We start from the raw sequence: 72,089 nt of genomic DNA on the forward strand, positions 1-72,089 counted from the left end.
CACCTATGACTATAACAAGGAAAGTAGCTAACAAACAAGCAAATAAGATAATTAACGGGACTAGGATATCGGGTTCACTCATGTAGGCAAAGACAGAAACAAGTATAGGTTGACAAAATCAAGAATAGATGCAAGGAAAGTCCTAATCTCTCGACATGAGACTAACCCTAGGATGGAACCGATAAAGTCCTCACTTAATCAATTCCGTCCCTCAATTTATCATGCAATTCTAAGATTACTAATCGAGTTCTCACTCAACAAGTAGAAAAGATAAGGAAATTACTCAAACTCTCATTCAAGCATTTTCACAAACACCACATGTGCATGAAAAACCAATAAGCAAATACTCAAGATTATAGTCTTCCTTTATCAAAATCTCATCCTATAGCCTATATGAGATCCCCCTCCATCCTAGTAAAGGACTACTCAAATATAGAATTCATAACCACAAACAAAGATGCAAACTTTCCCATAAGATAATCACAAGAAAACATGTTGGAGATTATACTAATCAAACTATGAGGAAATGTAAACAAATGAAGAAAGCAATGAAATTAGGAGGAGAATTATACCAACATTTAATAAAGATGCAAACTTAGATTGAATAAGGAGATGAATCTTGTCTTCCAATTACAAACCCAAGACTAAATGTAAACTAATGAAACTAGAGGAATTTGGATAAACTAGAGAACAATTGCATTAATTTGGAAGAAATATTACAACTTTGATTAAAGGGAATCAAAGAGAGAAATATTAGGATTCGTGTTATAATAATAGAGAGAGTCTAATTAATTCTAATGTGAGAGAGTATGGGAGAGTAATTATTCTAATCTAATGAGTGTCTAATGTAAGGTAGTGTGTGATAATCTAAGGTGTGTCTTTTATACTAGTCTAATAAAAGTACTAATAATAATAATAATAATAATAATAATAATAATAATAATAATAATAATAATAATAATAATAATAATAATAATAATAATAATAATAATAATAATAATAATAATAATAATAATAATAATAATAATAATAATAATAATAATAATAATAATAATAATAATAATAATAATAATAATAATAATAATAATAATAATAATAATAATAATAATAATAATAATAATAATAATAATAATAATAATAATAATAATAATAATAATAATAATAATGTTTTGTGTGGATTTTTGCGCAAGGCGAAATCAGGTCAGGTTAGAGTTGTGTAAGGTTAACTAGCTCTAAATGGTCTATTGGTCAGGTCGTCGGGGTCAAATATAAAGCTGTAAATATAATAACAATAACAATAATGAGACAAAGAATTGTGTACGTGGAAAACCCTTGAATGGGAAAAAACCACGGGCACCAAGCCAGGAGAGGATTTCACTATGTAATTTGGGAGAATTATTGTATAACAATGACAATGCTTATATTTCCCTAAGTATTGCGTATGTAAACGTATGCTTCTTCTTGTGCAAGAATGAGATGATTCCAATGTCTTCAAAGTGTTCCTTATATAACCTCTAATCTTGAACGACTGCCTGATACTGTATTGAATGCGGATTATTTCCAGGCCTAACAATTGCCCCTTATCTCCTTATTTTCTGTGTGCCAGGACGAAAAAATGAGGAGATAATTTTATTTTTAGGAAGATTACCCAACGGTTAAGTTATACCTAGTCAGTTCCCTATAACGACTATTTTACTGCAGTTTATGACGCGTGTAAGATTTACTGCAACCTCCTTAATGATTATCCACTTCCTTTGCGGTTGAAACCCTAATCTTCTCCACTATAAATACCGGTGTGCTTTATTAAGTTGAACTCACCAAAGCAATTCTTCTTATTTCTCTCTTATTAATCCTTCTCTCTAGTTCTCTTAATTACCAGTTCCTTCAATCTTCGATCAATTCTTCATAATTTTTCAACAATGGCCGCAAAAAGGAAGTCCACCAGGGCAGCGACTCCTGCAACCTCTCCTTCCCAGAATCCTGAAGGGACTTCTTCTGAGAATTTACCTACTTCTTCTGCTACACAACCTTCCACGATCAATAATCCGAGTGATTCTCCATTGGAGATGATCTCAATATTCCATGGTGACTTTCAATTCAAACCTACGAAGGCTTTAAATGAGGATCAGTCTCTTGAAAACCACTTGAAGCCTGAGTTTGAGAAGGTGCTGAAGGATAAGGGAATTATCCCTGCTGATACTGAAGTCTGGATCCCTGAGAACTCTCCTATCAGGGCCGACTGGGATCGTCCTGGTTGGTTCTGTATTCATGACTGGGCTTTCAGGGCAGGTTGTAAGCTTCCCTTTTCCCCTCTTATGGTTGAGGTTGTTAAGGAGATTGGTGTTCCATCTTATCATTTGATGCCTATGGTGTGGAAGGTTATGTGTTCCATTGAGAATCTCTGTAAAAAGCACAATATTTCTTTTTCTCTTGACGATTTGAAGGCCTGTTATGCCGTTAAAACCAATAGTCCTGGCCGTATAAGTTTTATGGTCAGGGCTTCTACTACTCCTCTTTTAAGTAACCTGGACAGCGGCCATGACAAAGGCTGGGCTGCTGGGTACATGTTTGTCAGGACCAATTCTGTGGGTCCTGACCTGGCGTATTTAAATCATGAGGCTTGCGTTGCTGGTGAGTCTTTTAATTTTTCTCTTTGCCCTGCATGTTTTACTTGTTAGTGAAAAAATAAAATGAAGTTTATAATAATTTATACCTCTCATGTGTGTAGTTGATGATTGGGTTACTGAAACTGAGTATCCCACTGCCAATATTTCTGCTTTCCTTGCTATTCCTCCTTTGGAGAGGTCTTGGCCTCTCTGTTGTGGGGTTGGTCACCTTCCTCGCTGTTTGAAAGCTGACGGTGCTGCCAGGGGGCCAAACCTTCTGGGGCTGTTAGCGCCACTACCTCAGGCAGTAAGTCTGTCTTACTCTATCTTTTATTCTTATTTTGGCGTCCTTATAATGTTTGGTTTATATTGATAATATAGTGTTTCGTGTTGTAGCCACCAGGTCATCTACTCGCCTTGCCAGGTTTAGTATGGCTGGCCTTTCAGCCAGGCTGGCTAAGATCAAGGAGGAAGGTTCCCAGGGAAGCGGGGATGCTGAACCTGTTATTGACTTGACTGAACAGTCTTGATATTGCCAAGGTCACTGATGTACCTGCTGCCCCTGTTGAAACAAGTTCAGCAGCACAAAAAAAGAAAATTGAAGATGTTGACATTTCTGCCCCGGTCAGGGAAGTGAAAGCCAGGGTGGACAATATGGAGGCTGCTAGGGTGAAGATCAGGGACTACGCTACTTCTAGATCAGATGTCATGCTCAAGCTTGACCGTGTTGAGACTGCTACTCAGGCAGTTGCCTCAGTGGATTATTTAGTCAGCCTCTTGGCAGGTGCCCTTGTTGCTGTAAGGGAGGTAGGCTAGAACAATTTTTATGTGTGTTTTGTTTGAGTAGTTTTTATTATTGGGGTATATTACTCATACTTTTCTTTTTGTTTTTGGTCAGGGTGTTGCGACCTGTCTCCATAACGCCTATCAGGCAACTTCTTTGGTGGCCAGGATTGATCTGATGAGGTCAGATTATGACAGGCTGAGGTCTGAGCTGGATTTTGCACGAGCTGACCTGGCTGCTAAAGCTGCTGACTTGGTGAGGGTGCAGGCTGAGAGAGATGCTGCTAAGGCTGAGTCAGATTCAAGCAAGCAGCTATTGCAGGAGGCTTTGGACAGAAATGAGGAGCTCACCCAGGAAAGGGATGACCTGGAGTTCAAGTTAGATGATGCTTCCCTCTATTTCTATATGAAGGGAAGGGATGCTGCTATGTCGGAGCCTGTCGAGGCCAGGGCAAAATGGAACCCTGAAGCTGAGATGGCTTTTGCTGCTTCAAAGTATCCTGGCCTGCACAATATGGGAAATGAACAAGAGGTGGACTCTCCAGGTGAGCAGGATGTTGATGCTGGTCCGGCCAAGGGTGGAAGTAGTGGTACTGTTTCTGAGGAGAAGCAGTAATTTGTTTTCTTCAATTGGTATTTGGCCCATCCAGAGGGGATGTCCCTGGATAAACAATATTTTATTTTCTTTTTCTGTCTTGGGTCAGGGAGACTATCTCTGGACTTCATGAATATTTTGCGCCTTTGCCCCAGGGGGTAAGGGTTTTTATTAATATAGGCATGGTGGCCTTTTTTTAGCTGATTTTGCTTTTAACTTTGCTTGGATTTGTGAGTTTCATCTTGTCGGGCCTGTCAAACATTTTGTTTGAATAACCTGCACATCATTTTTGTTCTATCTTGTTATTCATGAGTAATCCAACCAAGTATAGTTTTTTGCTATAATGGTTGAAGGGGTGGGAAAACCGGCCTGTCAGGAGGGCTTATGTCCCCTGCCTAGCTGAAGGGCTTGGTATTCGGCCTGTCAGGAGGGCATTTAGACTAAGTGTTTGGGAGAGAACACCTTTACACCTGTCTTGCTGTGTCCAACCGGTTGTAATCCGTGGCAGTAAACCTAGTCAAGTCAGGCAATTATTTCATGCCTGATTGGTCCTGACATTTACTGTATCTGGTGGTGGTTACGAACTCGTCAGGCACAATTAAGTTCAAAATTTTGTTTCATAAATATATGGTAGAGTAGCCCTCAATCCTGAATTTTTATGCATATAACTATTTATCTTGTATAATTGTTCAGGATTCAAGAAGAGAAGTAAATAAGTAGGTTAGTTGAACAGATATAAATTGCAGACAAGGTATGTAAAGCATGTAGTTCATCAGGTAGCACGTCAGGTTGAGTAATGATTGAATTTATACCTGATCTGGTCTTTACATATGGAATAATTTTATATGAGTTACATTCCAGGATCTTGGGATCATTTCCCCTTCTAGCGTTTGGAGCCTGTATGCTCCTTGTCCAACAATTGAATCAATTAAGTAAGGGCCTTCCCATGTGGGAGCCAGTTTGCCTGCTGATTTTTCTTTCTTATTTGGAAATACCTTGCGTAGGACAAGGTCTCCTTCTTTAAAGACTTTGATCCTAACATTTTTGTTGTAAGTCCTGGCGACTGCTTGTTGATATGATGCCATCCTGATTTTGGTAGCGTCTCTTAGCTCTTCAGTTAGAACTAAGTTATCTTGCATTAGGTCTTTATTCGCCTCAACATTGTTCAGGCTGTATCTGGATGTTGGTACTCGTACTTCCGCAGGAATGACAGCTTCACATCCATATACCAGAGAGTAAGGTGTTTGGCCTGTTGCAGTTTTTGGAGTTGTCATATCTGCCCATTGTACTAATGGAAGCTCTTCAGCCCATCTGCCTCGTCTTCTTTTTAGCTTCTTTTTTAGGCAGCTTATGACTACCTTATTGCTTGATTCGGCCTGGCCATTGGCTTTTGGATATCCAGGGGTTGATGTTACCAGGTTGATATTCCATTCTTGGCAAAATGCTTGGGTCCTTTTCCCCACCAATTGAGTTCCATTATCACATACTATTTCTGATGGGACTTCATACCTGCAAATGATGTTTGTCCTGATGAAGGATATTACTTATTTTTCAGTTACTTGCCTGAAAGAGTCAGCCTCAATCCATTTGGAGAAGTAATCAGTCATGGCCAACATGAATACTTTTTGTCCTGGAGCTACGGGCAGTTTTCCCACAATATCCATGCCCCACTTTATGAACGGCCAGGGTGCGGAAATTGAATGAAGGAGTTCAAATGGCTGATTTATGATTGGTTCATGAATTTGGCAGGCTTCGCATTGTGAAGAGTATTCCAGGCAGTCAGCCCTCAGTGTAGGCCAGTAGTAGCCTGTCCTGAGAACTTTGCTTGTCAGGCTCTTTCCTCCTTTGTGGTTGCCACAGTGTCCATCGTGTATTTCTTGAAGTACTAGTTTGGCTTCGTCAGGCTCCAAGCATCTCAGGTAGGGTCCAGCCTGCGATCTCTTGAACAGAGTGTTATTGATGATAACATAAGTTGAAGCTCTAATTTTAAAAGCCCTTGCCTCATGTTTGCCCTGAGGCAGTATTCCTCGGAGAAACAAATCATAATAGGGTTTAGTCCAAGAGTTATTGTCCTGATTGACTGGATTGACTTGTTCAGGTTTGCTGATGGTTGGCTCTAGTAAATGCACAATTAGTATTTTGTCAAAGACGGTGGGGATAAAGTTTGAACCTAGGCTGGCCAGAGCATCAGCCTGGGTGTTCAGGTCTCTTGATATTTGATCTATGTCAAATAAAGGAAATTTAGCGGTAAGGTTTTTTGCATATTCCAAATACGAAATCATTTTTGCATCCTTGGCCGTATAAATTCCCTTTATTTGATTAGCAATTAGGAGTGAATCAGTTTTTACCTTTAGGTTTTGAACACCGAGATCTAGACATACCTTTAAGCCTGCTATCAGGGCTTCATATTCTGCTTCATTGTTGGTAGCTTTGAACTCACAGCTTATAGCCTGAGCTATCACGTCTCCCTGTGTTGATTTAAGTACTAATCCTAACCCTGTCCCCCTGGCGTTGGATGCTCCATCTATGAATAAGGTCCATTCCTTGTCTGGGGTTTTATTTTCTAGTTGGTTGACCTCTTTTATCAGGTATGGTTCCAGGTTAGGGCTAAAGTCAGCCACAAAGTATGCTAGGGCCTGCGATTTAATCGCTGCCCTGGGTTCAAAGGAGATGTCGTATGTGCTAATCTGTACTGACCATTTGGCCATCCTGCCTGAAAGTTTAGGCTTACGTAGGACAGATTTTATGGGTAAATTGGTCCTGACTATAATGGGGTGACTTTTAAAATAAGGTCGCAATTTAGTACATGACATAATTAAAGCTAAGACATATTTTTCAAGCAATCCATACCTCAACTCAAAGATCTAGCGTGGCTTTTACTTACATAGTAGACTGGATGTTGCTGACCATCCTATTCTTTCACTAGTATCACGATCATTGTGTCGATGATGGTAGGTATATCGACAAAGGCTCTCCCTTCTCCGGCTTAGCCAGTGAGGGTGGAGATGATAGGTAGGATTTTAGATCCTGAAAAGCTGTCTCGTGTTCATCCGTCCATTGGACCTGTTTATTCTTCCTGAGGAGGTTATAGAATGTTTTGCATCTCTCAGAGGATCTTGATATGAAATGATTCAGGGCAGCCACCCGGCCTGTCAATTTCTGGATATCCTTGACAGACTTGGGTGATTGTAACTCGAGGATAGCCTTTATCTGTTCAAGGCTGGCTTCTATGCCCCTTTTTGTAACCATGTATCCAAGGAATTTGCCTGCAAAGACTCCAAAGTGGCATTTTGCAGGGTTTAGCTTCATGTTGTATTTTTCCAATATCCCGAATGCTATTTCTAGATGTTTCACATGATCTTCTGCATTTTTGGATTTCACCACCATGTCGTCTATGTATACTTCCATGATGTCACCTATTTGGTCTTTAAACATCATGTTGACCAGGCACTGGTACGTTGCCCCTGCATTCTTCAGGCCGAAAGGCATGGCAGTGTAACAGTATATGCCTCGGTCTATAATAAATGCAGTACTCTCCTGGTCAGCAGGGTGCATCTTTATTTGATTGAATCCACTGGAAGCATCCATGAATGTCAGCCTCTCATGGCCTGCTGTGGCGTCTACCATGGCATCAATATGTTGGATTTATCTGTATGCATCCCTTTAATTTTAAGGACTATAACGAATTATAACATGATGAATACTTGTCATAAAATGAATTACATAAACAAAATGGTAAAGAGATGAGAAATAACCTTCGGTCCTAGCAAATTCGGCCTAAGAACAATATCGCAATGATATTCGCCTATTAGTTGCACCCAAGACGATATGAGAAATGCCCTTAACTTGTTGCTAGAATCGATCCCCAAATTTCAGTAAATTAAATTAGGGTTATCGTTTTTTTGTGTTTTTAGATGAGAGGCAAGAATGGGGAAAAGAATTAGGTCAGAAAATTCTACTCTCTCTTCCCTTTAACCGTGTATGAGAAGAGAAATAGGTTAGAATGTTTCTTCCTCTATTTCGGCCCATAATGCCGAAATGTAATATCTCCTTATTTTCGGTTTTGGCAAAAATGTATAAATGTGTTAAATATAAATTGTCATCTAGTGAGGATCGAACCCATAACCTCTTGGTTTGAGTACCCTCACTATTACCACTATGACACATTCATCTTGTTGATATTAAATATAACCGATTACATTTAATTACGAATTAACATATTAATTCGTCCAAGCTAACATTACATACATTTAATTAAATATAACTTATTATATTCAATTTACGAATTGACAGTTAATTCGTCTCAACTAATATTATTTAATCTTCATTAAATAGTTGTCTCATCAACACATTGACTAACTGTTTAGTCATATAAGGCATCAATGTGATTATATTTCTATAACCACATCTCTCAAACACATCCTATAGGTGTGACCTTTAGGGACCAGTTGATCACCGCCATCTGTATGATAATAACGTCAAACTCTCTAGCAAGCCAACCATTATTAGGTAATCGTTAATCAGTTGATTAAAATACTAAGTATACCCTTGTGAACCTGTAAGAGATTTAAAAATGTTATCACACTAATTTGTGGAGGACACAAGCTCCAACAAACTCTCACTTGTCCTCACAAGTGTATGTGCGATAACCGATTCTCATATCCAAAAATTTCTCCCACTCAATGTAAAACAATTTGCAAAATCCGTATTCGCAAAGGTCATATTTTACAAGCGATCATCATCAAGAGTGGTTTCCCCGACTAGAGAGTAACTTAACTAATAAACGAATCATCATTCGAGCATGGCCATGCATTTCAGTTACAACTCCTCGAGTGGCCATGAGAAATAACTATACCTAATAAGGGTTGGATATTTTCCTCAACTCGAATCCTGTCGATGTAAGCACAGTATGAAATGACCCAGAAAAAAATCTACTTAGCCTCCAGTTACGGCAGACTGTAAGAAAGAAACCAAAGTCACCCAAAAACTGCCTTAATCTCAAGAGACAGTCGATAGTCAAAAGAATCGATTTTAGGAACACAATGGATGTCCTATCCAGGACCTGGCACCGAATGTTTTAAACATTTAGGACTCCATTACGTTGTCACAAAAAATTTGTCCTACGAGGTATCGTTATAATCTCGTATTTGTGAACGATCAGTCAACCGTTTGACTTATGGCTCGTTGAACCCACCATCAATCGACTGCACAATGTAATAGCCAGAGTTATCAGCTCTTGGAGGCGATTACGGACCAAACAAAATATAATGTAATTCAGTTCACTTTGTGGTGTTCAAAGTTGTCAGTACAATCCACATGAAAAACAAAATATTATAATAAAACGATGAAGTTATAAATAGTATATGAAAAAGATAATGTATCAAATTCATAATCAACTACTACAACTCAGGAACACGTTTAATTCCCATGGAAATAACGTTCCCTTCATGCTTATCAAAATTCAACGGTTTAGTGAGAGGGTCCGCGATGTTATCATCCGTCGCAATCTTGTCAATCACTATCTCTTCTTGCTCCACGTAATCATGGATCTGGTGAGCTTTCCAATGTACATGTCTAGATTTGTTGCTAGACTTAGGCTCCTTAGCCTGGAAGGTGGCACCTCTATTGTCACAATAGATGGTGATCGGGTCATTCGAACTAGGAACTATCGTAAGTCCTTGTAAGAATTGACGCATCCATATCGCTTCCTTAGCTGCTTCCGAAGCGGCATAGTACTCGGATTCAGTGGTAGAATCTGCTACAACACTCTGTTTGGAACTCTTCCACTGACCGCAGACCATTAAGAGTGAAGACGAATCCGGACCGAGATTTTGAATCATCTCGATCCGTTTGGAAGCTAGCATCTCACAGAACCGATTGCGCATAGCTTAGAATCGCCTCCATAAGTCAATACCCTATCCTTAGTCCTCCGTAGGTACTTGAGGATATTTTTAACAGCTATCCAGTGTGTTTCATCTGGATTCTTTTGGTACCGACTCGTCATACTCAATGCATATGCCACGTCTGGACGTGTGCATATCATGGCATACATGATTGATCCTATTGCAGATGCATAATGAACACGACTCATGCGCTCAATCTCTTCAGGCATCGTGGGTGACTAAGACTTGCTCAACTGCATCCCAGACGTCATTGGAAGGTTCCCCTTCTTGGAGTTGGTCATGCTGAACTTCTCAAGAATCTTATCCAAATAAGACTCCTGACTAAGTGATAACGGCCGTCGTGATCTATCTCGGTAGATACGGATTCCCAAAATGCGTTGTGCCTCACCCAGATCTTTCATCTGGAAATGGTTCTTCAACCATTCTTTAACCAAAGATAGGAGAGGAATGTCATTCCCAATCAGGAGTATGTCATCGACATACAATATCAAGAATTCAATCTTGCTCCCACTCGAATTGATATATAAGAATGGTTCTTCGACCGATCGAGTGAAACCATACTCTTTTATCACCTGGTCAAAACGATGATTCCAACTCCGAGAAGCTTGCTTAAGTCCATAAATGGAACGCTTAAGCTTGCATACTTTCTTAGGATATTCAGGATCTATGAAACCTTCGGGTTGCACCATGTACAACTCTTTCTCCAAATAACCGTTTAAGAAGGCGGTTTTCACATCCATTTGCCAAATTTCATAATCATGAAAAGCGGCAATCGCTAAGATTATCCGAATGGAACTTAGCATGACTACAGGTGCAAAAATCTCATCATAATGCAATCCGTGCACTTGAGTGAAACCTTTTGCCACTAGTCGTGCCTTATAGGTATCTGGTTGCGCGTCTACAGAACGCTTTATTTTGTAAAGCCACTTGCACTGTAGAGGTTTTACCTTATTAGGTAAATCAACTAGATCCCATACGTCATTCTCATACATGGAGTCCATCTCGGATTGCATGGCTTCGAGCCATAGCTTTGAGTCGGAACAGGCCATAGCACCTTTATAGGTAGCGGGTTCATTACTCTCTAGGAGTAAAACGTCATTCTCCTCGACCATACCAATGTATCTGTCCGGAGGATGAGAGACTCTAACCGACCTCCTAGGTTCCTCAGGAATATTAACCGTGTCATCAGTTGGAGGAACCACTTCCTCCATCCGTTCCTCGGTTGTTGGTTCTGGAATCTCCGACAGCTCGAAGGTTATATTACTCGTCTTGTTCTCGAGAAATTCTTTCTCTAAGAATGTCGCACTAGCCGCAACAAAAACTCTATGTTCGGTAGGCGAATAGAAGTAATGACCAAATGTTCCTTTTGGATAACCTATAAAGTATGTCTTGACCGATCGCGGGCCGAGCTTATCCTCGTGTCTCCACTTGACATAAGCCTCGCAGCCCCAAACCCGAATAAAGGACAAGTTAGGTACCGTTCCCTTCCACATTTCACATGGAGTCTTATCGACAGCTTTAGTCGGACTTCGGTTAAGTATAAGAGCAGATGACAAAAGAGCAAAACCCCATAATGAATCAGGCACTACCGTGTGACTCATCATGGATCGAACCATATCAAGTAAGGTTCGATTTCTCCGTTCGGACACACCATTTAATTGAGGTGTTCCAGGTGGAGTTAACTGTAGAACGATTCCACAGTCTTTAAGGTGTTGATCAAACTCATTTGAAAGATATTCGCCACCCCGATCTGAACGGAGTGCTTTAACCTTTCTACCCAGTTGGTTCTCAACCCTGTTCTGGTATTCCTTGAATTTATCAAAGGACTCACTTTTATGCTTCATTAAGTAGACATATCCATATCTACTCAAATCGTCCGTGAAAGTGATAAAATATCTATAGCCATCTCTAGCGGTAATTGACATAGGTCCACAAATATCAGTATGTATGAGTCCTAATAGGTCACTAGCGCGCATTCCAACACCTTTGAAGGAAATTCGAGTCATTTTGCCAATGAGACATGATTCACACGTGCCATATGTAGAAAAATTGAATGTGGGAATAGTCCCATTATCGACGAGTTTCTTTACGCGTTTCTCATTTATGTGTCCCATTCGACAATGCCATAGATAGGTTTGATCTTTTTCACCAACCTTTAATTTCTTATTATTCATGTGTAATACTACCGTGGTTTGATCTAAGATGTAAGTTCCATTCATGGAAACTGCTTTGCCATAAATCATTTCATTGAAAGAGAAAATACAGCTATTATCCTTTATTGAAAATGCAAAACCGTCTTTAGCAAGTACGGAAACAAAAATAATGTTCTTAGACAAATTGGGTACATAGTAACAGTTATTTAAAAATAACTCAAAACCACTAGGGAGTTGGATTACATATGTTCCCTTCGAGACAAAGAAGAACTCGTGCTCCATTCCCGACTCGCAGGTCCACATCACCTTTTTCGATAGGTATGATGTTCTTTAGGCCCTGCAAATGATTACACAGATGAGAACCACAACCAGTATCAAGTACCCAAGTTCCGAAACTTGCATGGTTAATCTCTATCATATGAATATAATATGACATACCAACAGGAACGACGCGGCCTGCTTTGATGTCCTCGCGGTAGACGGGACAGTTCCTCCTCCAATGTCCAGTCTTGTGACAATGGTGGCACTCAATGTCACCGCCCTTGCTCTTTGCCTTGCCATGTGAGCCACTAGTCTCACCGGGCCCACTCTTACCGTTTCCTGGCTTTTTAAACTTTGGCTTACCTACAGCTAGGTCGCCATGAGCCTTGCCCTTACCTTTACCCTTGTTGGAAATCGTGAGAACATCCTGCTTCATGCTCCCACTCAATTTCATATCCTTCTCGGTCTGTACGAGAAGGGAGTGTAGCTCATGAGGACTCTTTTTTAAGTCATTCATGTAGTAGTTCGCCCTGAAAAGGGTAAAACCATCATGAAGAGAATGAAGCATTCGGTCAATGACAATGCTCTCACTGATTTTGCAATCAAGAGCCTCCAGCTTCTCGACATTCTCAATCATGTGAAGAATGTGTGGGCTAACCGGTTGGCCCTTCTGGAGTTTCGCATCAAAGAAGCGACAGGTATGCTCATATGTAACGATTCTCGGTGCTTTTGAGAACTCGTTAGTGAGCATGGTGAAAATCTTGTTCGTACCTTGGGCAATGAAGCGTCTCTGCAAATTGGTTTCCATTGCAAATATGAGTACGTTCTTTATCGCACCCGCTTCCATAACGAAGTCACTATAAGCGAGTGACTCGTTGACTCCTGCATTGGGGCCTGGGTTTACCGGTATTAGCTCAGTTAAGTACTTGAGCTTACCGTCAGCAATGACAAAGATTCCGTAGTGCTTTGCCTCCCGGTCATCCGCAAAGTTGGACCCGTCGTTTTTCAGACGTGTGAACTGATTCATTTGGTCCATGAATATTTTTAGCCAGGACTCGCGTCCAAGTGTGGCACTAGGCATTTGGATTGCGTTATTTCCAGACATTTTGTTGTAACAGTAAAATAAACGTGTTCTACACTGGGAAAAGAAGAATAAATAATAAGCATGTGCATCGATTTTAATTTAGGTCTAATGAACTAGTGTCATAACGCGAAGACTCAAAACATTTATACAATTGACCTTCCTCAAGAATTATATAATTGATCCCAAGACTCAATTATCTGTAAATTGATAAGCTAAACTTTTAGCTAATTCTACCGTTAGAATTCTTGGTCGATAAATTTATGTAAATTCTATCTTTAGTCCATCATAATCACGAGAAACTCTTCGGACTATAATGTTGAGATAAACTAAGTCAACACAAACTACTTACCCAACGTAGAAGGGGTCATATTATGCCTACCGACGAAGAAGGGATTCATAGTTGTTTGCCCTTATAAAGACTAATCTCAATTTTCGTTTTAGAGGAAGATCCCATCAACTTTATTTTAATTCATTTTAAGTAAACTAATATCTAGCATGCGTGAATGAATAAACTAAGATGATGGCTTAATAAACATGTGACATCTGTATGTCTATGAAAACTAACATACAACCTATATGTGTCAATTTTCATGCATTTTAGTAGTAGGTGGTTTGGTTTTAGGCGGAAAAATGATGCATAACTATCATGTGAATGAAAAGGAATAGGAATGAAAAACGTAAAAACAATAAAAAGTCCTAGTGTGGCCTATCCTATCAAAATGAACATTAAATACAAATTTGGAATCCATCCTTGGACCCGAGAAGCTTGTCTCGATGTTCCATCTTGATCCATGTAGCGGGAGTGAGCTCCAATCTTCATCTTTAGTCTTCTTTGAAAATTACAATAAATAAATTTACATAATACACCTATTTATTACATTCTAATTTCAAAACCCAAAACTAAATAAAAATAAAGGAAATTCGAGATCTCATAATTACATAAAAATTATGTTTCCTTCATTACAAAAACATAATTAACTAAGGCCACACTAAGTATTACAAATTTCAACCGATTGCAAAAATACGTAAATAAATTCATTCAACGATTCATTCAACAAAAGAGAAGCATCAACTAAAATAAATTAAACATACAAGACATAATTCTTTAATTATGCAGATTAATTTTATCCAAACCACCTATTTAATTGATCAAATTAAGTGACAATTCCTCAATTAATCACATTAATTTCAATCTTAATTCACATTAAACTTGTAATATGAATTTAATCCATCAATATTTTAAACTTCTTTAAAATAATTAGGTATCTATTAATTATGAACCGCTTCGCAATAATAAATTTGCCAAAACAAAACAAAAATAAAGACTCCCTTTTTTTAATTTGTCTCGGCAAAACCCGAAAAAAAAACAGAACTTTTTTTTTTATTCTGCCCAGTCGTGAACAGTAAAAGAAACTGAAAAAAAAAAAATTATTTTTTCTCGGCTGAAAACCGAAACACAAAAAAAAACCCTTTTTTTTATTTTTATCTTCACGGTTTTTCTGTAAAAACCAAAACAAATTTTTTCTTTTATACACTGTTCACTGTGAACAGTAACAGAAAACAAAAAAAAAAACTCTTTTGCATTTGGCATAATGCCCTAATTGCAAAAACATTAAGATGAACAAAAATCGTTTATTGATGCTATTAGAACGAGATTAGCATATGAATTAATGAAACATGATTAATGTATATGTCAAAACTATATAGCAAAAACAAATTTTTTATATCATCAACATGAGGATTCCATTTACAATTTAACTTAATCTTCATTAAATCAAAAACTACCAATTTATCATATGTTTATATTAACTGATTAAACAACAATATGAAAAATCGAAATGGAAATATCGCATCAAAAACAAGAACAAAAACACCGCGCAAAAAATATTTTTTTATTCGGCAAAAAAAATTTAGCCGTGTAAAAAAAAAGTTTTTTTATGTTTTTCGAAACCCTAATAAAAGTTTACATCCAATTTTATGAAAATCATCAAAATAAAATTCGTAGCCTTGGCTCTGATAACACTTGTGGGATTTATCTGTATGCATCCCTTTAATTTGAAGGACTATAACGAATTATAACATGATGAATACTTGTCATAAAATGAATTACATAAACAAAACGGTAAAGAGATGAGAAATAACCTTCGGTCCTAGCAAATTCGGCCTAAGAACAATATCGCAATGATATTCGCCTATTAGTTGCACCCAAGACGATATGAGAAATGCCCTTAACTTGTTGCTATAATCGATCCCCAAATTTCAGTAAATTAAATTAGGATTTATCGTTTTTTTGTGTTTTTAGATGAGAGGCAAGAATGGGGAAAAAGAATTAGGTCAGAAAATTCTACTCTCTCTTCCCTTTAACCGTGTATGAGAAGAGAAATAGGTTAGAATGTTTCTTCCTCTATTTCCGCCCATAATGCCGAAATGTAATATCTCCTTATTTTCGGTTTTGGCAAAAATGTATAAATGTGTTAAATATAAATTGTCATCTAGTGAGGATCGAACCCATAACCTCTCGGTTTGAGTACCCTCACTATTACCACTATGACACATTCATCTTGTTGATATTAAATATAACCGATTACATTTAATTACAAATTAACATATTAATTCGTCCAAGCTAACATTACATACATTTAATTAAATATAACTTATTATATTCAATTTACGAATTGACAGTTAATTCTTCTCAACTAATATTATTTAATCTTCATTAAATAATTGTCTCATCAACACATTGACTAACTGTTTAGTCATATAAGGCATCAATGTGATTATATTTCTATAACCACATCTCTCAAACACATCCTATAGGTGTGACCTTTAGGGACCAGTTGATCACCGCCATCTGTATGATAATAACGTCAAACTCTCTAGCAAGCCAACCGTTATTAGGTAATCTTTAATCAACTGATTAAAATACTAAGTATACCCTTGTGAACCTGTAAGAGATTTACAAATGTTATCACACTAATTTGTGGAAGACACAAGCTCCAACAGAATATGTGGCAAGGGAAATGGATCTTTAGGACAGGCTTTGTTCAGGTCAGTGTAGTCTACACAGACTCTCCACTTTCCATTCTTTTTCTGCACAACAACTACGTTAGCCAGCCAATCAGGGTACATTACTTCCCTGATCATTCCCATATCCAAAAGTTTTTCTACTTCCTCGTTAATAATGGTATTTCTTTCAGCTGCAAATTTCCGCCTTTTCTGCTTTACAGGCTTAAAAGATGGGTCAACATTGAGTTTATGTGTAATTATATCAGCGTTAATTCCAGTCATATCAAAATGTGACCAAGCAAACCAAGATGATTTATTTTTAAGGAACTTTACTAGTTCAGGCCTGACACTATCTGGTGCATCAGATCCTACTAAAACATACCTGTCAGGATACTCAGGGTTCAGGATCACCTAATCTGTTTCCATTCAAGGAGGCGCTACATTAGTGCTCCTGACAGGGTACTGTAATTGCTATGCAAGGGACTTACCTGCCTTGGAAGGCTTCAAGGCTGCTGTATAGCATTCCTGGGCTGTCTTGTGATCCCCTTTGATTGTGGCTATGCCCCAGTCCGTTGGTATCTTGATACACTGGTGATAGGTTGATGGTACGGCCTTGACATTATGAATCCAAGGCTTACCCAAGATCGCGTTGTAGGATGACAAGCAGTCAAGGACTCCAAATTTCTCATAAGATGAGACTCCTTCCACGTAGGTTGGGAGGTGGATTTCTCCTAGGGTGCTCCTGGTTTCACCACTGAATCCCACTAGGACGCTGGATTTATTGGTGATTTGGTCCTCGTTGATCTTCATGGCTTTCAGTACGTCAAGCATGATCAAGTTCACTGAGCTGCCTCCGTCTACCAGGATCCTTCTTACTGTGGCGGTTCCAATCTGCATAGAAATTACCAGGCCATCATGATGAACATCAGCGATGCCCACCAGGTCACAATCATTGAAAGTGATTGTTGGGATATGATCCGGCTTGCAGGTTGACATGGTCCTTGGTGTCCTGGCTATCTTCTTTGCCGCTGAACTTGTCAGGCCGCAAATCTCTGAACCGCCAGATATGAATTTTACTTCATAAACTGGTGGTGGTGGGGGGAGACTACGATCTTGCTTATGCTCCTGGTTTGCGTTCTTGCCTTTTGTCTTGATCAGGTCTTTCAAGTATCCAGATTTTAGCAGGTAGGCCACTTCCTTCCTCAGGGTGAAACAATCATCCGTGGTGTGTCCAATATCCATGTGAAATTCACACCATTTAGAATTGTCTCTCCTGGGATTTGGATTTTCTGACTTCTTGGGCCATCAACCAGCTGATCCCATGTTTTCAAGTCTCTGGATTAATCCTGCAATATCAACACTGAAGTTATGTTCGGAAATAGGTGGATAAAATTTAACCTTACCTTGATACTCATGAGCCAGGTTAACTTCTGACTGATCTGGCCTAGAATATGGAGTAGGCCTATAGTTGTTTCCTTTGTTGCTCTTCCTATTACTCCTTTCATGATCCTTTGGTCTACTGGGTGATCCAAGTTTATAGCTTTTATCTTCCTCTAGCCTGATGAAGGCAAGAGTCTTGGCTTGAACGTCCTCGAAGGTGTGGCAGGGATACTTAGTGAGCTCGCTGTATAAGTCATTATATGGTAGTAACTCCTGCCTGAATGCCTCCACTGCTGTTCCAATGTCACACCTGGGTATAGATCACTACTACAGATACAGGCTATAACAACGGTCAAAAACCGTTGTTATATAAAAAAGCGGACGTTGTTAAAGCGTCCGTTGTAGAAGGTTTTAACAACGGTTGGTTTTCTTAAGGAAACCGTTGTTAAAACTATTAACAACGGTTTTATGTATAAAAACCCGTTGTGGAAAATGTGACTCAATTTTGGGGGGAAAGTTATAACAACGGGTTTTAATATACAAAACCGTTGTTATAACTAAAGACAACGGGTTGTTTGAAAATAACCGTTGTTGTTTGTTCTTAAAAAATAAAAAAAATTAAATTAAATATTACTAGATGCATGCATAATTACGGCCCGTTAGAATTCCGATGCATGCATTATTACTGACATCACTGTACATATGAACGGATAATATGGAATGAGAAGGGTTAGTAATAAGATTTGAAGCAGCATTATTGAGAGATATGATGATGATTATGGCACAACTTCCTAACATATATATTAATTAAAAAGCAACTCAACCCACACATTGCTTAGTATAAATACATTGCATTATCTCAACTAACATTTCCATTATCTCAATCTATTCATCTCCAAACCCTAACTGCTAAAACAAACTCTACTTAATCTTTCAAAACAAACTCAAAAAACTCCCAACAACTTCATCCGCCGGTTCCTCCATATTGAGGAAAGTTTCAGGAGCTACCTTGCGGATGCTCGATCCGCACTGAAGCACGCCAAAGAAGATGGCTTGACGGAGCGAGCATTGCGGCTATATGACGATATAGCAATCAATGAACGGAACCTCCAAAGAGCCAAGGAGGAGAGGACGGATACGATAGAGCAGAATAAGATCCTCTATGAAAATATAAGAATTGCATTTTTACATATGTAATTTTTTTTTTAATTTATGTATTTATAAATATATATATATATATATATATATATATATATATATATATTAATTATGTTTATCTTACTTCTTCATCTTGCTTCTTCATTGTTTTACTAACTAATTATGCGAACAATACTTAAACAAATAACATAATGGTCAATAAAAACACATACATGCAAAAGAAATAAATAGAAAAAGAAAAAAATGACGATGAAACTAACAGTGACGGCGATATTTACCTGATAAATACATAACGTAATAGACGATGAAATCAACAGTGACGGCGAGAAGATAAAGCGACGATGAGAAAGAGAGAAAGAGAGTGTGTGTTTTGTGTTTGTTTGTCTGCTGTGTTTGTGTTTGTGTATTAAGGGTTGTGTTTTGTGGCTGCAGCAGACTTCTATTTGTGTGGTTTATAGTATGGAAGGTATTGACAACGGTTATTAAACAACAACCGTTGTGAAATATGTTTTAACAACGGTTGTAAAAAAACACCCGTTGTTAAATAAGTTTTAACAACGGGTTTCAAAAATAACCGTTGTGATTACTTTTCACTAACTTTGCGCCAATTTTGCGCCAAATTATTAACAACGGTTGTGCATGTGTGACCCGTTGTTAAAACTAATAACAACGGTTTTTATAACCATACCCGTTGTAATTGATTTTAGTAAAATTCGTGCCATACATTCTACAACGTCTATTGTGATTTTCGTGAATAATCGTTGTTAAAGGGGCGTTGTAGTTGCCTGGATTTGTAGTAGTGGATACTTTTTCCTTGTTGAATCTTGCAAGGAATGTCCTGAGAGTCTCATCAGGCTTTTGTGTAACTCGGTAAAGGTCACTGGATCGTTTCTCCAACTCCCTGCTACTTGCGAACTGCTGGTTGAAACTGTTGATCAGGTTAGCGAAGGAATGGATGCTCCCAGTTGGTAGGTTGATGTACCATTGCAGAGCAGGTCCAGTCAGGGTTGTTCCAAATCCCTTACACATGCAGACCTGTCTAAATTCGCTGGGGATAGATGCAGCCAGCATTTTTTGTTTATGAAGAGCCACGTGGTTTTGTGGATCCGTGGTTCCATCATAGACCCTCATGGATGGAACTACGAACTTCTTTGGTAGGTCTACTTTAGCTATTTCGTCTATGAAAGGCGAATCAGCATAGCTGTCAGGGGCAGCTTCTTCCATACTGGCAGGTACTCCGGGTATCTTATCGAATTTTTCATTGAGTTTCTTGATCTCCTGAACTACTGCCATCATGATGGCTGCTGCAGATTTTTCAGGTTTCTCCTTGTCGTTCTTTGGTTCACCAACTCCATCAACATCAATCGATATTTTTGATGATTGATGCAAATGGGGTTCCTTGTTGGAATCTGGAGCCTGTTCCTTGAGTTTTTTATAATTTTTGTTTTAGAGCTGACTCAGATTCTCTCAATTGCAGGATTTCTGCCTCAGTTTGGGCTACTTTTCCTTTCAAGCTTTCCAACTCAGCGATTTGCTGGAGAGCTGCATTCAATTGTTCTTCAACGGTGGGTTGGGCCATTTTTGTAGGATTTTTGAATTTTTGAAGGATAAGAAAAAAGGATTTAAGGAGATAGATGCCCCACGGTGGGCGCCAATTGTTTTGTGTGGATTTTACGCAAGGCGAAATCAGGTCAGGGTAGAGTTGTGTAAGGTTAACTAGCTCTAAATGGTCTATTGGTCAGGTCGTCAGGGTCAAATATAAAGCTGTAAATATAATAACAATAACAATAATGAGACAAAGAATTTTGTACGTGGAAGACCATTGAATGGGAAAAAACCACGGGCACCAAGCCAGGAGAGGTTTCACTATGTAATTTGGGAGAATTATTGTATAACAATGACAATGCTTATATTTCCCTAAGTATTGCATATGTAAACGTATGCTTCTTCTTGTGCAAGAACGAGATGATTCCAATGTCTTCAAAGTGTTCCTTATATAAGCTCCAATCTTGAACGACTGCCTGATACTGTATTGAATGCGGATTATTCTCCATTATTGCCTGTAATAATTGCTAAATATCCGTCCCTTAATTACTGCATTTACTGCGAGATCTTCTCATTCAATGCTGCATATATAATCCTTTTATAATACGCGTTTATGGTCTAATATCGTCCTGATATTTTGACCGTTGTCCTCTCCATGGCCTGGCGCCTATCTTCGTGTGCCCTGGTAGCCTGACATACTGACAGCCTGATGGTCAGGTTGAGATGAGATATTGATCAGGGGCTTCTGCGGATTTCCAGACATAACAAATAATAATAATAATAATAATAATAATAATAATAATAATAATAATAATAATAATAATAATAATAATAATAATAATAATAATAATAATAATAATAATAATAATAATAATAATAATAATAATAATAATAATAGTAATAATAATAATAGTAGTAATAATAATAATAGTAGTAATAGAAGTAATAATAATAATAATAATAGTAATAGTATTAATAATAGTAATAATAATAATAATAGTAATAACAATAATAGTAATAATAATAACAATAATAATAATAACAATAGTAATAATAATAATAGTAATAACAATAATAGTAATAATAATAACAATAATAATAATAACAATAGTAATAATAACAACAATAATAATAACAATAACAATAACAATAACAATAACAATAACAATAATAACAATAACAATAACAATAACAATAACAATAACAATAAGAATAACAATAACAATAACAATAACAATAACAATAACAATAACAATAACAATAACAATAACAATAACAATAACAATAACAATAACAATAACAATAACAATAATAATAACAATAACAATAACAATAATAATAATAATAATAATAATAATAATAATAATAATAATAATAATAATAATAATAATAATAATAACAATAACAATAATAATAATAATAATAATAATAACAATAATAATAAGAATAATAATAATAATAACAATAATAATAATAATAACAATAATAATAATAATAATAATAATAATAATAATAATAATAATAATAATAATAATAATAATAATAATAATAATAATAATAATAATAATAATAATAATAATAATAATAATAATAATAATAATAATAATAATAATAATAATAATAATACTAATCGACCCATAAAAACAACAATACGACACAAAGCCAATGCATCCTCGAAACACGAAACAGGGCAAAACGTAAGTAGTGGGGCCCCTGCCGGCAAGCCGGCTGCCGTTGATGGTGCCGGTAGCGCGCAGATTTGAAGCAGGGGAGGAATTTGCGGATTGGTGGTGCGTGCCAGTTGGCCGGCTGCCGCCAAGCCGGCATAGAGGACACAAAGTGCTTATGCGAGATTTGAATAGAGTGGGTGTGCTGCGTGCCGGTCGGCCAGCCGCCGGTGAGAAGACCGGCACCGAGCACTTCAAATAAAGGGGAATAATGTGTGTGCGCCTGCCGGTGGGGGAGGAGGCTGCCGGTTTGCCGGCATAGAAAACAGGGGAGGTGTTTGTTTGTCGAGGGGTATACGGGAGGCTATGGCGGCTGGTGTGGTGGTCCATGCTAGTTGTCGGAGGTTGGTTAGTGATGGTGGATGTCAGGGGTGGTTAGTGGTGGTCTTAGGTGAGGTACACGGTGGCTGCAGGTGGCTGTTGTGGGTGGTTGAAAGATGGGTGCATGAGATGGGTGTTGTTTGTGTTGTTTATGGACGGGGGTGGAAGGAGAAGTCATGGTGGCTGTTGTGGGTGGTTGTGGTGGCCATGGGTGGTTGGTTTTAATGGAGGAAGTTAAGGGTGGCCAATGGTGGTGAGCGGTGGCTGCCACGGTGGCTGGAGGTGGTAGTAAAAGCTCAGCAAAGATCGTCTGAAATTAGCAGCTGCTCCTTTACTTAGTTTATTTTTCCATGATTTGGCCTACTTTCACCTCCGCCATTTCTTCTCATAATCCCGTCTTGCTCTTCCGCCTCACTTTCCCGTCTTGCCTGCACATTAAATTAATATAATAATAATAATAATATTAATAATAATAATATACATAAATATACAATTAATTATTAATTATAAACTAATACGACTAATTATTATATATTAGTAATTAAATGAGCTTATTAGACAATTAAGCACACAAAATGAGTCGGAATAAGGTAATAGGACGGGGCTAAACCGTCCTAAATTAGGACGATATCACCCACACAACCACAGCTCACATTGTCATAAGACATCACTCGCAAGGCTTCCGAAGGTCAAGATAGGTGTCTAAGGTCGGTCAACGGGTCCCTAAAAGGGCGGGTATTACACACGATGCATAAACCGATAAATTTGAGCAACTCCACCTAATCAATCTAATCAATTTGTTCTAAATCCTTTTTAAGGGCACTTTCAATCATACATTGAGTCGAGAAATCATTAACGATAACTTAGTTAATCTCGCTTCATCAAACATGTAAGTCTGAGTGTGTAAATCCCAATTTTATTTCTTTTATTTTCTGTATATATAATTTATGTAAGAATTTATATCATAAGCATGCTCAAATCGTCTTTTAAAATCACTTTTTTAAACCTTCTGACGGAAACAGCGGAGATCTGACGTAGAGAAGGATCGCATCAACTGATGCGCCTTGTGGAAAGGCCACAACCTCTGTTGCGTCTCTTCCAGAGGCTGCCTTCAGCTGCTGCACACAATCTTCTTCCTCGGTTTTTCGTTTCTTTCGCCTTTTATTTTCTTTATTTGCTCTTTTTCTTCTTATTTCATCTAGAAATTTTCAAGTTAGTTTTCATTACTTATTTTTACTAATCCTTTTCGACCTAAATCCCTTATAATTAATATTTGCGGGTTTTCATCATAAAATTCAAACTCGGATTCTAAAGTTTGATTTCTCCATATTGAATCGTTAGAATTCGTCTTTTGTACACCTTTTCAGTTTGCTTTCGGTTTTAATTCCTTATTTTCCAAGTTTTCGTCCTATTTTGGTTTCGTTTTAACCGTCTTATTCTGAGTGGTGTATAAACCAAACCCGACATCGTATAATCGTAACCAACTCGTTTACTTCGTTTTAATATGGCTTTTGACGATCTTCATTGTATATTAACATGCTAAACCACTTCCATTCGAGTTACACGCTAATAATCAACGTAAAACAACCAACGAATAATAGCTAATCAACGAGTCTGGCTTTCACCATCAGAACCCAGCTCGAGAACAGTCGCATGTACTGATACGCCTCTTCCAGAGGACGTAGTTCATGTTGCGCCTGTTTTGGGTTGGGTTCTGCCTTTGAACTCGTCTCGTTTTGACGTAGGCTTTTAGTTAGGTTTCTAACCGACTATTATTCATACTATCGCTTTTAATTCAACATATTTTCATATCTTAATTTCTTTTCTTTTCAAATCCTTTTTTAGCGTGTTTATGACGTAAATTCAAGTTAATCTATTGTAATTAATCCATTGTAATTTCTATCATCATATTTATTTACTTACTTGGCATATTCACATGCAACGAATCTAATTCCAACTGCGACCCAATTGAGTCCTATATTGTTTGTTAACCAACTTAGTCTAATCTCACATGCTAGGTTTAAAATATGTTTGTTGCATTGCATGCTACAATTGACAACATATTAAGTATAAATAACTTATGTGATCATTAGTAGAGGCCGCTATCGAGGCGGACGGGATTAGGTGTTCGAATAAAAGAGCTTCCTAACACGTGCCCTCACCCCTTACTTAAGATCTCTGTGAACATCCATGTTCATTGGCATCACGAGAGTCATTCTAGACATAGAATGCTAAGGGTAACGAATTTCTTAGTGTTCATGTCACTACTTTGTATCTTGACATGACGCAAAGTATTCGATCGGTTCCAATTTTCTATAAACATTGGTGGCGACTCCACAAATGTAGGCTTGTCAAACCATTCACTGGTTTCAATGCCTGATAAATCAGTAACGGCCCATGATGTGCTTTAGCCTCGCGCCGGAGTTCCGTAGAAGAAGTGCAGCAGCCTCGAAACCAACGTGTGGGTGCGCGCGGCGCGGGTAGCTGTGTCCACAGTTTGGCGACTCCGCTGGGGTTGATACACTTAGACTAAGTCTAGTGTTACCTAGGGTGAAACTTATACAAGGTTAGGGAATAGTTTATATGAGACAGTTGTCAATTTTTGTTACTCAGCCTTCTTAGGTCGTTTTAGTCAGCCTTCCTAGGCTTAACACAACCAATTCGACCAATCGTCCCGTCCGGATGGTGCAATTTCCTATTTGTGCCCAAAGATGGATAGCGATTGACATCAACCATACCAAGATGTTTACTCATGTTTGTACCAAGAGCTTTTAGTACTTGAGTGAATGGACTAGGAACCGACCCGGCTTATGTTTGGCACGGACCTCTTCACAGACCAGGCTATGATAGCTTGGTATGACAACCCACCTTTTAAGCCAAAACCTTTCTAAAAGCACTCAGCATACCATTATAATACCCATGCCTATATTTGTAACTAGTATGTCATCACCTTTTGTAAACAAAACCATGACAAAATTTTCAAAAAACCTTCTTCAAAAATGAAAATGTAAATCTTTCAAAAATGGCCTAAATAACGCAAAGTCCATAAAACCAAGTCGAAACTCTCTCAAAACTTCTAAGGTCTATCATTTCACAAAACCCCTTCGAGTCGACACTCCTACAATCACACAGAATGGTTGTCTAGGATGACATTTCAAAATCATCTTTCTTCCAAATTCGTCACACAACACAAAAGGCGCTCACGTCCTTCTTTTTCGAGACATTACGCAAGTCCTTATTTTCTTCGAGTAAGTGTGCAATATGATCCGATTGTGTCTTTATTCGCCGTCGGTTCTTATCCTCAGTCCAAGATGGTCGGAACTAACAAAAGCTAAGGTAGCGTCCAAGGTCAACCCGGGGATAATGGTAATAATCAAGCCTTGGCCGCACTACTCCGACTCCACACAAGTCAAGATGTCACATACGCTCATCTCCAAACGATTGAAAGCCGCATTGTGGTGGTGGAAGCCATACTCCCTCCCGCCGATGATCCTATTCCTGACACCCCATTACGCGATGATCCTCCACCTATTCTCACTAAAGCAGAAAAACGTCTTTAATATCTGGAAGAGAAACTAATGTACCTCAAGGGGGATGACATTGATAGAGAAAATAGTTGAAAGTATGAAGCAGTGAATACTCAACTGCCAACCAACTTCAACATGAGTGACATCCCAAAATTTAAGGGACACGAAAACCCTTTAAACCACATTCGTGCTTTCAAAGACTACATGTTTATCAAGGGTGTTAAGCCAGAGATGTTCCTAAGGATCTTTCCTTCATCTCTCGATAGCATTCCTAAACAGTGGTTCTACTCTCTAGATCACAAGAAAATTTGTACTTGGGATGACGCTGCTATCGAGTTTACTAAACAGTACGCGGATAATGCATAGATCCAAGTCAACATGCGCACTCTAGAGGTCGTTGCCCAGAATGAAAAAGAAGGTTTCACCGACTTCCGAAGTAGGTGGAGAAAGACTATCACCCAAGTAGTTGAGCGTCCAGAAGAGGCCACTCTTGTGGAGAAACTAGGTAGTATCCTGCGCTTCGCGAGACCTGTTTGAAAATTTTATTATTATAATTGAAGAAAAATAATATAATTCTTATATGAAAATTAATATCTTTAATTATAAATAAAAATATTAACTTTCTCAACTCTTATTTTCTTAGGTTTAACTTCAATGTTTTAAAATAAAATACATATAGTTATAGTTATAACTACTAAGTGATAGTTAGCTATTTATGATAAACGTATTATATAAATAATTTTGTGACCTATCAAATATCATATTAATTAAAATGAACGTATTCGAATAATACAACAATAAACATTAAGTGTTTAAGTTAGATCGTTTCATGATAAGTTATGTTCCAAATCAATTAATATTGTTCAAAACGATGTGAATATAATTTGATGCATTTTACAATTTTAATGTATAATGTGTGATGTTTATGTATAAAACATATAGGGTCAAAGCTTAACTTGTTTGAATGTTTTGGTTGTGTATATCTTGCATATACTATGTGTCAAACAACATATTTATAATAAATATGCACCTTTTGTTTTTTGAAACAACTATTTATAAAATAGGGTTAATTGATAAATAATACCAATATAATGACCCTTTTTCATAGTCAGTATCAACATAATCAATAATTAGTAATCAATACCAAAATATTAACTTTTTTCTATGATAGGTATTAATTCGCCTTAAAATCCCATCTTAACCTACTCGAAAAAGTCCAAAAGACATCATTCAAGTACAAATCTCCACTCTTTATCACGTTATTTAAAATCTCTTAAGTGTCAAATGTATTTTAATTAAGATTTTCATAATTTTTTCAAATATCTCACTCATAATCACATTATCACTTGTCCAATATATTTTTTCATTATCACTTCATAAAAACTTATCTCTTAGTAGTTATCTTTAAGTTTTGTTTTTAATAAATACAATGACTCTTCTAAATATATTTTTCTTGATGGATTTAATGGTCTAAGTAATATAAATTTTTTAAAATATTTTTCTTTAAGTAAATGTAACGCATTGTTAGACACTCACTTTAATCATTTGTACATATATGATATTTCAATAAATACAATGGAAAGTATACTCAATTTAAAACATTTTTCACAAAAAAATTAATGATTAACATTTTAGAATTTTTATCAAAAAAAATTTCTTATATACAATTAAAATAAATCATCGTAATTGTTATTTGTAATTTTATAATATATTTATTAAACTCTAATTAATACTTTGATGAGATTTATATACCATTTATTATGTTTATGTTTAATGTTCATCTGTAATTAATACTTGTATTTAATGATGGACTGACACGTGGCGCATCCACAGCACTTCAAACCAGTTTTATATATTTGCTAGGTCGTATTCCGCGCTTCGCTTGACCTGTTTGAAATTTTATTATTATAATTGAAGAAAATAATATAATTCATATATGACATTTAATATTTTTGTTTATAAATAAAATAAATTAATCTTTCTCAAATCTTTTTTTTTTTTTAGGTTTAACTACAATGTATTAAAATAAATATAAACAATTTTAATTAACGGAGTAACTATTAAGTGATAATTAGTTATGCATGATCAACGTTTTATAAATAATTTTGTGACTAATCAAATATCATATTAATTAAAATAAAATGTATTCGAATAATATAACAATCAACATTAAGTTCTTAAATTAGATTTATGCTCCAAATTAGTTCATACATGTTCAAAATAATGTGAATATAATTTTAGTTATTTTGAGAAGTCAAGGTATACTGAAGATATCGGACTAAATCCGGTGAAGTTAGCACTTCAATTTGAGAAAGGGTTAACTTACTATATCATGGAAAAGCTACCGGCGAGGACTCTTACTGATGTGAAAGATGTTGGAGTAGTGTCCTCCACAATGAGTGCGTTTACATATTAAATCTCGTAAAAGGAATATCGGGGATTTATTTTATTTATTTGTCAGCTGGTCATCGTTAATCTGTAATGATTGGCTGACTAGAGTTTGACATTACTCGTCGTGTGACAATGGTGATCACCGATCCCTTTAGGTCACACCTATAGGATGACGCCCAAATAGAATAAATTAATTGTTTGTATGAGATACGAGATAATTAATTCCTTGTATTATTTGACTCTTAGTTAGTCACATAAATGTATTATTTGATGACGGGTTACGAACTCGGGACAAAGAGATTTATTATTTAATTATGAGATATTTAAATAATAAATGATTAGAATTTATTAATTAATTGTTAATTAATTAATTTTATGCGATATGTGTTTTTTGTTTTGAGATGGAATTAATTAGCTATTTAATTTTTACAAGAGGTTGTAAAATTAGCTAAGTGGGATAATATCGACACATTGTATGTTGATAAAATGGTCTTATGATTACTTAATGTTTAAGTAGTCATTGGTAGTTAATTTGTATTATTTAAGTGTTAAATAATTAAATTAATATTTAATTATGTAAGATAATTAAATATAAGACTTATAAGCATTTGTGGGGCAAATGTCGAAAACCGAAATGGACTCAAATATGTCCACTTGTACCGGTTTTATGAGGACATCACAAGTGTCCATTAAGTGGCATTTTTTCCATTTAATATTGTCTCCACATTTGCCTATAAATACCCATGCAATTACACCATTTAATATGTTGGAAAAATTTGAAGAAATTTTTGGTCTTTAAGGGTGCTTTGGCCAGTTTCTCAACATCACCAAGAGACCAACTTTTCTTCTTATTTTGTTCATCATTTTCATCTTAAAAACACATATAAAAAACTAACTAATAATATTATCAAAGTAATAATATTAATTAGTACATCAAATATACAATTACATGGTTACTACTACAATTAACTAGTTATTAATTTTAGTAGTTATTTGGGTTAATCTTGAGTGCCACCAAAGGAGATTACCTATATTGGTAATTGGTGTTCTTGGAGGATCATCCATAGTTGAATAGCTCAAGAACTATAAAGGTAGGAGACCTTTGTAGTGCCCATATTATTATTATTATTATTATTATTATTATTATTATTATTATTATTATTATTATTATTATTATTATTATTATTATTATTATTATTATTATTATTATTATTATTATTATTATTATTATTATTATTATTATTATTATTATTAGTTTAACAATATTATTATTCTTATTATTAGTTTGTATTAGTAGTAGTATTAGACTAGTATAAAAGAGACACAAATTAGACTACACTACAGATTAGATTAGAATTACCAGAAATTAGACTAGCAATTAGATTAGAAAATTAGTCTCTCATACTCTCTCATTATTGTAATAACAACCCTAATATTTCTCTCTTTAATTTCCTTTAATTAATCTTTGTTCATCATTAATGTAATTCCTCTTTAGTTTATTCAAGTTCTACAATTCTCAATAGTTTACATTTAGATTAGTGGGTTGTAATTTGAGGGAAGAAGAGACTCAACCTCCTTATTTCAATCAAAGTTTCCATCTTTATTTACTACTGGTATAATTCTTCTCCTAACACTACGCCAAATAATCGGTGCAACAACGGTTGATAAGGTGATATACCGTTGTAATACAAAATACGGAACCGTTATTACATCGACCGTTATTATTTCGTGACCACGGTTGTTAAAAAGGCGGAACCGTTATGAAATGTAAATAACGGGTTCAGATAACCGTAATACAATATTAAGAACGGTTCAAAAATTATTGGCTATAATATTGAAACCGTGGTAGTATTAGTCTGAATGCTCTAAGGAAACCTATGACAACGGTTTTACTGAAACACAACCGTTGTAAAATAGTAAATATGACAACGGTTTATGCTTATTAAACCGTTTTAAATGACATGAATTCGACAACGGTTTGTGATTATTAAACCGTTATATTATGGATGAATATGTCAACGTGTTTCTATTTAAATGAGACCATTTTCAATAGATTTATTGACCACGGTTTTATTTTTAACCGTGATCGAAATTATAAATATTTTTTAAAAAAATTGTTTTAGCAGTTCCAAAGAAATTTCTTTGAAATGCTAATTTTTGCGAAAGAGAGTTCATTTGAAATGCTACTCGCAAAATAGCATTTCAAAGAAATTGCAAGATTGCAAAATTTCAATCCTGCAATATCAGAATATTACACAGATTGATCTATTCAACCCATCATCAAAATATTATAAACAGGATAACCAAAACTAAATACACATGGCTCTATATACACACATACATAATGAGCGAACTATTGACACTCCGGTAATGAAAGAAATTAAGTGGCCCCCTTTATTTCTCATGTCGGCGATGTCTTCCTTCGAATAGGTTGGGTCTTTATTGTTGATTGAAGGTGGGAACTACAAATCAAAATATACTTAATCAAAATAGATAGAATAAGTGAAATATTACACAGAATTAAACTCAAGTTACGTTTGAAATAGTTATTAAAACACACTAACCGGTGACTCTATGTTGATATACTTTCGGGTGATAATCTCCCACATGGACCGACAACAGAAAAGGCGCATTCGTTGCTGCCTGGTTGTTGTACAGGAGACTATTATATAAATCACATACAAATAAGCTAAATTAGATCAACCTCTCGCATAAACATAAATTAAATGATAGGAGTAATTATTAAAAATACACTTACTTTTATCGTGACAAAAGTTGGACTTGATGCTCCAATTGTTTGAAACACACTAATTCATAAATATATACAGGAAATTATAATTAGCATTTCGCTCAGTAATACTGATGGGACATTAGAAGGATCCTAGTATTCAAAGGTCATACAATAACAATTGACATTATAATATAGGGTTGTAAACTTACTCAGTCATCATCTTTACAAATTTATCAGTGGGAGGATGTCCGCAAGAGTCAATCCAGTACACTATGCCTTATTTCACACTGATTGTCGTTAGCAGCCAATGCTTGCTATGAATTATTGAAAATTGAACTGTTAGTTCATATACATGCATGTAAGCGTGTTAATAAATGAATAGAATCATGATTCATTATAATAAACTACTATACATACCGATTCTCATTGTATGGGGCAAACCATAGGCTTTTGGGCGTCATCAACCGTTCAGCAATTCTATCGATGTACTCTCTATATGTGTATCCAAAGGACTTATGAGAGAACAATTCAGGTGACAAGAATTTGTAGTCATGAGAAACATAGTTCCCCTCAGCCATGTGTGTACACAGGTACCTATTACGTCAAATGGAACGAAGAATGTTATTTTCATTGAAGATTTAAATAAACATCACTATTCGTAAAACCCAATGCCAAGTTTTAATTAAAAAAACATACTTCATCCAAATTACAATGTGCATAGCATCTAACTCGTCAAGGTCGAGAAACTGACACAGTGATTCGCCATCCATATAAACAGTGAAACCGAAACCCATAACATCCTCTCCGATGTCAATCATGAGTACTTCCCCGATAGGTAGCTTCCTTTCAGCCAGCTGGTGCAAAGCTACGAACGTTGGAGTACTCAGTTTTTGCTTATAATCATCGGTCTGATATCTAGATTTAAGAGGAACACCAACGTTGTGTGCAGTAAGAGTAGAGTTAATCCCGGTCTACAATTTAGAAAAAAAAAATATATACATTACACGAGATGTCATATATAATTTAAATAACCAAAAAAAAGGAAAAACTCACAATCTATTTTTCAAATTATTACTACCTCTTGAATTTTGGGTGGAGAGGCAGTCGAATCAGTAACTTTGGGTGTTGACGTAGTAGTCCTAATTTCAGCTATAATGACTTCGTGTAACTCCTGAAAATGTAAAAATTCAAATACTTACTATATGTTAGATAAGGTTACCCTAATAAATTTAAAGGCGTTCATTATATAAAAAGTGTTCGCTTTAGCCTAACTACCCCGGAGATGTCAACAGTAATGAATTCTTCAGGCCATTGCACAATAGAACCCACGGCATCTTGCAAAAGCCAATTTTCACTACATGGTACTATTAGAGTACCATACGTCTCCAGGTATAACTCGGTCACTTCCACTTCCCTCCATCCCTCGCGGAGGGCAATGCCTTGATTGCCATTAACCTTAACTCCTCTAGCAACAACAACCTTCACATTTTTAATTAATTAGTATATATACATGCACTACTTTAAATAATAAATTTAATTAATTAGTATATATACAACAATTATAAACTAGTCGTAGTAGCTAATACCTCGTCAAAACCCGGAATTGGAGATGATAAGAACGTGTCTTCTGCTCCCACATCCACCTCCTTCTCCCCTGCCTTCATGGCTTCCTCTTCATCTACCCCATCTTAATCCTTTGCCATGTCTTTATCACTTCGCATGCCCGCTTTTTTCTTCTTCTCCTCTGCTTCCTTTATGACTTGCTGAACCATAACCAACTCTTCTTCAGATGGGTTATCCCCCGTTTCCACCATTTTGAGTATCAACCTGGCCATTGTTTGTAGCTGTTTAGTAGAAATGAATATGATTAAAATTAGTATAATTTCATATATATATATATATATATATATATATATATATATATATATATATATATATATATATATATATATATATATATATTATGTTGAATAAAATACAGTATTTATATACCCTATCATCACCACTCATTGTCCTTCGAGTATTTTTCCCAAAATACTTAGTGATACCAACATGCGTCGATACCCCTCTCACACGACCTGGACGCTCTGCTTTGCCGATTGCCCTAGCAAGAATGTCATCGCGTCCTTCAGGCTTCCAATTTCCTTCATGTACCTCCTTCTCACAGATCCTCTACATACACATAAAACCATTATGCAACTAAATTTTATTTAAACTCACAATTATATAACCGACCACCAGTGGTAGGAGTGACATGTTTATTCAAACTTAAAATTTTCTCTTTGATGGCCTTATCATATGGAGTTTCTGACTTTTCATTCTTAGGAGTGTGACCGGCCACCCAAGCGTCGTGATGATTGACAGTTCCAAGCTTCTTCTTAATCAATCTATGATCACCTCTGGAGCCATGAAAGACGCTCTCTTTCTTTGAAATGTTCTCTTGGTTCTGCCTACTCATAGTCTTCATAAAATGAATTGTATCAAGTAACGTAAGCATATTTCATCACTTTAAGTGATTACTAATAAAGTGATCCCAATGAGTCGCAGATAAATTACCTTAAACTTGTCAGACTGCCTATAAGCAAAAAAGTTAAGCCAATCTTGCTGGCTGACAAACCGATACTTCTTCTTTGGTGGTTTCTTGTTTATCTCCCCGGTCTTCTTGTCGAACAAGTGGTTCTGAGCAATCTTTAACTTCCATGCTCTGAAGGAATCCCCTATTCTTTTTAGGTAACCATCATGTTCTTGGGGGACAGTGTAAGCTGCCTGCATATATGGTGAGCATATTTGGTTAGTTTCGGCTAATAGCACATATCGAATACTAAGATAATTTCATCTAAAGCATTTATTATTGTATATACATACCTTTATTCTCCCCCATAGATTTTCCTCCCGGTCTTGACTTAACTGATCGATACGCGGCAAACCGAGAGGCACATACTCTCTTACACAATAACCAATCCAACTCGCGAAATTTGCAGCAAAGGTACCATCTGGCAGCCCCGTTAATGGATCCCATTCAAGTTCATTAGGTATCCCTCTATCTATTGCTTCTAGGAAAACCCTATGGGTCCTTCGCCTAGTATCTGATTCCAAATTATTCTCATCACCTGAATCTTCTTCATTTGACCTTTTCCCATCATTTCTTTTCCGCTTTCCACCCATATCTAAACCATAAATTAACAAACTACTAACTTTAAGCATTAAGTCGACATAGTAGGAGCACCGTCTCAAATAAATGATCACACAGTATACCTAAAAATATAGATTTGTTTAACACACAATATACTTAAAATAATAGGTGTTGTTTAACACACAATAAACCTAAGATAATTAGGGGATAATATCACAACTAAGAAAATAAAGACATTAAGTTAATGAGACGAAGGAGTAGGGTTTATTATTACTTCTTCAAAGAGGAGAAGCCGACCCCGGTATGGCGATGACGGAGGGGACAGCAGAGGCAATCGGGATGGCAACAGCAGAGGCGACGACGGCGACGGAGAATAGTAGTGGTTCTAGGGAAACTCAGTGTTCGAGGGTTGTAAGTGAGCGAGGAGAAGGTTTGCATGTGTCTTGTTTGAATATTTGATTGAAACTAGTGACTATAAACCCGTAATTTTTTTCATTATATTACATCGATTGGTTCCTAACCGTTGTCATTTATCTTTCATTGTGTCAAGTTTTTCCGCCAAAAAAAAAAGCATCTTCCATATTTGGTAATCCATATTAAGTTAGTACAAACTTCTTTCCTCAATTAGGCAACTGGGATAGCAAGTGGGGGAAAATGGAAATTCAAGACTAAATTATACACAACCCAATGTAACATCTTTCCTCAATTAGTTTCCTAAATACAACCCAATGAGCAATTAATAAACATACATTAATCAAATTACCCAAAATACACTACGTCATGGACAATATCTCTTCCCATTAATGATGGTGTAGGAGTATATTTCAACTCTGGTCTTTTCCTCCAAATCCGACATCACTTTCGATGACCTAAACCACCATTGATGCCAAGCTTTTGTTGCTTCACTCACGGTAGATGCATACCAATCGCATCTAGGTAATATATACCCCACCATCAAATCCTCAGAAGAACCAACTTTGAAAGCCGGTGAATTCTCATCTGTACCTTCAAGAATTATATGTTTAGGGGGGAACTTAATGAAATGGAAAAGACATTGTTCATTTAACCTTTCTTGTAACGCATCCATTTTCTTCTCGCTTTCAATATAGCTCGGTTGACGCCGCAATTCCCTTAATATTTTATTTTCTGCTTCTTCTGACAACTTACGATCCCTCTGCACCTATGAACTCACAATATTTGTACCTTGGTTAACGACCATAATTTTGAACAAAATTAAAATTATAGAATCATCCACCAATAATGCAGTGTTGATTCAAACCCACCAATAATGCAACGTTGATTCAATAAAAAATAAGTGAACCGTCTGTGCATTGGTCAAATCAAGAATAATGAGAAATATTAGCCACTGGCACACGGCTTAAAAAATACCTTATGGTCAAAAAATTAATTATTTTTTAATATAATGAGTCGTATGGTCATATCTTACATTTATTTATTTTTTTAATATATTAAGTCGTATAGTCAAACAATTAATAAATGGTGCATGTTGAAGTTAGAACGTCACGATTGACAACGGTTGTAGATGAACCGTTGTTAATGAACAAATTTACAACGGTTGTAGTTGTAGGTTAACCGTTGTTAATGAACAAATTTACAACGGTTGTAGGTGAACCGTTGTTGATGAACCAATTGACAACGGTTGCAGGTAAACCGTTGTTGATGAGTATTACATAGCGAATCGGATCTTGATTACTCGATGATCTATGGAGTTCAAAAAATGGAAGCAAATCAAACAAGCATAACTCAACACTTTCAAAATGATCATTTCATTTAATTTTAAACCAAATACATTACAGCATTTATCAGAAATCAAAAGATGTATAGTAAGTCGGAACAACCCCGGTAAGCATAAAAAGCGCTTCTCAACCTGCCACCAATCACGCCACTCTGGTATACCGCTAACTTCCGGGTCATTGGCTTCATATTTTGCAATAACAGATTGAATATATGCAAGGACACGACTTGCATGTGGAGATAAGGTTGGAAGAGTACAACTCAACATATCTCTGGCTGTATCCAAGTTGCGAGTAACAGACCGACGAGGGTATGAAGATGATGATGATGATGAGGCTTTGTTGACAAGCCGGACTGCATCACGCCTCTTATTCCAATAATTCCGTTGATGTTCAAGGGATGCTTTGATTAATGGGTGTTGATCGGCGGGAAGCCCGGCGAGAACCTTCCCATCATCTTCAATCGTTTGTGTAAGCCATTCTTCGTTGTTGATAAAATTAGGGCTCATTGCCATGTTGTTTCAAATTTGTGTAATGGGGATGAAATATTGTGATTTGATTAATAAATGTTAATAAAGGATGCTTTAACATTTATAGTCACATTTATAAGTTTTTTTCAAAACCGTTGGTAATTAATTTAATGTAAAAGTTGACTTATTAACAAATATTTTAAACCTACGTAACTTGCAATAAATAATTAGAAAATAAAATACTCTACCACGCATATATTATTCAAGAAAAATACATACATAACAAGAAATTAAAAGACGCGTGGTTTTAAAACCATTAATTAGAATAACAATAACAATAATAATAATAATAATAACAATAACAATAACAATAATAATAATAATAATAATAATAATAATAATAATAATAATAATAATAATAATAATAATAATAATAATAATGATAATAATAATAATGATAATAATAATGATAATAATAATGATAATAATAATAATGATAATAATAATGATAATAATAATGATAATAATAATAATGATAATAATAATGATAATAATAATGATAATAATAATAATAATAATGATAATAATAATAATAATAATAATAATAATAATAATAATAATAATAATAATAATAATAATAATAATAATAATAATAATAATAATAATAATAATAATAATAATAATAATAATAATAATAATAATAATAATAATAATAATAATAATAATAATAATAACTGTTCCGGGTGTAATTCCGGAGCACGATTTGTTACCACGTAAGCTTGAAGAATGATGACTTTGCTTGACTCTTCCTTTCGGCCTCTCCTGAAACAATGAACAAACTGAGGGCTCGGCTTGGTACCGAGCGAACTCACTCCGATGCTCAAGTCAGTAAACTTAAAAGGGATTAAGTTGTGTGTTACTTGGCACAAAGTATATTGTAGAGAGATAAGGGAGTTTATACCAGATTAGTGTGTTTAATTGATTATTTTCGGATCCTTTCCTCAATGAGGGTTGAGGAGTATTTATAGACTTTCACCTTTTGTCACGTAGTGGCCAAGTGGCCAAGTGGCAGAGCAGGTGGAAAGACTGATCTACCCTCGGCCGAGGGACACATGGCAGGCCGGCGGGCCCTGTTGACTCCATGCCGAGGGGACTTGGATGTGAGTACGCGGTTTTGTCTCCCGGCTGGCTAGGTTACCTGGCCGAGACCCAAGTGACGGGCCGACAGGCTGCGTCGGCTAAAAAGTCGTCTAATACGTTGACTTGCTGTGGATATCTTTGACCTTGCTCAATATGTTGACTCGGTCAGCGGGTGCAGAATATGCCCCATCAATTTGCCTCCAGCGTAGTCTATGCCGTGGCATGGACCTTCGATGAGTGTTGAGCGTATTCTGCGCAAGTAAAAATTTCTTCCCCGGCTTCTTCTTCCTCGGCTTGGTTCTCGCTCGTGCCGTATCAGTATCCCCCTCCACATGGATGTGTGAAGGGCATCAAATGTGGAAAAGAAAATGGCGCTGGCCGAGACCGAGGTTGTGAGTGCCGTGTGCTTTTGATTGCCCCCAGCCGGTGCTGCCAAGCTCGTTTGAACAGCGGGCCGTTTGGCAAGTAGATATCAAGGATCGTGTTGAAGAAGATACGTCGATTGGCATTCTGTCAAGGAGCGTGTTGAAGAAGTTTTGTAACTGTTTGTCGATTGACATTCCATGGCTGCATGCTTGACATGTGTCTCGGTGTTGATTGGTTGACGCTTCATGGGCTTTGCCCTGATTGGTCCGTTTCATGGGCTTTGCTCTATAAATAGAGCAGTTAGCCCCTGATTTTGGCCGCCAAAAATTCACTTTCTCAAAAAAAAAAAATTTCTTCTTTCTAGCCTTCTTTGACGAAACTTCTCTCTAGTCTTCAAAGCGTTACTCGGCGTAACACTTTTCCAAGGTAAACAACCAAATTTTTTCAACTTTTATTTGTTAAGTATTTGTTGTCATGTTTTCTGCTGATGCTGGACCTAGTACTTTTGCGCCGGGGGGCTCCCCGTCGCGCCCTGATGAGGAGGAGGCACTGGTTGTCACCCCGTTAACCGTTGGGGGTCCCAGGCCGCTTTCTCCTGAGATTGATCCAAAATATTTGGTGGATTTCGAGGATGATGGTGATGATGTTGATGATGATGGTGATGATGAGGAAAGGGCTCATTCTGATGAGGAGAGGCCGCATCTCTTGGATCACGGCGACTCCTGTAAGATTGGTCCTGATCGTGCTTGGACGAACAAGTTCGCCAGTTGCTCTGGTTCTGAACTTTTTGAACATCATTTCTCCTTCGGCAGGGAGTATAAGATTGTTATTCCTAAAGAGGGTCAGGCCGTCTGTTGCCCTCCCCCGGGTTGTATCGGCGTATACATCAGACACCTGGAGTATGGGCTCCGGTTTCCTCTGAATGAGTACGTTGTTGCCATTATTAAAGCCATGAACGTCGCCGTGGCCTAACTGCATCCGTTGGCCATCAGGACGATTGTTGGTTTTGTATGGTTATGTCTTTTCCAAGGGGAGGTCCCAACGGTGAACCTCTTTCGTCGGCTTCACCACCTTCGACAGAATGTCGTGGGTGGCACGGGGGGGTATAGCATACAGACTGAGCCCGGGTTATATCACCGTCTCTAAGCTTACTTCTTGCAAGGACTGGAAGGGGCGGTGGGTATACGTCGAGGTTCCGGAGGATTATCCACTGCCCCGGTCCTTCCAGCACCGTGTCAATTTGCGGTGTGAGAGTCGGGGGAGCGTGAGAATTATGTCTCCCGGAATAAGCTTAAGATGGACGCCTTGAGGGTCCATCTCAATGAGGATGAAAGGCGGGCAATGAAGCTGTTTGAGGCTGAGAAGGATAGGACGCCGAAGGGATGGATGCCCCCGACGCGCATCATTCTTCGGATGAGCCGCTTCTGCTCACGCCACGTCGGCCTCATACCGGCCCTCGAACAGGGTGAGTGGGGTCGGTGTGAGGCCCATCTCTGCTTTTAATGTCTCTGTTTTTGAACTTTGATTTATTTCTTTTACTTAACTCTTGCTTCGTTTCTTTTGCAGACCGCTTTGGCCCGGAACTGTCTGTTGACGTCCTCGAGAGGTTGGAACTTGACAAGAACAGGAGAGTTGTTGAGTTGCATCCTAAGGCCGTGGCACGTGATCGCAGACCGGCCCCAAACGAACTCATGGATCAGCAGTTGAAGGTTTTGGATGCGGGGGCGGCTCAGAGGAAGATCACCGGTAACGTGCCGCGCCGAAAGCCAAGAGCAACGTCTACGGCGGCGACGGCGTCAACTTCAGTTCAACCTTCAATCCCTGCAGTCCAAAAGGAGAAGGTGGTGGTCGTTGTTGATGCCGAAGAGGAGGTCACCGTTGCAGAGGAATCTCCTCTTTTACGTAAGAGAAAAGAGACAGGCGTATCTTTCTTTGCCATGCCATCGCTACCGAGGCCGGCAAAGAAATGGGTCCTCCAACCAAGAAGGCCAAGCCTGGTACAGATCTAACCTGTGGCTTAGATTTAGCTGGTTCATTAGGCGTTCCTGATGACAGGCTCTCTGGCATGTCAATGAATGTTGACATGGATGCTTTGTTCGAATTTTTTGTAGATCAACCGCCGCCGTCTACCGATCCCTCTGAATGGTGATTAGAGAAGCGGCCTGTGCAGACGGGTGATAAGAATGCCGCCGTCGTCTCCTCCTCCCCGAAGCCTTCCCCCGCCCAGATTAGGAAGATGCTGGCGAAGTGGGCTGACGTGGTCGGTGCTCACATTCTGGAGCAAGAAAAGGTCATGGCTGAAGCTGACCCTGTGCTTGAACGGCTTAGGCTTGAGCTTGATGCTTCTAAGCAAGAGGCCGAGAAGGCGAAGAAGGACTTCCAGGCCGCCAAAAAGGATTTCCTCGCTGAGCGAAAGCTCAGGGAGGATGCTGTGAAGGCGGTCCTAGCCGAGAGGGCCAAGGTTGAGGCTGCGGAGGCTGACGCCGCTAAGCTGCGGGAGGAGCGGGACAAGCTTCAGGCTGCTTTCGACTTTGCTGTTGAGAAGAGGGAAGAATGGAAGTCTCTGTATTTGGCTCAGTCGAAGGCGCACAGAATACAAGGGCTACCCTCGCCCAGAGGGAGATGGACATTGAGACGCTCCAAACTGACGTCATCCTTAACATGTGCGCCCAATACCGGGACCAGGCCGAAGAAGCTACCAGGGAAGTAATCAGAGAGCTCTTTCCTCACGGCTCCTTCCCGTGGCAAAAATTCGACCAGCTGCTTGATGATAAGGTGGCTGCTGCGAATGCAAAGGCTGCGGAGGAGGCAAAGGCTAAGAAGGCCGCTGAGGAGGCTGCGGAGAAGGCGGCCCATGCTGAAAAGGCGAAGGCGGCCAGGGAGGAAGCTGAGAGGGCGAAGGCAGCTGAAGCTGCCAAGTCGGCTTCTGGGTCGCCCACTGATGGTGACGCTGCTACCGCTGCTGATGGCGGGCAGAAGCAGGCATAGGGAGAAGGGCGGTCGTCACCAGATTCACCCGGCATCTCGGATAGCTTCAGCTGTTCGGGGGCCAATTATTGAGCCTTTCCTCCCTGCCATCTTTTGGCACTTAATGTCTTATGTCTGTAACCTTTTGCTGTTCCTTCTCTTTTTGTAAACTCTTGGTAGGTTGTGTTTAGGCTATCCCAATGGGGACGGCCGTCGACTTCTTTCTTGTATTACCTGTAAATACTTTAATAAGAGTTTGCTTATTTTGCCTCCGGCTTGGCCGAGGTCTTTATCTCATTTTCATCTGAGTTGTCTTCTTTCGTTATTAGTTGAGCGCTCTTTTTTTTTTTTCTGTTTCTACCTTCGGCTTGGCCGAGGCAGTTAGAAGGCGTATCTCAACTGTACTTAACGTTTTTAAACATGTTGGCGTGTCGGTCGCTTCCTCCACCGCCTGAGGCGGTCAGATTTGCTTTTCCCAACCGCCGCTGTGAACATGTTAGCGTATCGGTCGTTGTGTCCCCGTCACTCTCGGTCTGGCCGAGGCAATCGGGGTTACGGAGCGACAGCGTTCGTATCTGTAGACGTGTTGATCGCTTCCTCTTTCACTCTCGGCGTGGCCGAGGCGTCCGATTTGCGTTTCTCAACCGTACTTATACGTTCCTAAGCATGTTGGTCGTTGTGGCGAGTAACAACTGCTGTGGGCAAGTTGCGTTTCCCTCGTCACTCCCGGCTTTGGCCGAGGCAACCGAGTTTACGTTTTGACTGCTGTTGTAAATATCTTGGTATGACTATGGGAGGGACACTTCATTTTGATACAAAACTTGGAACATTCTTCATTAGATATAATCAAGCGTTGGGGTGCCCACAACGGTCTCGGATACCTCCGCCGCTATACGAAGTATTTTCTAAGATTGTCTGTGTTCCAGTGGCTCATTAGAGGCACTCCCTCCATGTCTGTCAGCCGGTATGTACCCGGCCTCATTTCTTCAACCACTTTGTAGGGTCCTTCCCAGTTGGCCGTCATTTTGCCGTGGATGTTTCCTTTGTTGGTGGCGGCCGACTTTCTTAGGACTAGATATCCTACTCTTAGATCCCTTTTGTGGACCCTTCGGTTGTAGGCTCTTCTCATTCTGTTTTGGTAAACGGCTAAGTTGAGCCGTGCCGTGTCTCGACTTTCTTCGACCAGGTCTAGGGAGGCTTTCAGGCCTTCCTCATTTTCGACTGGGTTAAAGGTTTGCGTTCTGAATGTCGGCACCGCTGCTTCAATTGGTAGGACGGCTTCAGACCCATAGACTAGGTGGAATGGACTGTACCCCGTTGCTTCTTTCTCCGTGGTTCTAAGGGACCACAGGACGCCGGGTAGTTCATCAGCCAACCTTCCCTTTAGATCCTCAACCTTCTTTTTCAGCCCGTTTAGGATTGTTTTATTAGCTGTCTCCGCCTGCCCGTTGCTCTGAGGGTGGCAGACGGAGGAGTATGCAAACTTGATACCGAGCTCTTCTAGCCAGTTCATCACCGTGTCACTCCAAAACTCTCGGTCGTGGTCAAATACCATGATTTGGGGTAACCCAAAACGAGTTATGACGTTCTCCCAAATCACTTTTCTTACGGCCGTCGTGGTCTTGCCAGGTACTGCGACGGCTTCGACCCATTTGGTGAAATAGTCAACGGCGACGATCAGGTACTTCCTTCCTCCGGAAGCCGTTGGAAATGGCCCTAATAAATCCATCCCCCACTGTGCAAATGGTAGGGGGCTAAGTACTGGTTGCAAGTCTCGGGAAGGTGCATGTATCACCGGAGCATGCATCTGACAATTCTTGCACTTCTTGGTCTTAGTTCTGGAATATTCAAGCATGGTAGGCCAGAAGTAGCCGGCTCGGAGAGCTTTGTGGGCTAGCGTTCTTGCCCCCATGTGATGTCCACAGATGCCTTCGTGAATCTCTGTTAGTATGAGCTCCGCGTCGGCTGGGCCGACACATTTCAAAAGTGGTCTTATCACAGACCTTCTGTATAGTTCTCCTTCGAACACCAAGTATCTTGCGGCGATCCTCTTTATCTTCTGAGAGAGACTGCGGTCCTCCGATAACTCTTTTGTTAGTTTGTATTTCATTATCGGAGTCATCCACGTCGTCTCGGCTTCTATGTCGCCCACCATGCCGACGGTCTCAGTGATGCTTTTAGCATTCCTGATATCTACTAGCACGGTTCGGCTGACATTCTTGATGGTTGAACTGGCCAGTTTTGAGAGAGCGTCGGCTCGGTTGTTCTCAGACCTGGGGATGCATTGGATTTGGAAAGATTTCAATTTTGCAGTGTCAGCTTTTACTCTTTCCAGGTATCTTACCATCCCATCGTCTCGAGCTTCATACTCTCCTCTGATTTGGTTAGTCACCAATAGTGAGTCTGTCTTCAACACAATGTGTTCCGCCCCGGCAGCTCTAGCTAGCTCGACTCCAGTTATCACCGCCTCGTATTCGGATTCGTTGTTTGAGGCCGAGAAGGTAAACTTCAAGGCGTACTCAAACTCGTCTCCGTTTGGGCTGATGATAAGGATGTCGGCTCCTGAGCTGTTTGTCGTGGAGGACCCTTCGGTGTATACTTCCCATACTCCGGGATTTGGTTCTTCTTGATATGTGCACTCGGCCAGGAAGTCTGCAAGTGCCTGCCCCTTTATCGAGGGCCTCGGCTTGTATTGAATGCCGAAGCCGGATAGCTCTACTGCCCATTTGATGAGCCTACCGAATTTTTCGAATTTTTCCAATGCTTTCTCCAATGGCTGGTCGGTTAGGACCGTCACGGGATGTGCGTCGAAGTAAGGTTTCAGTTTCCTTGCGGCAACGACGACAGCAAAGGCTGCTTTTTCAATCAGTGGGTAATTTCTTTCGGCGGGCAACAGTGTATGGCTGATAAAGTAGATTGGGTGTTGCTGCTTATTTTCTTCCATGACGATTACGGCACTGACCGTGGCCGAGGTAACTGCTAAGTATAGATATAACGTTTCCCCTAGCGTCGGCCTGGACAGGGTCGGGAGAGTTTGAAGATGAGCTTTCGATTGCCTCGAAAGGCGTGCTCGTTCCTCCCCCCAGCTAAAGTCTTTATTCCCCTTCAACACTTTGAAGAATGGGGTGCTCTTGTCGGCCGACCGAGAGATGAAACGGGCGAGAGCCGCCATCCTCCCGTCAAAGATCATAACCTCTTTTCGATTCCTCGGCTCCGGTAGGTCCAGTATTGCTTGGACTTTCTCTGGATTGGTGTCAATTCCCCTGGCACTGACAAGCACGCCGAGGAACTTACCTGCCCGGACACCGAAGTTGCATTTCATTGGGTTAAGTTTCATCTTGTATTTCCTTAGTGAACAAAATGTTTCGCTCAAGTCGGCCAAGTGCTCGCTGTCAGACTTGCTTTTTACAATAGCATCGTCGACGTAAGCCTCGATGTTCCGCCCTTTTTGATCTTGAAACACTTTGTCTACCAGCCTAGTGTAAGTTGCGCCAGCGTTTTTCAAACCGAACGGCATCATTTTATACATTTATGTGCCGTGTATGGTGATGAATGCGCACTTAGGCATGTCTTCTTCGGCCATGAATACCTGATGGTACCCTGAGAAGGCGTCTAGCAGGCTTAGCATAGTGTAGCCTGCCGTTGCATCTATTAAGCTATCTATTCGAGGCAAGGGATAGCAATCTTTAGGGCATGCTTTATTAAAATTTGTAAAATCAACACACATCCTCCACCCCCCTGATGACTTCTTTACCATTACAACATTTGCTAGCCACTCAGGGTAAGTACAAGGCATGATAAAGCCTGCCTCTAACAATTTGTCTACCTCGGCCTTGATGGCTTCATCTTTCTCGGCCGAGGAGTTCCTCATCTTCTGCTTGACAGGGCGAGCGTTGGAGAGTACGTTCAGCTTATGAACGATCACCTCTCGGCTCACGCCTGGCATCTCGGCGACTGAGTACGCGAAGACGTCTTTGTTCTTTCTCAGCAGGTCCAGGAGGTCGGCTCTGAACTTTGGCTCCAGACCGACACCGACCCGGTGCGCCCTGGGTCAATTTCTATTTGTTCGGTCTCGGCCCCCTCGACCATGCTGACGTTGTTGGTGCTCATCGGATCACCCTCCTGTCGTAAGGATGGGCTCTTCCCCTTCTCTGATTTCTTCGCCACTTTGAGGGATTGCATGTTACACCCTCCGCGGATATTTGGACATTGACAGTTTCGTCTCTCTCGTCCTTTGAGACGAGCTTTTGTGCCTCCCCCCGGTCCGAGACATACATCAATGTCAGGGCCCGGATGGACATTACAGCATCGGCCTCGCTCAAAGTAACCCGGCCTATCAGAACGTTGTAGGCGGACGAACCATCAATGATCACGAACTCAGATAAAACGTTCTTGGCCGCATCTGCCTCGCCGAACATCACCGGCAACCTGATTGACCCCAGGGGCACCAGGTCGGCCCCAGAGAAGCTGTATAGTGGGTTGGTGCAGGGGCTCAGGTCCTCAATCTTCAGACCGAGGTTGAGGAAACATTCCCTGAACATGATGTTCGTATAGGCGCCTGTATCAATTAGGCACCTCTTAACCAAGTGGTTGGATATGTCCAGGTGGACCACCAGCGGGTCGCTCTGCGGGGCTACGTCTCCTTCGTAGTCTTTCTTTCCGATGGTTATATCGGGGACGGTGGAAGCGGGGATCGCTGTGGAGGGCACAAAGTTGATGGCTTGGTAAAGCTCATTTAGGTGTCGTTTATGCCCATTAGCTGACCCTCCATTCTCGTTTCCTCCGGTAACCATCTGGATCACTCCCATCCTCTGGAATACTGATTTCCTGTTCGCCCCGTCGGAGCTCGTTTCCGGGGCCCCAGCTACGTACTTGCTGAGAGCCCCCTTTCGGATCAGCTCCTCGATGGCGTTCTTCAGATGCCGACAGTCGTCGGTCTTATGGCCGGGCTGGCCGTGGTAATCGCAAAATGGGCTTGCGTCGCCCTCCGCCCTCGTCTTGGGGGATCTTGCCCACTTCTGCCCTTCACTCTTGCTCAGGGCAAATACCTCGGCCGGTGATTTGACCAGGGGGGTGAGACCGTGATACCGCTTTTGGGTGTATGGTCCCAAACTCCCCCCGGCGCCCGCCGAGTTCTGTTTTCTGCTAGATCTTTCGGGCCGTGACCGATCACTGTCACGGCGACCTTCGTCAGCGCTATCCCGGCGGCTCCTCCTCTCTGGGTGCCCAGATTCGCTGTGGCCTACCCAGGTCTTGTGGTAATCCTCCACCTTCACGGCTCGGTCGGCCATCTTCCTGGCGGAGTCCAGGTTGAGGTCCTCGCATTTGATCAGCTCATTTTTGAGCTCGCCTTTCGGGAGGCCTTTCATCAGTGCGAAGGCCGCCAGTTCGGTGTTCAGCTCACGGATCTGCTGAGCTTTTGCATCGAACCTCTTCACATAGCTTCATAGAGACTCGTCCTCCCCCTGTCGGATAGTGAGGAGATCCGATGTCTCCACGACCCTTCTCTTGTTGCAGGCGTACTGGGCTATGAAGTTGTCCCTTAGGTCGGCGTAGCAGTATACCGAACCATTAGGCAGCCCCTTGTACCAACTCTGGGCCATCCCATGCAGGGTTGTTGGGAAGACTCGGCACCATACCTCATCAGGCTGCTCCCATACTGACATGTAAGACTCGAAAGCCTCGGCGTGGTCGGTTGGGTCACTATCCCCTTTGTATGATAGGGACGGTAGCTTTAGTTTGGTCGGCACGGAGACTCCGAGGACATAGGCACTGAGGGGCTGTCTGACCACGTGTCGAATGACACGTGGCGATCGGCTCCTCGCACCCCTAGTCCGGCTTCTCTCCTCGTGGCGGGAAGGGCTTCTTGTTGTCCGAGTTTGGATAGTCAGACTTCTTTCTTCATTTCTTCGGGGCGGGCCTCGTTGTTGCCGCGGCGACGCTGTCCTCCCGCGAGTGGGGGAAGGACTTTGGTCTGCCACTGGCAGCACGTGCTCCGCCGGCGTCCTAGTATGCATGGCTCCTTGTATCGCCCCGGACAAGTTGTTCGGGGTCACTTTATGGGCCCTGGTCACTGCGGGTGTCTTTGCCGTCACCGTCGTTGCGGCGGGGTGATCGGCGTATTACCCATCGTGTCCAGGAATAGCTTGGTTTGGCCGTGCATCGACCACATGTCCCATGACAAGGATGACGTGGCCGGCAGGCGGTGTGTTCTAGTAGTATTGGCATCCCGTACGCCGGTTGAATTACTCGGCCGGTGGGGGAATGCCCAATCTCAGAATTATGGACTGTGTCATCCTGATAGAATGCAGTTTCGTCGCTCACAATTACTTCTTGTTGCTTTGACATCTTCTTAGGTTGCTGGGTGGGTTTTGTTTTGTGTTTTTTTTTTGTAAGGGATTTTGACTAGCTTTTAGTATGATCTTCCCACAGACGGCGCCAATTGTTCCGGGTGTAATTCCGGAGCACGATTTGTTACCACGTAAGCTTGAAGAATGATGACTTTGCTTGACTCTTCCTTTCGGCCTCTCTCCCAAACAATGAACAACTGAGGGCTCGGCTTGGTACCGAGCGAACTCACTCCGATGCTCAAGTCAGTAAACTTAAAAGGGATTAAGTTGTGTGTTACTTGGCACAAAGTATATTGTAGAGAGATAAGGGAGTTTATACCAGATTAGTGTGTTTAATTGATTATTTTCGGATCCTTTCCTCAATGAGGGTTGAAGAGTATTTATAGACTTTCACCTTTTGTCACGTAGTGGCCAAGTGGCCAAGTGGCAGAGCAGGTGGAAAGACTGATCTACCCTCGGCCGAGGGACCCATGGCAGGCCGGCGGGCCCTGTTGACTCCATGCCGAGGGGACTTGGATGTGAGTACGCGGTTTTGTCTCCCGGATGGCTAGCTTGCCTGGCTGAGACCCAAGTGACGGGCCGACAGTGCGCGTAAAATTAAGTGTCTAATACGTTGACTTGCTGTGGATATCTTTGACCTTGCTCAATATGTTGACTCGGTCAGCGGGTGCAGAATATGCCCCAGCAATAATAATAATAATAATAATAATAATAATAATAATAATAATAATAATAATAATAATAATTATAATTATAATTATAATAATAATTAACATAATCATCTTGTAATTCTCCTGCGATTGCGATAAATATTGGGAATTCAATATGTGGATCAGTCTAGTGTTATGCGCTAATCACGTAGTCATGTACATGATTTATGGTGATTAAAAAGAGTTCTATATCATCACTATCATGAAACAATGATCTATTGTTTCTGATTGTCCTTTTTCACTTTTTTTGTTTATTTTGGTTGGGTGATCGTGATACATTTGAATTGATGAAAAACTAACCCTGGCCCTTTTGGGCTAGCATGTTACTTGTTCGGTGACTGTAATCAACGCTTTTAACTTCATATTTCTTATTGAGAAAGATGTAATAATGTTGACTGTAATCAACGCTTTTTCATTATAATAGTAGTTTTCATTATTCGTGATATTCTTGTGTATAGTGTGTATACATAAGTGGACTAATGGGACTCAAAAATATAGGTGGACTCACCGGATCTGGCCTCTATATATACATATGCTCCAGTATACAATAATAGTGTTTGTTATTACGATCCGTGCATTTTTTTGAACGTGTTTAAAACTAGTTATTTTTGGATTTGACTTTTTAGGTATACGTTAAGAAAGCAAGAAGTATCGAAGGTTGGCATGTGATATGAGCATCCTCCTTATACTGAAAGAATAAAAAAACTTTAAAATTTTCCCGCCAAAATGAATTTGGCTATGATTGGGCTTTCATTATATCATATATGTAATTGAGCTTTTGTTATATCATATCTGTAATTGAGCTTTCATTATATTATATTTACAATTGAATTATACTGAACTTTCTCTTTTCCACTTATTAATTAAATTTCAAATTGAATTAAAATGCAGTTGTATAATTGTTAATTTTTTTAATATTCCTATTTAAAAAACCGCGTTGTATAATTGTTATTTTCTTTAATATTCCTATTTAAAAAACCGCGTATTCGAGCGGGATCTATACTAGTGCTCCATAAATTGAAGAGTAAATTTGCATTCGCCTCCATATACAGTACCTGAGTGTTGGTACAAAGATGAAGTTGGTGAAGATGGGTATGTTTTGGTGGATGCGGACCATACAAAGAAGAAACAAGTCAGAAAAGAGGTAATTATAAAGAAATTATGCCGGCTATTGAATTGAAGATAAAATGAGGAAACGGGTAGAAACTAATTTACAGGTTAGAAGTGAGGTGAGCTAACCACAACAACCAGCAGAGGCACGGTGACAGCCACAGTACACTAACTTCTCAAGTGCTTTAGCGCAGCCGCACGGTGGTGTCGGAAGAACACAATATTACTTGATGTGAACAGGGAGAAACTATTACGGAGTACATTTTAACCACGTTATGAAATTTGCATTGATGATTGATGATTCATGTCTCACATTAAAAAGTATGCTAAAGCATAAAACCAATTGAATCATATGAGAAACTCTTGGCCTCATATATTTACCTAAGTTTGGTTAGCTTTATTTACCACACAGTAAATATAGTAAAATATTGGGTCTCCCCCTCATCTTTACATATACCACTGATAATACCAATATGCTATCGGAGTTCATCTTCAACCGAGCCTCAAAAACAAAAACAGATGCCCACAAAAGAAACTGACATCAACCTCTTGCATTGCCTTACTCACTAATCAGTCAATCAATCAACTACGAATAGACAGACCACCATCATGTAACCTGTGAATACAAAGCATGGAATCGTCAGCATTAACAATGAGAAACAGTAGTGTCAAAATATGGCATTATCATCCCATATAGGTGGATGATGAATGCCGTGTGTAGCATCAAACATAATGTCTGCGAAATCAAAATTGAGAAGGTATGTACTACAGGGAAGCAAGTAATGATCAAATAGATATTGCCAAGACGGTTTATAAAGGGACTCACAAGTAAAGTCGCAAACCAAGAGACACGAGCATGCGAGTTCAGTGTAAAATAAATACAGAGCATATATGAGACGGTTGTAATGCATACTTTGAGTTATTTATGCATAAAAGGGCTTGGCTTCGACAAGCCTTAGACATAAAAGGGCTTCTTCATCTGACACTACTGGAATTTCAGTAAGATTGTGCTCTGTATCCCTTGAATTGTTCCTTCATCAACATTACCTCCTCCGTTCCACTCATTTGTTTACCTTTGATTGGGACGGAGGGAGATTTAACACTAATTTACGTAGTAATATATTGGGGAAAAGTGCACCTCGAAAGGATTAGAAATACAATGACCACAATCTACCAAAAGGAATGCACAAACAGCCCTATCAATAGAATGGAACAAAGAAAACAGTAGGAGCATAGTTTCATTTCTAAACTTTCACTCGATTGGTCATTTTCACGTACACTCACAAACTACCTCAAGTACATCATCCTCTGGATAAGAAGGGTGGAGCAGGAGAGTATAGAAATAGAGAAACGAGATAGTGTCACACTATCATAGGGTACAAATTTTTGGTATCACCCGCTCACATAAAGCCACTCTACTTGAAAGTTGGAAAAACAGTTAAAAGACAAACATACAGTTTTCTGCGTAATTTCTGCACAAAGGGAGGCGATTATTGAACTTAAGGTAGCAATTAATCAACCACCTTACAGCATTCAACATCGACTTTCTGTCACTCGACTACCATTATTAGTACAAAATGTAGTAATTAATCAACATTCAACTCAACATTCCGTCAGTCGAATACCATTACTAGCAAAAAATCTAGCAATCAATCAACAAACTTATACTGTACCATAATAGTATTTTAATCGAATTGAGGCACGTTTCAAAATACAAAATCAACGAAACCCTTAATCACCAATAATCAATTGGTTCTTGGGTATACTTGAAGTGAATAAAGTGTTTTGGATTCGGAACTTTGGGTAGTCACTATTGTGATCGACATGCTTATGAATTGGTTGCTTATTAAGGTTATTAGTTCAGGGTGTTATGGGTAAGCAATTATTTAAGTGCACCATCAAGTTCAGTTGCATGTGTTTTGCTCAAACAGTCAAACTTGTGTTAATCAGTGGCTGATTGGGCTAATAATGTTCATTTGTGTTATTTACATAATTGATTTTGGTATTATTCTGGTAATTTATTGATACTATGGTTGGGGTTACAAGTGCGTGTTAACTATATGATAAGTGAACTTTCAAGTACTAACAAGTGATTATTAATGTCATATACATGTGTGGTTTATAAATTTTACGGATTTATATGATTAAGGACTATCTTGATATAGTTTTTGTATATTATCATTAAAGGTTAAGTCACTTGTCAATTAAGGACTTGTATTTTCAGATTAATAATTGGCAAATCGGATTTATAATAACGGGTCTAATATTTTAGGTTGTTTGATCGACACAATAAGTTGCCAAAGTAACCTCTATTGTGTAAGTTGAATGATTTAGAATATTATGACTACAGTGTGTGATTGAGTTTCATGCGGATAATGGTCGGCCCAAAGGAAGGCTATTATTTGGCCGAAATTCAGTCATGCTTGTGGTGGTAAGTATGTAACAATTGTAAGGTTTCCATGTGAATATTAAGTCGGCCCAAAGGAAGGCTTAATGTTTGACAGGAATTTATTGTTAATACTTGATCACTACACCAAGATGACCACTTACAAGTTAATTTTATGTCCAAAGACTAAACTTAATGTTGTGCTAGGTGTCTTGTGTTGATGGGGATGCCAATATTTGAATCTGAAAATCAAGTTAAGGGAGAGTCGTTATGATTATAACACTCATAAGGATTATGCCCATAGAGCTTTTAAATTGAATAAATTCATTCTTTGGACTAGTGTGTGTAATTCATGCGAATAATGGTCGGCCCAAAGGAAGGCCATTATTTGGCCGAATTACATATACACGTTGGGTAATAAATATGTGACGATTATTCGGTATTTTCATGTGAATATTGAGTCGGCCCAAAGGAAGGCTTAGTGTTCGACGTGAGTTTATCGTCAATATTTGATTACAATTACTAAAGAGTAATGTCTTTAACTAGTTAATATTTACGTCTAATAACTAAATATTAATTTCGGAAAGACACTTTAATTATTTGAATTTATTCAAAATATAAGGATGTTGTTTTGTTCATTCAGTTTGACATTTATGGTTATTATATCTGTCATTTCAGTTACATTCTCAATTCGGATAAAACTATTTATTAAATGAATGGTAAGAGAATGTGAATTTTATCTTTGGTTGCTGTGATCTTACCTTGCTTTAAGAATGTATAATTCTGCTTCTCATAAGGTAAAAGTACTTATCGTAAGGACTAAGGTATGTAACTTTGAGAAGTATTACATTCAAAATGCATAAGTTTAGTGATTATTCGAATTTAGGGAAATATTTAGGGCATTGTTTCAGTTAATTCAGTTAAGTTAATTCAGTTAATTAAGAAGCTGCAAAAGTCAAACTCAAAGAAATAACAACAAACATAAGGTTAGACTTTTTTTTAGTCGTTAGTTTGTTAAGAGTTTGGACACATAAGGAAAATCTAATACCAGTTTTAACGCTTGGCGTGTCGGTAAAGTTTAACTTCTCATTCGGTTTGTCTAAGGTTAATTTTTATATCCAATCATGTTTGGTGGGTGAATTTGGTTTTTCCACCCACATAAGTATATTGATGCAAGTATAATTGAGATGTTACAAGCCAATTGATGATGAAAGATTCATCTATTTGGGGCATGTCATCATCTAAGTTATTTGAGACAGTCAACTAATTTAGTTATCATTAATGACTTATTCTTTTATTTGTATGTGGAAAACACTTTCGGTACCACCTTTAGGTGGAAAGGGTTATTTTTTGTATGGACAAATTTGGTTTCTTGTCTATTGAGAAATAATTAATTTTGTGTTTTCCTAATTCAAATAAGGGTGAACCTATCATTTTTGATAACTTTATATAGTTTAATTAGATTGAAATCTCTTTCAAGTAAACTTGCACTAAAGTTCAATTGATATAAAGAAGAATTATGAAACTATAATTTCTCTTCGGTATGACACATTAAAAGGGAAATTAAAGTTTTGTGTCAAAATGAAATTGTTGACCCCTTTACTTCGGATATTCAAATTTAAGAGGATAAAGATAAACTAAGGGAGATTAGATATCGGTTATTTTTCGATGTCTTATTATTAACATATACGGAAAGGTGAACCATTTTATACTTGAGTATTAATGGTTTATATTATTATGTTAGTTTGTAGACGGAATTCAGGCATGGATATCTAAATCTCATTTGTGAGAAGTTTTAAGTTCCTGACGTTTTCAGTGATATTTGACTGAGTTATTTTACTCGGTAAAGGAATAATTATGTCATCTTTGATCTAAGTGTTAATACTTTGGCAAATGACTATTAAGGATCACAACGTCAAGGTTTATTTAAAAAATTTCTAGAGGAGTTTGATCTTGTATTTGATATCATTTCACCATATGAGGATTCTTAATATGGATGGTGTAGTATGTATACAAACAAGATCCTAAGGCCTGGTAAGGAGTGTGATTATCATACTCTTTTCCATATTACTCTAGTTATAAGTTCTTAAGATTGCAGGTATCTCTGGATAAATTTCTAACAATACCATTGACTATTTAATCATAGTGTAGATAATGTACACATCCGGTATGTCCAACTAAGTAAGGTTGAGGTTTAAAAGTCATAAGGTTAATAGTTGGACTTAAGGATAGTCAATGACTATTTTGTGGATAGTACTTAAAGTTTTAAGGGTAATAAAGTAATGATCCCACAATAAAGCTATTTAAGACGGAAATTAAGGGGTTCATTGAGAATATTGAGTTTGAGTGGGAGAAAAGGTAATTGACATTGTTTTAAGTCTCCTTATACATGATTATAAGATCAATTTGGTTAAACAAACTCAAATATCTCAATAACCAATTTATTAGAAGATCCACATAATAAGGTAAATACAACTACATTAATTACATTGTTTTCCTATATGGATAAAAATGGACAACAATGTAGTGACGGACTAACTAGTTGTAATAAGAGTTAGATAATGGAATGGTAAAGATGATTTAATCTACTTTTGCCAAACCATTGAAGGTCCTAACTCATATAAGTGGATTGATGCCATAAAGAAAATAAGTTATTTGATGAATGATGATATTTGGACTTTGTTCCATTACCTAAAGTTATGAAATATATTGGTTTCAAATATTCATTTGTTACCAAGAAGGGTGTAAAAGGTAATGCGTCATTTAGGATCATTTTGCTGATAATGACTATAAGGATATTTTGGCATATTCGGTTTTTCGGTTACATTGGATGAATGTTAAAAGATTTGTCTCTTAATGGTGACATTGATGAAACTATTCAGTGCAGTAACTAGAACTTTGATTCAATAGATTCAAAGTAGATTTTCTGCAATAAGGGAATTCATCCAATAAATCTCAAGTAAGGTTTTCCGTCATAAAGATTACAAATCTGCCTTGCTGTCATCTTATTTGTTTTAGATGAATGGGTAGATGATTGTAGATACTCAAGATTCAGTGGGAGTAAGTAGATATTTCTAGTTAATACCCTTTCAATAAAGGAGACAAATTAGTCTCAAATGCCCTAAGGAAAATATTCAGAAAAATTCATTAATGCTTAAATTCAGGTGTCTCAGGAAATATTTAATGTGTTTAAGTATTATGGTATATATTTAGCTTGTATGCGTTTGGATATTGCGTACATTCTAAAGTTTGTTGGATGATATTAAGGCAACACGGATTAGGATCTTGGATCCACTAAGGGCAGCCAAATATATTGTTGGTCATTTATATTTGGAACAAAACATTATTTATAGGAGATCGATTCAGGTTGAGATCAATTGGTTTTTCGACTCCTAGTTGGTTATGAACATTTGTCATGAGGCTGCAAATTTAGTACGGTATTGAAAGACCATTTAAGTTATTTTGCGACAAATGTACAATTGTAAAGTTTCTAATAACAATATAAGTGATGTACTGTTTAAGAAACAATTCAGAGTGAAAAGGTGTCAATTATACATGTTGATACAAACTCCATTTTGCGGATCCGCTTACTAAGGAATTACCACCCACGGTCTTTCTTGAGCTAATTGCTCAAATGGGCGTTTCGGTTTTAAGGAAATTCAGTTTAAGTGGGAGTTTGTCATGTTAGACACATTAAAGTTTACGGTTATGAAGTTCTGCAGAAATAAGGTTTTCGGTTTACGGTTTCACTCTGTGTTATTTTGGTTGATCTCACTAAGGTGGACCAGTTGGAAATATACATATTTTGGATCACATTTGGATGTTGTTTCCATGCTACGCACCTATATTAGATTCATGTCGTTGGTTATATTGGCATACGTGACCATTGAGGGTCCTGTTACGACAAACTGTAGCAAAGGCCGCTTTGATCCTATGTTAGTATGATTGATGGACCGAATTGCATAAGACGGTTGGAATGTTGATAGCACTGTTGAGCGCGTAAGGTTATAAAATGAATACAATTTTTCGTGTCACACAAAGATTCGTATTTGACCCAAGTGGGAGATTGTAAGAATATTGGGTCCAATACTATTTATGTGGACACACTATTATACAGATTGTATTTGTTTGCTATCGTTTAGGTTTAGCCCAATATAGTGATCCATCCGGATAATATAATACGGGCATATTAATTACGTCTTATAAAGTATGGGCCGGATATCTTAATTGTGTAGATACCCATTAGGTTATTAATGCATGATGGGCGCATTAGATTAAGGAGACTATATATAAGTCACCTGGGTTATGGTACCTGGTAGCACACAATAACCTAATCTCCCCGCATCCCATCAGTAGAGAGATCTCATGGTATGTGTGTCTACTAGAAGACCTAATCCTGAAGACCGTCCCTTAAGATGGTTTATTCCAACCTTTCGTCATGTAATCAGGTACGCTTCCGCTCTACAGTTTATACCGAGTAATTTAGTATGAAGTTTATGCTCTCAATTCAGATTAAATCTAACACTTACCCTCAACATATTTTCATCGATTATTTATTACTATTACGATCAATAAATGAGTATTTAACTGTCTCATACACGATAAATAATTATTTAATCGAGACTAATTATGTCAACAATATCAACATTCAATATACCCACAGAAAGCGTTCGGAATCAGCAATAATTACTCAATATGTCTCAATTGTAATTTACTTTTATTATTCACATTTTATAAACAAATGAACGGAGGAGGTAATTAATTAATTAATTAATACCTCCGACAACTCGTCATTTGTAATCAAACTCCGGCAGTATCAAAGCTCTCCAAAACCTTAGTCCCAACCTCACCCAAAAGCAAGTCAAACCCAATCTCTTCCTTCTCCCCACCACCACCAGCAGCACCACCCTCCATCGACGCCGCCGGAAACTTAGGATAATTCACAGTAGTGTCCTTACGCATGGCCAACATTAACATAAGACGATCCCCAAAAATGAGAGACCCCTCAAACAACGCTGCTAAACCAGCCCCAGAGACAGCTGACCTAACGACAGGCCAAACACCACGGCGAACCTCAAACAACCCGCAAGTAACGGCTGCAGCAGTAGTGGAATTCCAGGGGTCTTTCTTGTGGCGGAGATAGTGCATCCCACACTCCAAGGCGCCGTAAAGTGCTCCCCACGTGCCCAACCTTGCAGCGGTCCTTGGTGCATTCATACGCATGGTTTGAATGGCGCCGAGGAGTTTATGGCCGCGTGGGGAGGTTCTGGCGCCGTAGATGAAGTGGTAGGCAGTGCCGCCAAGTAGGCCAGCTGCGAAACAGAGACCGGTCTCCTGGATGATTTTGTATGGGCATGGTGTTCCTGAGGGTGGTGCTGGTGTTCTCATTTTCTGGAGCGAGAGTGTGTCAGGAATGGAAGAATGGAGGAATGTGGAATGTGTGTTTGGGTGACTTGGAGCAGGGGAAAAGGGAGATTTTGTATTGGGCTTTCTAGGGTAAAAACGGGTTTAAGTTATACTTCCTCCATTCAACTCCAATCTACCACTTTGCTTTTTCACGTTTGTCAACGCGTGTTTTACGCGCTAAATATCGTTAGCTACTTATTTGTAAAAATTATAAAAATTAGATATTTTTAATGTACTCGTAAAGACGAATCAAACAAGATCCCACATGAATATATTTTCACTTATGTATTGAGAGAAAATTGAAATTGAATGCTTACATGTGAATAGTGTGCAAAAATGAAAGTGGTAGAGTGGAGTTGAATGGAGGAAGTATGAATAAGACTAAAACAAAAAGTACAAGGAAAAATAATCAATAGAGTTATCTTATAGGTACGATGGTACTATCGTTTTAAAGGAGAGTAAATGTAAATGAAATTAAAAGGGTAGAATTTAGATAGCGCGCTTATATAATTGGGTTGATAACAAAATGATCAAATTTAATCGTGTTGAGTTTAGGATAACAAAGCCTCACATAGAAATGATTAATGTTACATTGTTACCTAAAATTTAGGTTTATGCTTTTTTTACATATACATATATATATTTTATTTTTTCATACATTTTTTACGATTTTACCTTTACTATTTTTTTCTCCTCAGTCAATTAATTTACCCATATTTTTTTTTAACTTTCTAAGCTTATAGAGTACTACTTAGGATATTTTGAATTGAAGGTTTCTACCCACAAATATTATCATACAACCAGTTATATAGTAGCATTGTACAACCGCCTCAAAATTGTTGAGTCTCAAAATTGTTGAGTTCTTACACAAAGTTGATGAACTATTTTACAAGTTATTGGGCTATTTTACAAAGTTATTGAGCTTAATAATTATTAAGTTAAGCTCAATAACTTTGTATTATAACTCGATAATTTTGTTTTAGTATATTTTGAATTGATGGTTGCTACCGAAACATAGGAACATTCAACCCTAGAAGTAACAACATAGTAATATATAGTGATTCCTCCTCCATATTTGTGAATTAAAATACTTTACTAAACGTCTAAACCATACAAACTCTCAACGTCTTGGTTAATGCTTTTGACACAGAAGTCACTAAACAAGATTATGAGGGATTATGTATCATACAAAATTTTCAAATTGCAAATGAATAATTTTGTTGAATGCGTTAGTGTCAATTTAAACAGCAATTTATAACAATTGACTAACTCAATCGAGATAAAGAGAATAAACATGCAGCTTCCAATCATTCAACTTTAAGATTCACTAACCGAACCACCATATATTACTACTACCACAATATGTAACCAGGAATCAACAAACTTGAAAATAACCAGAAACCTTACTAGCTTTAATGGCAAGGCTAGAATTTAATGTTAAGGGTGAAATTCACGAACCACAAATGCAATAGAGTAAATCATGAAAAAAAAATTGAATAAATTAAATCTTACCCCCGAGAACTGAATCATCACTTAAAATCAAAACTCGGCATAGGCGGAGGAAGTGTATCACAAGTCTCCAAAACCTTGGTCTCACTGCTATCACTGGAACCCGAAGCTTTTTCTTCCTGGTTCTTTCCTCCAGCAAACAACCCTCCGAACCAGCCACTACTCTCAGTACCGGTAGCAACAACAGTGGGATCCTGGTAAGCCAACTCGGTTGGCAAAGGCGGCCCATGCATACGGTGCAGCATTATCCCGGCCCCCTCAATCAAGGCCAAAAAAGCAGCCCCAGCAGCAGCCGACTTAGCAGCAGACATAACACCGTAGCGCACTTGCAATAACCCGCCAGTAGCGGCCCCAGCCAAAATTGAATTCCAAGGGTCTTCCTTCTGGCGAACATAGTTCATCCCGCAGTCAAAGGTGGAGAAAAGTGCTCCCCATGCGGCGAAACCCCCTCCAGTCCTTGGTGCGCTCATTCGCATCGTTTGGAAGGCGCCCGAGAGTTTTTCTCCGCGTGGGGAATTTATTGCACCGCGGAACAAGTGGTAGAGTGTGCTCCCACCTAAGCCCATTGCGAATGCACCGCCTGCGTCGTCAAGGATTCTGTCTGGACATGGTTCTCTTGAGGTGTCTTCTGATCTCATGGCGGCGTATTGCGTATACTATGTACGACTCGAGAATCGGCAGAAAATTGAGAAATAGGCGAATATGTATTTTGGTAACTTGGACAACAGGAAAACACAGCCAGTTTTGTATCTTGTATTGGGGTTTATATACTCTTCGGATTCGGATTCTCTACTCTCGTTTCCTAGGTTATAGTATATCCTTAAACTATTACTTGTATGAGGCTAGCCGATGTCTCAAAAGTTTACCCGATTTGAGTTACCGTCTCGCACCGTCCGATAGAACCCGGATATTATTTTATGACCACAACGCGATCAAAATTCAAATTATTGCAAATTTGCAATAATAGTTTGTAATTAAAACGAATTAAACTAATTTTGGAACCCGTGCACTGCACGGGTGATAACGTAATTATATTATGAAAAGTACTAATTTGGGTATTTTTTTGAATTTAGTAAATTACTAAATTTTAGAAAATTACACTTTGTCTACCCATACACTTTTGATAAGTTTATGTTGCTTAATTTTATTCGAAACACTATGATTTTACTTTGTCGACTTTTTGCCTTGTGAGAGGTGAAAACTAAAAAGTGAATGTAAAATTATTGCATATTTCATAACCTGTTTATTTACGCAAATATAATTTAATTTTACTCATTGGTATACCTTTTTTATTATCATATTACCTGTCATGTTTGTTCTTTAAATTTTCTACCGTCTCTCACATTTCCTCTCCCACCCACCATTGCTTGGACGTATGGAATCAGCGTTCGCCATCACTAACTGACTACCTCAAGACCCACCAGCAAACTCTCCACTATAGTGGTGACCGCACCCAGCACCTCGAACCACCGACCTTGCAATTCATATCCTAAATCCTTCAACTACCCGATCCTCTCTTGCCTCCATTATCCCATTCATTCCCCCACTATACTTCCAGCATAACCACCTTACCGACCCTATCCCATGCGTGACCCCTGATTAACCCTTCTCGTAACCTTATCCAACTTCCCACCAATCATTATCCACCCATCGCGACCCTTCCCCTATCACGGCCTCCCATCATTGACACCCGATTCACATTTCAAATCGCCAAATACTAATTATTTTTATTTCTTTTCTTTTGTTTATTAAGTAATGTTAAAACACTTTGACTCTCAACATTGTAAATCATTTTGTCATGCAGCATAGTTAATTTGAGTTAATTTAAAATATGAGCTTGAATAATAAAATTTGAAGTATGTTCTAGAGAATCTTCTTACTAAGTCAACAAAAAGTAATAAAATTGATACGTATAGTAGATAAATTGTAGGTCTTATATCCGTTTTAAGAATGAAACGGGTTAAATAATGCTTCACTTGTATAGGTGAGACAAACCTTTTGCTAATATCAATGCATTATGTTTTTGTCTAATGTGTGATACTTACCCGTATTAAGGTTTAGATGGATATGTCTGTCTTAAATTAGAATTTGTGATAAATAAGACGGTTGTTATAAGAACATCTACCAAATAAAATAGTCTTATAGAGATAATAAAAATGATACCAAAAATACATAAAAATAGTATGGAGATAATGGTGTCTCAAAAATTATTGGAAATTGTCTCTTAATAAACTTTGTGACTACGAATAAATGAAAGACAACCAGTTAAAAATTGTTGTAAATCTTATTGTTGTCTTTGACCTAATTATTTTTTTTAATAAAAGGAGAATGATTTATTCATGCCGATAAAAAATCCGAGTACATTAAGGCACGAATGGTCTCGGGTCACATGTCCACCCAGTATCTAATTAAGTAGTCTAACAAATTGAAATACAATACGATTAAAGGTGCTAGCCAAATTTAATTTAAAAATCCCTACCTTGCCAAGGTAATTAGCATGACAAAAAAAGAGTTCAGCATATTAACCAAAGCCAAGGAATTGGACTCCAACACGATATTTTCAAGCCCCATCTGTTGTGCCATAAGAAGGCCAAACTCCGATGTTGTCGGTTCAGCGATATCAGGAGACCACATCTCACTAACTTGCTTAACTCCCGCCCTTAATGCATCACCGTTATGGTCTGTTATAAGTTATAACCGCCCCCGTACCACACCTCACTTCACCGAAAATCGCAGCATCCACATTTATCTTCAATTCACCTTCACATATGGTGGTACCCTTGTTTAACTCTTTCCCTTTTCGGGTTTTCATTATTCTGTTCCTCAAATCCATTATATTTACAGTGTGTTTCCATTCATCCCCTACATCCACCCCTATTACTTCCCAAGTTGGTTGTGATGTAGGTCAGAAGAGAAGTGCATGGGTTTCAATTATCCCATTCTTGTTTGTCTTTGTTTCGGCTAATCAAATCCACCTTCACGCGCGTTCCTGTACGTTATATTGTATTGTCTTCTCTCAAAAATTGAGTGTATGAATTATTGTTTAAAACGCCTACCTCTTCATCGGATCTTCTATATTTTTGAACTTCTAAATTGATAACGGTTTTTGGTAGCTGAATTTCGTATTTTTAATAGATATATATGAGATTTGATATAGCCATATATAGGGTTAAGATCAATTGAAGGATCTTTGAGAATGTTTTAGCATATTTTCTACGATTATATTTTGATTTTACACCATCATTAATTCATTGTAAATTATTTGAAACTATTCTTTCCTTTTTTATGGGATTGACTGAGACTTTGATTTAGGAAGTCAATAGAAATATTTGGTAACTGCTCCATAGTTACCAAAAATAATGGATAGTTATCCCGGATTTGAAGGACCAAAATTTTGTAATTTAATTTGAAATCGTTTTGTAATTCAATTGTTTACGTGATTGCACCTTTTTAATTTTTTTTTTTAAATTAGAAAGTATGACACGTGGCATTTGAATGTGTTGTGACACGTGGCGTATGAAGGGATAGCCGGTTGTTGCTTTAATATAATACTAGTTTTTGAACCCGTGCACTACACGGGAGGTAACGAAAAGTATTATTAAAAGTAAAACATACTTTTTTTTATTAGTAAATAACTAAATTTTAGAAAATTTTACTTTGTCTCTTCATACACTTTTGATAAGTTTTTTGCAAGAAAATTACCTCCCATTTTATGCATCCACTTTTGAGGGGTCGTTTGATTCGCTGCTTAGGAATGGAATGGATTGAAATGAGAAACCATAGAAGTATGGGGTTTCAACTTCATAACTTTCAAAACTTGTTTGGTTCATTAGAAAAATAAATATAAAAGTATGGAGTTTGAATCCAGGGGAAGGAGATGGGTATGGGATTTCAAGGGGTTGGAATAGAGTTAGAATCCAATAAGTACCTAACTCCATTCCAAAATGCTCCAACAAAACATTGGAATGAATCAAATCCATTACAATCCCAATGACATCAACCAAACACCCTCGATAATTTAATATTGCTTAATTTATTCAAAGTATACTTTGCTTCTTTTTCTATTGACTTTTTAAATTATGAGAGGTGAAATATGAAAAGTGGAGATAAAATTATTATATTTTTTATAACCTATTTATTTACATAGGAAACATTTAATTTTACTCATAATTGCCCCCCTTTTTTATAATATTACGTACCCCTTTTGTTTGTTCGCCTCTTAATGCTTTAGTTACCTTCTCTCTCATTTCTATTCCCGCCCGCCATCGCCTTAGACATCTGGAAGCAGCATTCACCATCACTCACCGACTACCTTGGGAGTTGAGACCCACCAGCAAACCCTCCACCGCAGTGGTGATCGCACCCAACACCTCGGACCAAGACGTCCCTCTCAATCCCTATCATTGTACCCCCTCCCCAGCACCACTACAGCCACTAACCACCACCCGATAATTGAACTCAACGGAACTGAACTTAACTTGGTGGACCTAAACTAAACTGAATTTATAAGAGTCGAAATTGATTCTAAAAAAACAGGGTCTTAGTATTAATTCTTTAAATACGTACAAAATTAGTAACAAAAAATACGTACAAAAATGATAATCACCTTAAACTTTACCTATGGCATACTTCTCAATGACCTGGCATACAGGCCATTATTGATTCGGTTTTGGATTGGGTTAAATCGATTCGGTTTAAATCAGTGATTTTTGGATATGTTGTCACATATATTATTTTGAGATAACCTGTAAATTTTCATAATTTTTGGACTTGTTATGCTCGAAAAATGGATTTTTCATTATTAAATTCGGATTTAGGTGAAAAATAGGTTAATATGAGTTAAATTTCGAATCTGGTCATAGAAATTTAGTATGTTGTCACATGCAATTTTACAAGATGTGTGTAAAATAATTGGCTATAAAGAAGTCTTTTTGCATGATTTATGGATTTTTGAAGAAAAATAGCATAAATAGTGACATTATTAGTGAAAAATTAATAAAACATAATCTATGACTTAGGAAAAACGTCTAATGTTGCCTTTTATTATCTTTTTCAGATCTAAAATTGAAAAGTTAATGAATATAATTTTTCCATGTTTTTATGATTATTTTATTAAAAATCGATAAACCGCAACATTGTTTTTCCGGAAAAATTTCGAAATTTTTTAACCTAAGATTTTGAACATTATGAGTGTCATGTTTTTTCGAGAATGTTCATGAATTTAAATTTCAAATTTTGAATTTATTTGAAATTTTGTGATTTATTTGAAGTTTATAGCTTATTTTTGTAATTTTTGGTCCATTTATGAACAATTTTATAAAATATGGGTTAATTATGGTCAAATTATTAGTGAAGACTAAATTTTGAGTCCTAAGAGGTTAGGGTAATTAACTTATGCATAAATATGAGTTTATGTATTTTTGTGATTATAAAAATGTTGAAATCACGCAAATCCGTAAAAACCAAGTAATATACGATATTGGCTAATTAAAGGCGATTTAGCATAAAATTGGGCATGTTCATACATATTATAATGCTGCATCTTCTTTATGATTGTCATAATTTTAATTTATGTAATTTTTGAATTATGTAATTTTACTTAGTATGGCCTTAGATTTTAATTGGTATTTCCCGAAATGTATGGGAATATCGATTCGGTTGTAATTTTATTGTGATCTCGTATCACCGTTTTGTAATTTAATAGATTTATTTTATTTTAGTTACAAATGTATAATAGGAAATTATGTAATTTATTATGTAATTTAAATTCATCTCGGAGTTCCCAAAGACGGATTTCTTCAAGATGGCGATACATAAAGACGGTGTTACCTCGAGATGCGTGCCTCAACCGAAGATCAAGGGACCAATGGAGTTGGTTTCCGAATATGTAATAGTTAAATAGTTTTTTCTATTTTAGGAAAGGCCATACTAGGATCTATTTATTTATTTTTATGCTTGCATTTTATTTTATGTCACATGCATCGCTAAATCGCCATAACTAAAACATGCATCCTTTTATCGAGTTTATCGACCGTGTCAATTAGAATTATCGTAGTTCACCGCTTTAGTTCACTTAAAACGTGATAGATAATAAATTGACATGACCTCTCGCTAAAACAATTAATTGAGACATAGCCTTACCAAATAGTAGAAACCATGAAAACCTATTTCGTGAGGGAGTGCACTCGGCCACACCGGGGTACAAACCTTGTTACGTGGGAGAAGTGGGTGATAAATGTCTATCCACCGAATTCATGTTGATAAGGGTTTCATCGGCCACACCGTGCCCAAGTTAATGTGGGTTTGGATCATGGACACATTTATTCGAAATTTGGATTGAACTCAACAAAAGTTTTTCGATAAGGGTTTTATCGGCCACACCGTCCCCTTGTTGAATGTGTTTTGGGCTAAAGATATATGTTAATGTAATATTATCGACCAAGAGTTCTAAAAGTAGAATCGATTAAAGCGTTAATCCACCGAGTTATATTGATAAGGGTTTCATCGGCCACACAAAGGCCCAAGTTAATATGAATTTGGGTCTTGGAATCATTTATCATAGTTGGGTAGAGGTCACTATGCAAATGCTTTACTTGTTATTTACAAGTATTAATAAAACGATAAATGTCAAGTTTTCCATTATTCCGTTGTCATATTGTTCTATTTCTTTACCCTATTCATATACGATATCATTTCGTTTTTTATTCAAAACTCCATTAAAACATCGTAACTAAAGACAAAATTTGAATTTTCTTCTAAAGACCTCGAATTAACCATTGCTAAGGATCTCTTGCAAAGAGTATAGATTAAAGTTATTCATTATCAAACAGGTTTTTGATTCTAGACTAACACATCTACTTACAATGGATTGTTTTTTCATGTACTTAAATGAATTAAGTACCTTGAAGCGATAAATTGTTTTGGTAATTAGTTTTGTCAAGAATTCGTAATTGACCAAAATAACGCAACCAATTCAATGAAAGTTTTAAGACTAAAACGAACGAATGAAGAGTAATCTTCATGGATTCAATTTTGCTTCTCAAAGCAAAGACTCATTGAAATAAGTGGGAGCATTCTCTTAAACCGTTAAGATGGGGACGGGGTTCAAAGAAGTAAAGATTATAATGGAATTGATACAAGGTAATGTTAAAAGTAAAGTTGTTGAGAATGACGATACTAAACCTATCAATCCCAACCGATAAAGTTTCCATTGTCTTAAATGTTAGACACGAGAAAGGAAACTACCCCAAATTATTGAAGAATCAACAAGTTAGTTGTGGGACATCTAATGGGACCTTCTTCTTTAAAAGTGTTTATTTGATTAAACATAAATTTTGCTAGTGCCACTTCACAATATTAGAAACCAATGGAGGTTTTCATCATTGTATTCGACACATAGGATGATTAGAATATGACGACTAGCAACAATGAAGTCAAGAGATAGAGTCATTGTGTACTAAATCTAGTTTTCGGGTTTGGAGTTGTACTTAATTGTGACTATTAAGTACATAAACTCTAAATAAGAATACAATTTGTTAAAGATACAAAAGAGGTTTCACTTTTGTGACCCTATACACCATGATTTGATGTATGGCTAGCCCATCATCAAGGTGATTATATTCTAAACCAAACTAGAATGATATATCATGAAGATGATGCAAGACTCAAATTGGTAACCCAAGATTAAACCTTAATTTCTGGAATGATGAACGCAAAGAGTTATCGAGTACTCTTGAAACCATTAGATTGTTAATGGAATATGCGTATCTTGTATTCAAAGCAAGATGTCTCGTGCCTTTTGGTTGAAAAGGAGATCGAGGTTATAAATCATCAATCCAAAATAGGTTGATCATCATCTTTTACCAACGATTTAAGTTGACACTAGTGTGTTCACTTAATAAGGTAAATAGAGAAATCTTTGAAGAAGTTCAAGAGTTCAAGGAATCACGATTTAGTCGTGATGGGACTATCAAAGTGAAGACTTTGATATAAGCCAAAGGAAATGTGATATAGTATCACAAGTTAATCTCTCTTAGCACGCATTATGAAATAATGTGTGGATGGATAAGAAATCAAACGCTATTCGATAAGGTTTGGACTTCGATCAAGTTACTTTGAGTTACTTGATCCTTTTGGGGATTTTTTCATTTTTGTCTAAATTATTTTTCCACTAAATCGAATCATATGAGATATGAAATGGTAAGGGTACCATATTTGTAAGTTTTCACAAGAAATAAATGCTCATTTTTCCCTCTTCAATTATCACGAGTACGACGGGTTTGCGACTCGTGAAACTGTCTTTCTAAAATACAAGTTTATTTTTAGAAGACAGAGTGGGAGAAATTATTCAAGAGCCACAAAGAATGCCACAGAGAATGTTATGTCGCAAGAAACTGGTCTTTCTTGGCTACATGAGACGTTTTGTGTAAGACATTGTTTCTTGCAAACCTAGGAGGTTAAATTCGTCACTTGTTAAAAATGATGAATTCATGCTACTTTTAAGAAAGTAAAGAGCTTATAACTTACAAAAGAAATTGTTTGATTCAAGTTGATTACTTCTAGAAAGTAATGAACATATGACTTACATAAGAGTGTTTAAGTCACAACTCAATACAAGGCTTAGAGCCATGAGAATCCGAAATAAAAGGCTTGATTAGTGACAAAGGGTTTTGCACTAATAAAGAGATATTTCATAGCAAGATTGGTTGCAAAGGGTTTTGCACTAATTGAAATGCTTAAGTCTATTTGGATCTTCTTAGGGATTATGTTTCATTATGAGGATATGCATACAGCAAGTGAATCTAAAACCCACTTCTTCAATAGAAGGAATGTATTCAATACATGTCATGAGTTTTGTAGATTCTTGCAATCCTAAGATAATATGCAACTTAAGAGATGGTCTTAAGTGGGACATCAATGAGTTAGAATCAATGTTTTGATCATGTTATAAAACTTTTCTCGATAAGTCGAGAAGTTGTGTTTATACATGAAGTTTAGTGGGAGTTACGGAAATTTTAATTAGTCCGATATGTGGATGACATATTGATCATTGAGAATGATTTAAGACTTTTGGAGTATTATAATACATCTTGAATATCCGGATTTATGAAGATAAATCCACATGATATTAGCGTCAGTAAGAAGTCTTATGTTGATAAGATTCATGACTAGTTCAATTAAATTGAACATATTTGATTGATTTCATTTGCTTCCGCTGCCGAATCAATTAAAAAGAAATGATGTATAACACTTCATATGCTTTGAGTATGATGAATTGTTTTCAAAATCGAATTTAAGTAATCTTTACCAAGTAAGCTATAAAGATTACCCTTAAGTGCTTGCAGAAGCATTAAGGAAGTAAAGCAAAGTGTTTATGATGCAATATTGTGTAAGGGTGTTACACAAGTGACAATTGACAATTGAGGTTGCGCATGGTTTCCGACAAAAAAACCATAATCAAAACACATTAGGATGGTTAAGATACCATTGTGGTTATGTTATTTAAGAAATAGATTTTCTAGAATCGTTCTAGGCAATAAAGAACAATAAGAGATATTTATAACGGAAATTGAGTACACTTGCAATCATAAGATGTGCAAGAATGATGAGTCCCGCACACCGTGAAAACAAAGTGGGGAGCTATTCTAAGGCTAGAGGGCCTATCTCTTGATTGGATCTCGACACGTACTCAGAAAGTTTTGTAATGCAAATGTATACATTACAAAGGAAAACGAGTATGTAGTAAGGTTGAGTAAGGTACAAGAAATTGATAAAACCTACTAACCAAAGCCTTCTCAAAGGCTAAACATGATGAGTCACGTCATTTCAATTGAATTGAAATGAACAACTACGTACAAGATCAAATTAGATTATAGAACATGAATAGTAATCAGGCATTGACTATTCATATGTGATAATCGCATTTGTCGTTCGAGTTTTACTTTAAAACTCTTTTATTATACTTTGTTACATCCAAACGGGTTGTGGAGACAATTGAACCCCGTTAAAGTGAACACGGATTAACATTGTATTCGCCCATAGTCACTTGTATGAGGTGACGTCTCGAAGTGACTAGAGTGTGATGCGATTGATGGCAAGTTCAAGTGCCATACAGTCATGTGAGATGACTATTCGATCACATAGGCAGACTGTTAGGAATACTTTGTCGGGCCTTATGACCGCTTATAGAGTTCTGGCAATTTATATAGCCTGGTCGTGGCGAGAACTACTATAGTATTCTAATGAGTCGATTCTTTTGACTAAAGACTATTCACCTAAGATGCCACAGTTTCAGATTAACTTTGATTTGTGTTACTACGACCTTCGTAAATGGGGTCAAATGGGCATATTTTGGGTTATGATGGTTGTGGCTAGTCGAAGGGAATGAGTGCGATAGGAATTGTCCATCCCCTTGTCAGGGTTAAAACAATATCTCAGGGCCACTCGAGGAGTAATGAACTGAAAATGCGTGGCCACGCTCGGAAGGTATCCAGAGTGGATAAATCCGGTCAAACAGTTATTCTCCAGATCGAGGAAACCACTCTCGATATGATCACTTGCAAGTACGACCTGAAAGACACCTTGCATTGAGTGGGAGATAGTAATAGGACAAGAGAATTGGTGACGCACACTTGTCGAGGACAAGTGGGAGATTGTTGGGAAATGTGTCCTCAACAATAGTGCGATCACATGATTTAAATATCATTATTAAATCTCATTTTAAGAATACATGTGGGATGTAATATTTTACAGTCAACTGGTCCACACATATCGGTAATGATTGGCTGACTAGAGTTTGACATTACTGTCGTGCGACGGTGGTGATCAGTTGATCCCCTTAGGTCATACCTATAGGGAAATACTCTTAATTGATTATTTAATTAATCGTATACCGATACGAGTTAATTAAATTGCTTAAAATTGACGGATGATTTTGTGAGTATAATTTACGTATCTTATTGTAAATATGATTAAATGAGACACGGTCTAAGTAATCGAATTGTTTTATTACTTAGATGAAATCATTGTTTACAGAAACAATTGAAACGGAATGAAAAAATTATTATAAATACAGAATGTTGTAATTTATAATTTGGAAACACTTTTGGTACAAGTAATTACGAATTACTAGTCGATTTTGTAAATGACATATTTTATGAGTATGTTGATTTTTAATAAGTTAAAAATACATTACAATGTGACATGTCATGTAACATGTTACATGTGACAAATTGACAAATGACAAATGACAAAATAAAATGGACCTCCCATTTTATTGATACATACCGAAATTATGGAGGGAGTTAGTGGAAATTGTGTTAATTGTTTAAGTATAAACACAATAATGAAAGCTAATAAGTAGGCATGCAAACCTAAGCTTTTGAGAAGAGCAAAAACAAAAGGTATTGGGCATCCTACCCAAGCCAATTTCGGCCAACCATATGAGAAAAGAAAAGAGAGTTTTTCTTTTCAAGATTCATTCATCATTTTTACACATCTAATTTTCTAGTGTAAGAAATGTATCTTTCTCTACATCTTATGAAATCTAGAGAAATAAAACTCACATAATCTCCTCTCTTGATCGAAATATTCAAGAGTAAAATTGCAATTTATATTGTGTCAATTTTATAGTAAAACTAATATTATTACTAGATCTAAATAATATTGGTTATTAAGAGGTTTCCTTGGGTATATGCTTTTGGGAGGGATTCTATACTTGAATCCTTGTTCTTCCATTTGGAGAGCTCAAGAACAAGTGAGTAGGAGAACTCACTTGTGCCCATAAAATCCGAAACATCCAATGTAAGATGATGATTTCTTCTTTATATTGTTTAGTAGTTTGCATGCATAAGATCACCATTTAATTTTATGACAAATTAAAATAAAACATATATGAGTATGTTAGTATATAGATCTACTTTTCCTTCAAGGATGACACCCGACCTGTTCATGGAGGTGAAAATCACCCCATAGGTGATGATGGTGCTCAACAAGCTCTCTGAGGCGTTTTTGTCCTTTGTTGTAAACCCTTCAAACAGTCTTATGGATAGATACCCAAACCGTATTAACGAGCGACCTCCGCTCAGTTTAATGACCTGGAATGTTCAGGGAGCAGGAAGTGTATCTTTCTTGGCCATGCTAAAGGAGATTATTCGAGTTAATAAACCTCAAGTACTAGCTCTTGTAGAAACACGTATTAGTGGAGAAACGGCGCAAAGAGTGTGCGATCATATTAATTATGGTGGTAAGACAAAAGTTGATGTCGAAGGGTTTAGTGGCAGTATTTGGCTTTTCTGGAAACCGGAGGAGGTGAGTGTTGTACCAATTATTCATCACAACCAACATATCACTGTGGAGATATCCAGAATGGGAGAGATACCTTGGTATTTCTCGGCTGTGTATGCAAGTCCGAATTCGGTAAAGAAAGAGGAGTTGTGGAGAAGTTTAGAGGACTTTGCGAGAACTCATAATCGTCCGTGGCTTGCCATGAGTAATTTTAACGATACAAGATTCACTCATGAACGGAATGGTAACAGTGATGGTATGCGAAGAAGATGTGCTAAATTTAATTCATGGTTGGAAAACAATAAATGGATTGATTTGAAATATTCTAGACCGGATTATACTTGGTCTCGTGGTAACACTGTCGATACGAGGAAATGGGCACGATTGGATAGGCTATGTGTAATTCTTTCGGAGAGTAATGTATGCTGAAGGATCACTTCGACACTTAGTGCAAAACCAATCCGATCATTGTCCTATTTTGGTCAATACGAATGGTTTTGCACCATTACCATCAGTCCTAAGGCCATTCCGTTTCCAAGCGGCGTGGATGTGTCACACGAGATTCTCGGATTTTGTTAAAAATAATTGGGGTAATTACCAGCCCCTTATTCCATTTGTTTATAATTTCGCAGAGATGCTTCAGAACTGGAATCGGGAAGTTTTTGGCAATATCTTTGAGCGAAAAAAGAGCCTCTAGAGACGCCTACTGGGAGTTCAGAAACGTTTGTCCCAAGGAGGTACTGGTTACCTTATAAAACAGGAATTGAAGCTTAAAAAGCAATTGGATGACACCTTACGGTAGGAGGAAATTTTATGGTTTCAGAAATCGAGAATGGAAGCCATTTGTGACGGAGATCGTAATACAAAATTCTTTCATCTCAGCACAATCGTAAGGAGGAAACATAACCGTATAGAAGGACTACAAGATTCAGAGGGACGTTGGGTTTGGAACGCTAATGAGGTGAAAAATATGGTGTTAAATTTCTTTAAAACTTCGTTTGCTGAACCACCGGAGGTTATTGATCTAACTGGGGTTTTAATGGGTTGCTTTCCCGTTTTAACCATGATGGAGAAAAGAAAATTGGATAGGAACTACTCAGTTACAGAAATTCAAGGGGCTCTCAGCCAAATGTCTCCGTATAAAGCTCCTGGTCCGGATGGTTTTCAAGCTATTTACTATCAATCACAATGGGAAACGGTTTCACCGAGCTTATGTCAAATGATTTTCAAAGTCCTTCATGAGGATGAACTTCCGGAAGGGTTGTGTGATACTTTCCTAACTCTGATTCCAAAGGTTGATCACCCTCATTTACCTTCACAATTTAGACCAAT

The 72,089-nt window shown here is 37.8% G+C and overlaps 2 protein-coding genes across 3 annotated transcripts; one reads left to right on the top strand and one right to left on the bottom strand.

The window, feature by feature from the left end:
- Nucleotides 1-49,452: 49,452 nt before the first annotated feature.
- Nucleotides 49,453-59,234, bottom strand: LOC141609156 (mitochondrial import inner membrane translocase subunit TIM17-1-like). 2 transcript variants are annotated; one of them, XM_074428336.1, is made up of 2 exons: nt 58,476-59,234; nt 49,453-49,787 (listed from the first exon to the last, which is right to left on the bottom strand). In XM_074428336.1, the coding sequence occupies exon 1, from the start codon at nt 59,108-59,110 to the stop codon at nt 58,493-58,495; it is 618 nt and encodes a 205-aa protein (XP_074284437.1). In that variant the 5' UTR covers nt 59,111-59,234; the 3' UTR covers nt 49,453-49,787; nt 58,476-58,492. The 2 variants fall into 2 exon arrangements, with proteins under 2 accessions (XP_074284437.1, XP_074284438.1); XM_074428337.1 differs by lacking the exon at nt 58,476-59,234 and adding an exon at nt 56,335-57,064.
- Nucleotides 59,235-70,562: 11,328 nt separating this feature from the next.
- On the top strand, nt 70,563-71,454 carry LOC141608145 (uncharacterized). Its single transcript, XM_074427504.1, has 2 exons — nt 70,563-71,013; nt 71,390-71,454. Exons 1-2 carry the CDS (start codon nt 70,563-70,565, stop codon nt 71,452-71,454), a joined length of 516 nt encoding a protein of 171 aa, XP_074283605.1.
- Nucleotides 71,455-72,089: the final 635 nt, after the last annotated feature.

Source organism: Silene latifolia, chromosome 10 (assembly GCF_048544455.1).
Source record: "Silene latifolia isolate original U9 population chromosome 10, ASM4854445v1, whole genome shotgun sequence".
NCBI classification, from domain to species: Eukaryota; Viridiplantae; Streptophyta; class Magnoliopsida; order Caryophyllales; family Caryophyllaceae; genus Silene; species Silene latifolia.

What these genes read in the sequence shown, in the direction of transcription:
- LOC141609156 (XM_074428336.1), bottom strand. Translation starts at nt 59,110, where the DNA reads ATGAGATCAGAAGACACCTCAAGAGAACCATGTCCAGACAGAATCCTT.
- LOC141608145 (XM_074427504.1), top strand. Translation starts at nt 70,563, where the DNA reads ATGACCTGGAATGTTCAGGGAGCAGGAAGTGTATCTTTCTTGGCCATG. An exon ending in ACGGAATGGTAACAGTGATG is followed by an intron (nt 71,014 to 71,389) that starts GTATGCGAAGAA and finishes ATAATTTCGCAG; the next exon opens with AGATGCTTCAGAACTGGAAT.